The sequence below is a fragment of the Clupea harengus genome, chromosome 7 (genome assembly GCF_900700415.2).
Source record: "Clupea harengus chromosome 7, Ch_v2.0.2, whole genome shotgun sequence".
In the NCBI taxonomy this organism is placed as follows: Eukaryota; Metazoa; Chordata; class Actinopteri; order Clupeiformes; family Clupeidae; genus Clupea; species Clupea harengus.
The window spans coordinates 5,464,223-5,536,041 of NC_045158.1; the positions used below are offsets into that span (position 1 = coordinate 5,464,223).

At 43.2% G+C, this 71,819-nt stretch overlaps 4 protein-coding genes across 4 annotated transcripts in view; 3 read left to right on the forward strand and 1 right to left on the reverse strand.

Moving 5' to 3' along the window:
- c7h9orf85 (chromosome 7 C9orf85 homolog) overlaps nt 1-226 on the reverse strand; it is a 5,298-nt gene extending 5,072 nt beyond the window's left edge. Inside the window, exon 1 of the mRNA XM_012830381.3 lies at nt 1-226. This exon is cut by the window's left edge and continues 13 nt beyond it. Coding sequence (XP_012685835.1) covers nt 1-89 — 89 coding nt within the window. The 5' untranslated portion in view covers nt 90-226.
- Nucleotides 227-3,150: 2,924 nt separating this feature from the next.
- Nucleotides 3,151-15,525, forward strand: abhd17b (abhydrolase domain containing 17B, depalmitoylase). The gene is made up of 4 exons (XM_012830440.3): nt 3,151-3,585; nt 5,613-6,082; nt 12,839-13,018; nt 13,746-15,525. Exons 2-4 carry the CDS (start codon nt 5,616-5,618, stop codon nt 13,963-13,965), a joined length of 867 nt encoding a protein of 288 aa, XP_012685894.1. The 5' UTR covers nt 3,151-3,585; nt 5,613-5,615; the 3' UTR covers nt 13,966-15,525.
- Nucleotides 15,526-16,626: 1,101 nt separating this feature from the next.
- Nucleotides 16,627-45,092, forward strand: cemip2 (cell migration inducing hyaluronidase 2). The gene is made up of 24 exons (XM_031570260.2): nt 16,627-16,845; nt 19,522-19,877; nt 20,367-20,507; nt 20,806-21,373; nt 25,469-25,638; nt 27,191-27,379; nt 28,007-28,176; nt 28,865-29,077; nt 29,471-29,676; nt 30,815-30,884; nt 32,573-32,701; nt 33,313-33,401; nt 34,629-34,760; nt 35,005-35,040; nt 35,438-35,593; nt 36,419-36,596; nt 38,718-38,933; nt 39,404-39,615; nt 40,354-40,536; nt 40,989-41,208; nt 41,427-41,528; nt 41,998-42,143; nt 43,084-43,190; nt 43,283-45,092. The coding sequence occupies exons 2-24, from the start codon at nt 19,544-19,546 to the stop codon at nt 43,480-43,482; spliced, it is 4,167 nt and encodes a 1,388-aa protein (XP_031426120.1). The 5' UTR covers nt 16,627-16,845; nt 19,522-19,543; the 3' UTR covers nt 43,483-45,092.
- A 6,020-nt stretch (nt 45,093-51,112) lies between these two features.
- On the forward strand, nt 51,113-62,405 carry LOC105902724 (alpha-(1,3)-fucosyltransferase 7-like). Its single transcript, XM_012830373.3, has 2 exons — nt 51,113-51,299; nt 60,590-62,405. Exon 2 carries the CDS (start codon nt 60,633-60,635, stop codon nt 61,713-61,715), a length of 1,083 nt encoding a protein of 360 aa, XP_012685827.1. The 5' UTR covers nt 51,113-51,299; nt 60,590-60,632; the 3' UTR covers nt 61,716-62,405.
- Nucleotides 62,406-71,819: the final 9,414 nt, after the last annotated feature.

Here is a 71,819-nt window from a genome sequence, read left to right on the forward strand (position 1 = left end):
TTGGCACCGTATTTATCATTTTTGAAGACAATACTGTTCTGGTGCTTCTGAGCACGTGTTCGAGATAAATTGCCTTTCTGTGAACTCATTATTATTCCCGAAATGAAAAGAATGTCAAATAAGTTATTTACTCCCAACACTGGAAATAACACTTGCGAAAATTTGTGAACACATGGCTCCTACACAAACTGAATTCGCGTGCACCAACCGGAAGAAGGAAGAAGAAAGAAAATAACTTTACAGGAGCACGTTCAACTGCATCAGAACTACGCAAAGATTTAAGGCAAAATCACGATTGAGAAAATGTGTACAGCCCGCTGGAGGTAGATGATTACTGTATAATCACTACTTGTATGGCTGCTCTGCTGCTCTTGTAACTGTTAGTGTTCATTTGATTAAATGCTGAGGTCTTCTCGGATAACGTTAAGATTACATAACAATTCCTTTTTTTTTTAGAATGCCAATACTGCACAATTATCCAGGTGGTTCACAGGAAAAAAAATTACTAGATTCTTTGTAGTTGTACATTTATTTAGGAACTTCATTAGGTTATAGGCCAGGGGGAACCCCAAACATACTGTGGCAGCGAGCATGTTGTGTGCGTGTGTTCCGGGGGGAGTGCGTGACATAATTGTGTGCCAGAATGTGAAAGGGAGTGATTTATTAATTCAGTTGAATTTGTTATGTCCTGTAGTTTCCCTCTTTGGTTAATGTTAGCTTGTATTTTTCTGTTAGCAACTCAGTGTGTTATGATTTATGCCCCAGTGTGGTTCTCCCTGATGTGTTGGTGTCTTGTTTACCTCTGCCCTTTACCTTGTGCCTGCAAATAATCCTGTGCGTATCTGATGTGTTCTATCAGTGTTTGGATACCTAGCCTGAGTTCTCTTAATGACAAAGAATGCATTAATGAAGATACATCTGACTCTATGTGATCACTAAAAACCTTTTCCTAGCTTTAATATTTCAGTCAGTATATGTTAAAGAGGTTGTGAACACACACATGTGTTTATAGAGCTGTAAAGTAGGCCTAAATGAAATGTATGCACTGTGATGAAAAACATCAATGCTGTTGTTAGTATTGACAAAATTACCTTGATTTTAATCAGCATGTCATGGGTTTAAAGTGGCTCAAGACGCTTTAAAATCATCCTGAACCTTGCCAGACAGATACCGATGCAGAGTAAACCGTAAAAAACATAAACCGTAAAATCGCAAAATGACTAAAAGTTAACCATGACCAAGTAATTGTGAGCTCCGAACGACCATAGGCCGCAACTTTATAACCATTCTAGTTAATCTGGAGCCAACCTATCTATTTTTCAAAATTATGAAGTGGTTGGAGTAAGGCTCTGTGCAGCACAGAACCAAGCCTTTCAGACCACACATTCTGTGCAGTTAAGAAAGACATTAAATAAAGAGTCATGTCAGACAGGGCTTGTTGTGGAATGATTCTTGCTTCGGGTTCGATAGGTCCCGGGTTCAAATCCCGGACGAGCCCGTTATTCTGTGAAACCAGCTGATGTTTGCTGCAAGAGGGTACTTGTCTTACTTTCAGGATCTCAGTGCAGCACAGTTGAACCAAGCAATCCTTGCAGTCTACACTCTGTCTGTAGCAGTTCCTGTCTTACTTTCAGGATCTTTCTGCAGCACAGTGGAACCATTGATTGCTTGGAAGACCACACTCTGTCTGTGGTGTGAAGAAAGACATTGAATAAAGAGTTCTGTCAGTCAGGGCGTTGGTCTATTCTCGCTTTGGGTGCGAGAGAGCTTAGGTTCAAATCCTGCACAAGCCCTTTATTCTGTGAAACTAATTTCCTGCGAGAGGAGCTCCTGTCTTACGTTCAGGAACTCTGTGCAGCACAGTGGAACCATGGATCTCCTTGCAGACCACACATTCTGTGGTGTTAAGAAAGACATTGAATAAAGAGCCAGGTCCGTCAGGGCTTGTTGGTCTGGGTATGATTCTCGCTTTGGGTGTGAGAGGTACCGGGTTCAGATCCCGCTGGTCTGTGAAACTAACTGATGTTTGCTGCAAGAGGGTGCCAGTCTTACTTTCAGGAGCTCTGTGCACATTGGAACCGTTCCTATCCTTGCAGACCACACATTTTGTGGTGTGAACAAAGACATTGAATGAAGATGAAGAGACACTTCAAACAGGGCTTGTTGGTCTAGGGGTTGTGGAAGAAGAAAGCAGGATAAGGAGAAACTGCACTTGATGAGTTAAATCATGGACAGTGCTATAAGGGGCTTTCCTGAACCTGTCGCAAGAGCTGGAGATACATGAAACCTCCGATTTAAAAAAATGATTTCCTGTTCCAATCGTCCACAGCTGAACAGCCAGAGTGATCTCTCTCACAATATGTTGTGTTGGCCAAAAAGCTGCCGACAAAGGTCCGACCAGTGCCAACAGTGCAGGACACACCACAAAAACTAGGACCACAGACACTCACCGATTATTACTACAGTTCACCACTATAGTTGACCAGCAGCATCAACGTGAAAAGGTCCTCTTTATATTACACATTTTATCTCAGGCATAACTACAACAGCTACACCCTTGAACTCCGCGAGCAGAGGTTTACAACTCTTAACAAATGAGGAGTCGATATGCAAAACGCGACACGAGATATGATGTCTCTATGACGTACCTAGCAAGTTTGATAGCCTAGTAGACTTTTTACCCACACTGGCATTGGGACGGCTCTCCCTGAATTACACAGCATGCTGGAGTCACTTACAGTCTCTTACCTAGATCTTGTGGAAGCTTCACTAGCCCCCTGCACATTACAGTGTAATGCAGCCTTTAAATAATTCTAAGGGCATGTGTGATGTATCATATCACAATCAAATACCTCCTGAGAAAGTGTAGATTATATAATTTATGATTGCACCATAAGAAGGCAATACGTCTGATATTAAAACTAACTCTTGATTAAGCAACATTGTAATTTAATTCAACCTCTGAAGTAGTTGTGTATTGCGGTGAAGCCTACACTCGTTGTAAAAACCTTACGTTCAGGAACACGCCCAATTTCTTTACACTCAAGAACAATCCCGCCTTTTAAAGTTGGAGGACCTTTTTCCATTGGTGTTTGGTCACATAGCCTTCGAATGTAATTGGTTACAGTACCTGTCATTTGTCTAACCCTTATATCCGGTTTTGCAGAAGAAAACAGAAGGCAGCTAACCAAGCTAATCAGAAACAGCAATTAGAAGCTTATCAACACAGGGCAATCTAACGGTGCATTGTAAACCATTCAGAAACACTGTTATTTTAAAGTACAGTTCGCCCTTTGATTAAGTACAAACTGTCATTTAGACCACATGTTGAAAGGACCAATTGACATCGGTCAGCAGTTCAAGCAAGGTTTGGGCAGAAACTGGAAGCGACGGGCTTCACTGCTCATACGAAGGAGAGAGCAATTAGTAACGTTAGCTGTAACACTGAACAAATAATTAGCTATTGGGTTATATCAGGAGTCTACGATAGACGTATTGTAAATAACCGGAATCCCTTGTGAGTGTTAGAAACGCCTTTCGAGAAATACTCCCCACTTGAGTCGGAACAGATCAACGTTCGTATAGGTAAGTGTGTAACCTAGGATAGCGGGCTGCTAGCTAACTTAGCTGTTTTTTTCAGTAGGTGTGAAATTGCTAACCTTTTGTCAGTTTAATGTAACGCTGTTTAGCGAACTACTCAGTAAGTAAGATAGCTACTGAAGGTCTGTGAGACCGTCTATGTTAGAAGCTAAATAGCAACCGAATGACACGTTAGTTAACGCTTCTGGTTCTGATTGATGACTGTTTGATTAAACATGCAGGTTATTTAACACTAACCTTAGCGACACTACACCACTCTTAATTACCATCAGCTGTAGCTAGACAGCTAGCCTATTGGCTTGTTTGTGTGATATGGTTGCCAGTCCTTTCTCAAACTGAATCCTTTTGGTGTAGTACCAATACTTGTGCGACTTACTACAGCTTTTGAGTGGGTTAGCTGTAAACTGACAGTCTAGTTTGTTCCAGGTATCTAGCTAATATTTCAGTCTTATGACATGCAGTTAGTGCAGCCAACATGATAGTGGCTGTTTAATAGATGAAGTGTGGTAGTGGTGGGGTTCGTTGTTCGTGTTACGTTGGCTAGAGAGCCACAGGGAAATAAAGGGTTAACGATTGAAATATGTCTTTGGGTGAATGTTTTGGAAGAATTGCATTTCCGGCAGGTTACAAGTCCCAATAGATTGTACTTGTTTTTCAAGTTTATGAGTTACATATCCACTAAGACGAATAGAAGTCTCATGTAAACTGAAATGTGTTTCCAGTAGAATGAGCAGTTCTTTCAGTCAATACCTTAGCCTATAGTTTAATTAACTCTTCTTTTTTGGTTAAAATAATTAACTCATGAAAACTATTGGCTCTTTTAGATTGCTAGAAGTTGGCCTATATTTATATCTGTCACCTTGTTTATATGAATTAGAAATGTGTCATAATCAGTGTTTTCCCTCTCTGCTTCCTTTTGTAAAGCATAGGGCTTCTTTTGGGGTTTTAGTGTGGCCTATTTTTTATGAAATACAAGTGTAATTTAAACATGCCAACTGTGGCCTTCGTTTTATACCGTCTGTAGGATGTTAGTATTGGAATCCTTTGGAATCCTACAAAGGTCTTTCAAGCAGACATTGGTAGGTTGTTGAATTGGGAATGTCACCATCTCCCCAGTGTTTGAGCTGCAACAGTGTTGCACATTCAGATTGTTTATCCCTTGCTCAGAAAACCACCCAGGACAGAGCTGTATCCCAGTGTCATGTTTGGTGATGAAAGAATCTCTTAAGATTATGCCTTTGGTGGTAGATATAAAGATAATTTGTTGATCGTAAAGGAAATGTAGAAATATTCTTGATGATTGTATCAGCCATGCCAGGAGTACTACAGAGGTACAGAAGAAGACATGAGGAGGAGTAGCATCTCCCCCTTCCAAAACAACAGAAACTGGAATTGAACAACAATTGACAAGATACACATGTAAATATGTAAGATTCTTGTTAAGATTCAGGGTTTTGTTTCTTTGGTCTGTTATTCACTGGTTACAATGTTTCAAGTCATCTGTTTCTTTCATCTGCTGAAACCTAGCTATTTCAATATCCTAATCCTGATATCACAGATGTCAGTCTCAGTGCTTTTTTTTATCCCTATGGTGTGTGTGTCTGGCTGGCTGGCTGAGGATGAACTATGTGAGGTGGCTATCGCTACCCCATCAACCCCTTCTCCACCCAGATTATTTTTCTGGTTCTGATCCTCCCGTTTTTTTCTTTTTTGTATGCTTTGTCCCTGTGTCCACTCACCCCCTGCTATGTGAGTGTTGTCTGTAGATGATAGTCCAGCTGTCTCATGTGGATCTCTGCGCTGTGTTTTTGTAGTTTTGGCTGGTTGTGTTTCTTCCCCTTCCCTAGAATGTGCTATGATGTGTAAGCCTATGTAATGACTTCCGGAGAAAGTCCTGTGCTATGTACCTCTTCGTCTATGAACAGGTTTCCCCAATATATATGTTTATCTTTGTACTTTTAATCGTACCATTAATACCTCGCTCCCTTCCTCCTGGTCTGTCCTGTCCACAGAGGATGAACCACTTGTCCCTCAGCGAGCTCTGCTGCCTGTTCTGCTGCCCGCCATGCCCAGGCAAGATCGCCTCCAAGCTGGCCTTCCTGCCGCCAGAGCCCACCTACTCGCTGATGTGCGACGAGAGCGGCAGCCGCTGGACGCTGCACCTGAGCGAACGCGCAGACTGGCAGTACTCGGCGCGCGAGAAGGACGCCATCGAGTGCTTCATGACGCGCACGACGCGCGGCAACCGCATCGCCTGCATGTTCGTGCGCTGCTCGCCGAGTGCCCGCTACACGCTGCTGTTCTCCCACGGCAACGCCGTTGACCTGGGTCAGATGAGCAGCTTCTACATCGGCCTGGGCTCGCGCATCAACTGCAACGTCTTCTCCTACGACTACTCGGGCTACGGCGCCAGCTCGGGCAAGCCGTCCGAGAAGAACCTGTATGCCGACGTTGATGCCGCCTGGCATGCGCTTCGAACAAGGTGAGCGAGATGGAGATGCCCACACGCTTGCCCACACGTGTATGGACAAACATAAACGAACAAAGCAAAAGTAAATGCACGAGCACTCACAGGAATACTCGTAGAACACAGAAATATGTATACTCATTGAATACTGGAATATGTACAATATATGTTGTGTATATGTACGTGCTGCTAATAATTACAAAGCACTGAAAAGCACCTGAATGCTGAAGTTCAGTGGCAGGCATTGAGGAGAAGGTTAGAGGCATAAAAACAAACACACACACACACACACACACACACACACACACACACATAGGTAAAAATGAGATTGTGTATTTATGGGGAGATGCTGTGTGGCAGTGGTTAAGGATGAGTTCATACACCCGGACAAGGATGCAGCCTGGCGGGTACTTCAGCTTAGGCTAGGGCAAATAGGCACACACAGACACAGAACCTGCAAGTCAGCATAGATTTGTTTATTGAACACGGATGTACATAGCAACTGGTTTTACTCCATTTCTTGCCGGCACAGTCACTCTTCACAGAATGGTCCGGAATGTCTATCTCAACTGTGTATTATGTGCAGTCTCCCTTCTCCTTCCCGGTTCACCCTCCATCTTGTGACCGTAGGCCCTTTGTGTGTATTGCACAGAATCACATTTATCCATTCATGGCTACACCAGCATTCCGGTTCATTGTCTCATTCTTGGGTTTATTTAATTTATCTGCGCACCTCTCCTCCCTTAGCCATAAGTGCTATTGATTGATTGAGTTGAGTGGATGACCGTGGGCTGTGCATTCACTGAAATAACCAAATTGTGGCTCTTCTAGAGGCTTGCAAGGCTCTTTCCGCATCTGTCCTTGTGCTCTGGTTGTGGTTAAACTTTGAGTCAAAAAAAAAAAATGTATAAAAAAAGGGGGGTGGACTGTGGAGAGAGAGGGAGCTTTCATGTGTCATTTCTTGCAAGTACAGCAGAATGGCTCAGACGTCAACATACCAGCTCCTCTGGGTCACACTGTTTCTGGTCCATTGTGTGTGTGTGTGTGTGTGTGTCGGAGAGGGAGACGAAGAGGGAGACTCTGAAACACAAATGGTCTTTCAAGTCCAATCACATGCATATCGGCACTGAGGGGGGTGTGTGTGTGTGTGAGTGAGTGAGTTTAAAGAACTTGTGATGGCTTTGTGTATCATCAGGTGAGGTGAGAATCAAGCCTTAGATGTGAAGTGCTGTCTCCTATGTGGCGTTGGTTGTGTTGTGGTGTTCCTCACTGACCTCTAAGAGAAAGAGATGCTTTGTCTGAGAACGTGTGACTGCAAGGATGTGCAAATGCAGTGCAACATACCATTAAGGGGCTTAGAAGCTCACACACACACAAACACACACACACAGCATAGTAGATGGTGGAAATCTTAACCAAAGGAAAAATACCTTGTGCTGGTGCGTCACCTCTCTCTCTCTCTCTTTCTGTTTTTTTCTCTCTCTCTCTCTGTTTTCTGTTTTTCTCTCTCTTTCTCTCTCTCTCTCTCTCTTTCTCTCTCTCTCTGTCACTGCTAAATGTGTTTGGAAGGGGCGATGCTCCACTTAGGGGCGCGCGGGATGTGTGGTGACACTGCTGTGCAGCCGCTGCGCTGCCTTGGAAGTGAGGACTGGAGCCAGCATTTCTCTGCTCTTGCTCTTACAAGAAGACCTACATTTCCCCCAGTCCCAGAACTGAAGTTAAAACTGGCAAGACTGCTACTGTTGCTGCTGCTGCTGGCGCGGATACAAAGACCACTGTTCTCATAGCAGCTAATCTGTGTGTGTGTGTGTGTGTGTGTGTGTGTGTCAGCAGGAGCAGTTAAGCAGCGTTCTCTCTGTGAGGCCTCCCACCTTAGTTTTAAGGGTAGAATAAATAAGGCATTTCTGGATCCCGGTGTGCGTCTTGTCTGATTCAAGTTCAGCACATTTTGTGTTTTGCGCGCAAGCGTGTTAAGCAGGTTTTTTTAAGCGCGTTGGCGGACTTGTCACAAATTTGGCAGGCAGGCAGGCCGGCATCAGTGAGTAGCAGGCAAGCGATATTCAGCCGCTGCAATTCCATGTCAGCAGCAAGAAATTGGCCATTTAATCTCATTCTGTCAAAGTAGAACGAAGTCAGGGTTTATCTAATTATGCCCCTCAAAACTAGATGGCAGGCCTGTACGATCTGTTTGCGTGTGTGAGAGAGCGAGAGAGAGAGAGAGAGAGAGCAAAATCGATGGAATGAGATTAAAAGAAAGTGAGGGAGGAATACATGGAAAGAATGGTGGTGGGGGGGTTTGGGGATTGAGAAACGGGAGGAAAAACTGGAATTTGCATTGAATGTGAAATCCCTTGAATCCTGTTATATTCGGCTGCTGCGGTTGTGGTGGGGGAAGGGGGGGGGGGAGAGAGAGAGAGAGTGTGTGTGTGTGAGAGTGTTTGCTGACAAACTGTCGAGGCCAGCTTAAACCTGCCACCACTGCACGCCCGACAGACTCCCCTGATCCTCATACTGGCCCTATACAGCTCTCTCTCTCTCTCTCTCTCTCTCTCTCTCTTGTGCCCCACTTGTGTGCTGCTTACTTTATTGTGGGTCAGTAGTTGGATCACACACAAGCAAACTGCAGTATTTGAAACAAGTCGGATTTTGAGTTAAAGAAGACCAGTAGCGCGTATGAAGTCGTTGAAAGTAGCGATTACATTACCGCACTACTGCCTGTTCTTGTCGGGCTTACAGCTTTATGCTCAGCTTGCAACAGCCTGTCTCCTCTCTTGCTTGAGATGTTGAGAGGCTGAATTAATAGTTTGGTTTCTTCAGCAGCAGCACCCACACACACACCCAAAAAAAGAGTGGATCATGGGGGTAGGGTAAAGTGCTGTCCTCCAGTCAGCATTAGATTTCTGCATAAGTATGGGAAGGGTAATTGGGCATTAAGATAAGTGGGCCTGTTCAGTCCATGCACCCAATACTCCACACCGGTCGGAAGGCAAACTGAATTACAGTTGTTGACGTCCAGAGCGCTTCCACACTATGATGGCTGTGATAGAATTCCACTGCCACCAAGGTTTCCACACATACCCCAAGATTTCCACACATACCCTAGTCAGTGCAACTAGTTCTTTATCCTCCTGCACTGTGTGTTTAATCAGTCATCTGGTCTGTCTTCAGTCCCTGTGGTGTCTTAACTGGAGGGTACAGGATATCTGGACCAGCTAACACAATAAAATAATTCTTTGAGATTATTTGATAATTGTTTATTATTTGGTCTGCATTTAGCCTACATTATTTGGTAACATTGAAGCTATAAAATAGCACTTTAATTTGTGTGACATACCATATACTTTGACATTTAACAGCACTCAATACATACACAGGAACTAGAACAGGAAATGTAGTCTACATTTCAGGACATCATTTTTGAAGGACTAAAAACAAGTCCTTAGCTCTCTGTCTCTTTTGCATATCTTTCCAAGGTAAGTGTGTGGTTAAGATAGTATGAAGTTGTATGCTATCTATAAGCTATATTTTTAGTTTGTTTTGAGCAGCTAAGAAACTCAATTAACATTTCAGAGTACTATGCCGAAATCTTCATAAGATACAGCATAACTGATCACAATTTCCTAAAGGCGTATTTAAAAAAATAAAAAATAAATGTTAGACAGATTCCTGTAGCCTTGACAAAGTTTCATCCCCCAAGCCCTTCCGAGTACTTTGAAGCACTCTTATCTGTTCTAGCTGGAGGGTGGTATTTTCACATGTTGCTCAAGGTGCCAAAGTCTGAACATGTGGGGCGTGTTTTCTTTGCCAAACCCTCAGCTGTCACACCAGGGTTACCTGTACCGTGAGTGAGCTGTCCCTGACTCATCAAGTGAGCACCAAACACACCTGCGCTGGGGGCGGTTACGCCATAGTGGCGGCACAGAGAGTGCCAAGAGGAGTGCCGTTATGGCGCTGGAGAATGGTGTCTCCACCCTGTGTGTTTCGTGAGTTCAGACATGGCTGTCGGCTGCTCAGAGAAGCCAGTGAGTGAGAGAGAGGGAAGGGGAGAGGAGATGATCAATAGTTTCACATTTCTGAAGACCACCCTTAAATGTTAAACTGCTCTTAAACCACTTCTAATGTAACTTTATTTGTATAGCACATTCGAAAACAACAGGAGTTCTAAGTGCTTTCCAGTTGAGGTAAATAGACAGATAATACATTTAGACAGGAATTAAAAGAAAGAAAAGGAAATCAACAACTAGTAGAAAAAAAGAAAAAAAAAACTAAAAAGTGATGTATATGGGTGAACGGAGTGTGTGTGTGTGTGTGTGTGTGTGTGTTTTGATGTACACCAGGAAAAGCCCCAAGTTTACATCAGAGTTTTAAAGGTTTAAATAGATGTATGTTGTGACTTGGGGTGGTGTTCCATCAGCAAATCTCACCAAGTCAAATATTGACTGGTTGCTTAGCAACTGATATCCTTGGAGGACAGGACCAGCTGCAGCCATGGCAACCTTCTCTAGCCAGGAAGTGGGGGGAAAAAACGTCCTTGTTGAATTAGATGCTTGCTCGTGGAATATACAGGGTTTGCTCTTCTGACCTCTTCCTCATACAGATATAACCCTATACCCCATCACACACACACACACACACACACACACACACACACACACACACACACACACACACAGAGAATGAGCAAGAGCAAGAGAGACAGTTAAGCACTGAGGTCAAGGACAGGTCTCATTAAGGGTGTAATTGACTCACGTGAGCTTATGCCCTCATTGAATCTGTGGTTATGGAGACACAAAGATCTATTTCTTTTGTGATTTACTGTTGCAGTCAAGTAATCTTCCTATGTTTGGAAGTAGCGCTTGATTGAGTTGACTCATCTTATGATTCACATTAAGTTTGTTGTTTTCGAGGGAATGCACACGTTGCTGTTATGATACTTTGACCAGTAGTCACGCGCATATCTGATGTGATTGAGAAAATGATGTGGGTATATTTTGACTGATACTGTGACCTGTTTTGGGTGTTTTCTTTTTAAATAATCTATTTGTTTGTTTATTTATTTATTTGTTTATATTTGCATCTGGATTTCATCTGTAACGCATCAGTGCCTTATATTGGCTGATGGAAAGCCATTATCCATCAGCCAGAGGTATGGGGTGAGGTGATAACCGGTCTCGATGATGTACCATGGCCTCTCACGCAAGGGAAAGTCGGACCATTTCAATTGTTAATCATTCCAGTAATTGCACTCTATTACTCTGTTATGTTGGAAGTAGTAAATCACCTGTTCCCACATTGTCATGCTGGCCACACGGGGGTACTGCAAATTGTTGTGTGGAACTATATATATTATATATTATTTAGTACACTGAAACGTCTTAAAATCCCAACTCATATAAGGTCAAATACACTATAGACTAAAGCCCAGGGCTGTTTCCGGATTGAAGCATGACTGAATCAGGAGCTAATATTTGGCCCGTTTTCATCAGCCTCCATGGAATGCTTGATCCCGTAGCTTTGCACCTTAACTTCAAAACACACACACACATACACATACACACACACATCTTCCATCTGGGTGTAAATACAGGCAGTATGACATGCCTCAACATGGCCACAGCGGAGGCAGACTGAAAGAGACATGGAGGGGGAAAATGTAGCGATGCATTATTGAACAGCTGTGTGTGTGTGTGTGTGTGTGTGTGTGTGTGTGTGTGTGTATGGGTCCCTCATGACTAAATAGATGATGGCGTTTTTGGAGGGCTTGCGTAATGGGGATGAACACAGGAGGGGTTGGGTGAGTTCATCCAACCAGGGAAACCACAAGGAAATAAAGCCAAGCTAGCGCGCCCCCCCCCCCCCCCCCTTCTCCGGTTAGATGGCTTGCGAAGCGAAGCGGTTCAATATGTTTTTTTTACTTGATGTGGAGCAACCAGTATAACCTAACCCTCATAACCCTCATTGCAATTTGTGTGTGAAACAAGGTCAGTGTGTTCCTCCCACCCCCGTCATAAAATGTATTTGAAACGGTCGTGGAGAGGTGCTGTTGTGTCCTTTGCGCCTGCTTAGTGTCTCTTGGCCAGGGGGGAGAGGGGGGCATCTCAGACTGAATGAATGACTGTGTCTGTGCTCCCCCTACATATAAGACTGATCTCCATCTCCACCCAGACAGCCTGCAGCTTTGAACTTTCTTTCTTCCCCAGTCCTTTTTGGGGCTGTCAGCTGACTGAGTCGGTCACGTTCTCCTTAATCAGGGCTGGAATGTGCTCTGTAGCGCCCCCCCAGGTCATGAGACCAGGCCACCACCCCATCCTATGAGAAGGACGGGGAGAGGGAGAAAGAAAAATCTTGGTTGTGGTCATAGTGCAACACATCCCTAGTTTTGAGCCTTTACTTCTTTTTAAATAAGCACCTTCAATTATTGGTTGACCTCATGAGTGCCTGCTATTGCTTGCTCCACTTGAGTAGACGTGTGAGCATTGCTAGTGAGTCCTGTGTAGTTAGTAACAGTGGTGTATAAGCTGATTTAATTGGAATACAAAGTTCAGCTTTATACGGATAAGGACCCCGACGGTACTTGAACTTGATCACAGTTTAAGCATTGAGTGAAATATTTTGTTACATCTGTAATCTCCATGATGTATATATGTATTGTATATGTGTGTTTTAGCGGTTGTAACAGTTGTGATTGGTGGGTGTTTTTCAGGCTGTTGTTGGTGATGTTGGTGTCTGGTTGGTAACTCCCCTGATGTTTTGCGTGTTTGTGTCGCATAGGTACGGTATCCGACCGGAGAATGTCATCGTGTACGGCCAGAGCATCGGCACGGTGCCATCAGTGGACCTGGCGTCGCGGTACGAGAGCGCGGCCGTCGTGCTCCACTCCCCTCTCACCTCTGGCATGCGTGTGGCCTTCCCCGACACCAAGAAGACCTACTGCTTCGACGCCTTCCCCAAGTGAGCTGCTCATTCCTACTCTTCTGATTCTGCACATGCATTCTTCTCTTTGTACACCTGTACTTCCACCTAGTGACCACAAAATAGCATTGGTATGTTTAAATCATGTGACTTTATGAGCCTATCTACACTCATTGATACGGCATAATCCTCTAGCTACTGTATGATTAATATCTCCTGGCTGGAAATATTTCCCCCCTGCCTCTTTGATTGCAGGTTTCCAGGGGAGAGAACGCCTGTTGTGGTGTTTGATGTCATTAGGATGTTATTAGGATAGGATTTTGCGCCCTCTGGTGGTTATCTGATTGAATAATCAAGTTGTAAAGCAGCCTTGCATCGCTTTGTCACTAATTAAGATTAGGGTAGTCTTCCTATATGTTGGATTCCTTCTTATTTCACCTACAGTTTAAATGTGCATTTATGAGTGTGTGGTCAGTTTCAAGTTCAATCAACGTTACAACCCTTAAACTTAGTACAAAGCTCATTTACACAGTCTGTGAAACTGTTTCAGTGTTTTTAGTAGTTTATTTATAGTAGTTTCCTGCCTTTCCTCCAGGTCATTAAAGGCAATGGGGGTTCAATTTTCATTAGTCTAAAACTTCCCCATAGCTATGTATTCACCAGAATGTATCACTTCACTTGTAGATTTCTTTGTAAATTTTCTTTGTAATGTAAATATCTTGTACTTCTTATGAACTCTGACCCCCCCCCCCCCCCACCCTCGCAGCATTGACAAGATCTCCAAAGTGACCTCACCAGTCCTGGTGATCCACGGTACGGAGGACGAGGTGATCGACTTCTCCCACGGCCTGGCCCTGTATGAGCGCTGCCAGCGGCCGGTGGAGCCCCTTTGGGTAGAAGGTGCCGGCCACAACGACGTGGAGCTTTACGGACAGTACCTGGAGCGCTTGAAACAGTTTGTGGCCCACGAGCTGGTTAACTTGTAGAAGGACTCCCTGACGCAGCACCCTGTGGGCTCAACTCAAGCAACTGTGAACTTCAGAATGCATTTATCTTTAGTTTTTTCCTTTTGAAGTTGTATTTTTTTTTTTATTATGATTTTTATCTTTATCTTTTCTATCATTGTATGTTGCAATGCACAGTGGTTTTTTGGAGACAACGTGTCATCCAAGATGTCTGTCGTGTTTTTTTATTTTTTTTGTTTATTTGTTTTTTGCAAGTGGCCTTCTTGCTGCCTTTTCAGAGGGCTCGGTGATCCACGGTAAGGACCCCTTGACCTCATCTCGGGATGGCATGTGCAGGTCGACTACGCTGGAACTAGCACCAGTCAGTATCCTGTGGTCCCACTGATGGTAGAACCGGAAACCATTCAATCCCAGTCGCGGGTTCTTCTTGCAGTTCTGTTTTGTTCTTCTTAGATGCTTTTTTTGTGTTCTAAATGACTAAGTACTGTACGGAAGTTAAAACAAAACAAAAAAAACATATTCAATTGCTGTGCCAGTGTTGCCAAATCCTCTGCATATCAAAGCCCTGATATGTGAATAGAATTGTCTCACTTTGTACGGACATGTTTATAGGCCATCTAGAAATCTTTTTTTCTTTCTCCTAAAATGTTCCACCACTAGATGACTGTCATGTCTTAGACTGTTTGAGAAATGCTGGATATTAAAACCAACAGCTATTCCATGTTATGCAATCGTACATCCTGCCCATTCGGTGAACGCCTACGGACACCAAGAGTAGAAGTGTACAGAACGCGGTCCAAGTGTGGCTACTCCAGAAGCCTTGTCGGGCTTCTCACACACGACGACAGATATCACATCATGTGCCGACACTAAAATACCTTTGTAGAAAAGCAAATGTGAGCGTGGAGGTTCAAAGTGTAGCGTGTAACCCCTTCCCCTCCCCCCACCCCGTTTTGCACATTTGTCTGTAACGTCATTACAGCTTGTCTGTTTTAGACAGCGATGATGCTGTACACCTGTACCTTTTTGTTAAAAAAATCACTTGACATCAAAGCATTGTTGCGTTGTCTTTTGCCAATGTCACTGTCTATAAAGTATATGTCGACATCGTATCGTTAATAGATGGGTAGCAAGTATTCCAGTGATGAGGTGGTGTGTGGGGGATTTCAGAGTGAAATGTTGATGTTTAAAAGCCTCATAAAAATATTACTTTCTTGACATAAACTTGACATGAAATTACTTGTCATCCAATTCCATTTTGCAAGTAATGTGATTTTTTTTTTTAAACGATTATTTGATTATTTCTTCCTTAACTGTATTATCAAATAGTAATAATGATAATAGCAGTTGTTATTACTGTTTATCATCCTCATTATTATTGTTACTAATATAGCTATTAATTGATTATTCAGTGACATATATATTTGGACTAATCAGGTTGAACTACACACTTCAAACTTTCATTCTGTGTATTTTCATTTTTTGTAAGATGCATTTCTTTATTGAAGGAACTTGTAATAATAATGGCTATAGTCTCTACAGAAGGTTACCGGAAAATAAAAAAATTTACTTGAAAGAAAACAGAGTGAAAACAAAATTGTTTTTTGTACGAATTATGTGAGTGTTAGATTCCCAGTGTTGTCTGCTGTATAATAATGCAACATGCTGAATTTGCTTCAGAAGGATGAAGAAACATACTATATGGTGTGTAATTTGATTTAAGTAGTAGTACACATGCACAGCTGTCAGAGATGAACAGCACTATCTTTGTGCAGCGACTGTTTGGTACAGACTACTTGTTTACACGTGACTTGGAATGAATTTGGGTATGTTCTAAGGAACAACCAGAGAACAATGTGGAATTAAGTTCAACTTCAGTGTTCACAAACATGTAGTCTCCTCCACAGGAAGCTTAAATATGCCTCCATGTATCACTGTTTCTATAAAGAGTCCTTATGATCTCACAAGGACACAGCTACAGCCTCAAGTCACTTGGCTTTGCCCTTGAACCCTAGCTTTGGGCAGAGTGAACACATGCCAACAATGAAGTGAGAGTGCATGAAAGAGACAGTAGGATGTGTCAGTTAAGTCCATCAGCAAGAGAGCAGTCGATGTATGGATGTGGGCAGATGAAAAAGAAGGAATAGTTTAGCCGCTCAGATTGTTATTCTTAATCGGATGTTAATACTTAATGTATATGGTACATACATTGCTTGTGGTGTTATCAAATAGGCAAATGACGTAGGATAATAGTAGGCCTACTGCCAATCTGACGTTTTGTAACTTTTCTACCGGTAGTCTATAGGTGATGGTCGGTTGAGTAATATTAATTGCTAACTAATGTGTAACGTGTTTCAAATCCTAAAGCAAAAGAAAGTAAACCAGCACTTTGTGCCTTCGTCAGAGCGCGTTTGACTGGACCAAATAAGGCGTGCCCTATGAATAACAAAACAATTTTTTATGGTTCATGATTATATAGACAGGGCTCGTTGCGAAAAGCAAGCCGAATTTGACTTTGGTTTAACAACACAAGTAGCCCATGTTCAAGCGTAAGCTTGCTTTTCAGCCCTACTGTTTGTCAGTCCCCGCTAGCGACAGAAAGTGGCAACAGCGGTACGTACGACGTGTGAACAGCGGTCGAGGCGAGGCCCCTCCTCGTCAGCTCTCATGTCCAATGCTTGCCTCCCATCTCACTTCCTCTCGGAGCCTTGCCTGTAACGGGGGCTGGCTGACTACAGCCCCGAAAGAAGACACCATGTGAACAAAGTATAAAAATGAACTAAAATCGATCCGTTAGTTGTTATTTTTCGCGACTACTCACCTGTGTTTACGCTCCAAACAACGCCGTCTGGATGTGAGAGAACGAATGGCAAGGGCAGGGACAGCATAATCTTGCGAAAGGTAAGCTCGATCACTCAGCACTACGAGTTTGTTAACCGTTTAGCAAGTGAATGAGATTCTACGAAGCGATTTAACACTGGTTTGCTGAATCCCGCCAATTGTTTCATGACTTTAATTGTCGTTCAAAGGTAAAAGATAACGAGCTTGTCAAACCCTCAAGACAATCTGAATTGGGCATTCCAACAAACGGTGCGATACTGTTGGTACCGTGGAAGATTTCGATGCGCTCTGTCAATGGGACAGTCATTGATGGCTACATTGTAACACGCACCTTGTTGCTGTTAAATCGTTGGAGCTGAGACAAGATAAATACAACGTTTTGGTTGACTAATTGGACGTATCTGCATGTATCTGAAACCACAGGCTGTTAATAATAACAGTGAGCATTGGTGTACTCTATAGTCACATCTTAAGCAATTTACAAAACCCCAAATGATTGGCTTTCACTTCTTCTCAATATAATGGACACCATCATCATCCTCATATTTATATACTGTCAGTTTTGAAGGGGTTTGTATTTGGAAATAGAGTATATGCACAGTAGCTTGACTGAGAGAGGCACTTGAAAAGGTTGGCGGGGTGCTGTTGTTGTGCACAGGGTGTTTACAGGCCCTAAATAAGTCACTTTTCTAACTGGATATGTCCTTGGGTGGGGGGCAGTCCCAGTGGTCCTGCTGTTTCTTACAGCTCTTTGAAGTAAGGAAGACCCTCAGGCCACAGTCCCCTCTCCAGTCTCTTTTTAACTAAACCTTAAATCCCACTCCTCTGTTTTGCTTTTTGAGATCCACTTTCCCCCAATTATCCTTCATGGTGTCCTAGAAAAGCTTTTCATCAGGTCTTTCCTGCATCGTTGAGGTTTGATGTGTTTTTATGTGGTCTTCTGACATCTGGCTTTGAACAGGACATGAGTTAGCTCATTTGGGGGTTTCTCTTATAGCTGAAGGGGTCTATCCCTGGAAGCTGTAAGAGAGGAAAGTTTCCCTTAATGCGGTCTGGTATGAGCGCTTTCTAGTAAGGAAAAGACTGAGTCACCCCCTCTTCCTACTTCACCTTTCTCCAAAGAAAGTCATGGACTCATTGTGCAGCCAAGAAGTTGCGCAATCAAGAACACCTTCAAACGTGCTGGGAGAAAAACAGAGACAGTTCTGAGAAACAGAAATTATGAAATGACTTCTTGACCCTTTTAACCCAGTATGGCCTAGTAGAGGAATATCAGTGATATTTAACAATAGGCACATATTTAAAACAAAAAAAAGTGTTCAAATGAAGAAGAAATTGCATTAAGTTACATGAAAACCTGTCATATATTGTTGTTTTTTATTCTCCTAAGATTGGCTAGATGCCCAAGCTTTTCAACATAGGATAGGAAGCAGTTACCACACCGTAAAAGAAAGTCCAAAAGCCCAAGAGTTTGTATTTTAGCCACAGTAAAGGTGTGGAACCCACAAAGAGACGCCTACCTTCATTTACCCCCAATTGAACAAAGCGCATTTCACTCAAAGTTAAAGAGGACGTAGCTTCTTACATGGTGTCTAAGAAAGGCAGTTGTAATCTCAAATAGACCTATTTTAGACATTTTATTAAGTTTGTCTCATGTAACAATGTGGGATTAGATATGAGTGACCTCTCTTGTAGCGCAAACCTATAGTTTCATTAGGAATGAGTACTGTTGTATTGTAGGAATGGATTTCATTGAAGATCACCTTTGATATAAAGGGGTTCACCATACAATGATGATGAATGTTTGGTCTGATCTTATAAAGCGCATTTGGTCATGTGAAGTAAGTTGGTGCTTAATTTTTTTTTTACTACTTTCAAAGTTTGTTTCACTACAGACTAATGTGAAAACCCTCCCTGGGTTTGTTTGTCTTTTCTGTTCTTCCTTTCTTTTCTGAATTCTCCATGTAACTCTCCGGAAAAAAATATCCAAGTACTCATCCCATGTTGTCTACATCGCAGTGGCATCATGATTTAATTAAAACTGGAAACAACTATGGATCAGTTAATTATCACAGGCTGGTTTCAGACTTCAGCAAACAGAATGCACAAACAGCTGAAGAGATTGGTTTTAGGGCACATTCTACAGGGAACTACAACTACCCCTGGTACTGTGTGTGTGTGTGTGGGAGGGGGGGCGTTGTAGTTTTGTGACTCGTAATTGGTTCCACGTCCCTTTTTTGAAGCAGGACATGGCAAGCACCCACAAACAAATTCTTAGCTGAAACTCTCAGAGATCCGCAGACAGTGAGCAGGGTCCATCAAAGCAAGCAGAACGCCACTGAGGCTGAGCTTCCCCACAAACCCTTCTCTCTCTAGGCAAAAAGGGGCTCGTTTTAACAAGGGGTTTACATAACACTTTTATTGTGGAATAAAATGTGTTCTTGTGAAAATAATGTGGGTGCATTTTGTGCGAGCACTCATTCTATTCAGTGTTTTTAAGATTTTCTTAATTGGTATGCATGTGGTCAGCAAAAAAATAACAAGGTATCATACTTAGTTAATGAAGGATGTTACATTCTGCACTGGTGTCTATATGCAATGTGCTCAAATAGTAGATGTATATATTAACAGTCGGGATGCATCTCTGATAATGTGTGCAATTCAAGAATTGATACATGAATAGCTTGAATGAAATGGTAAAGGTCCTGATACACCTCTGTTTCTCTGACTCTGCAGGAAGTCGCAAGACAGATATATCATGCAGGTGAGTGATGGCCCTCGTCATATCCCCATGTTTGTGCCTCCATCCAACGGAAACAGCCACCGGTCTCCTGGATACGTACCAGGCAGGATTGTGCCTGTGCGCTCCCCTCCCCCTCCCAAAGCCCCACCCCCACCGCCACTCAAGCCTGCCGCCCCACCACCTCTGCGACCTTTGACCTTTAACCTCTCGGAGGGGAGTCAGGTGAGGGAGCACACACAGACTCAGCAGAGCAATAAAAATGCCCTAATCTTCACGGCCATCTCCACCGGAGCTCTCCTCCTCTGCCTCACCCTGGTCCTCTCTCTTACCTCCAGAGATGTCCTCGATGGTGAGTGTGTGTGTCTGTGTGTGTCTGTGTGTGTCTGTGTGTGTCTGTGTGTGTCTGTCTGTGTCTGTCTGTGTCTGTCTGTGTGTGTGACAGAGAGAGTGAAGTGTGAAGGGGGGAGAGAGATAATGTAAGAGTGAGTGTGTGTAAAGGGGAGAGAAAGAGAGAGAGTTGACAGGGGGGCTGACTTATCCATTTCATTAGCCCATTAAGCCCTCTGTGATCCCTGGGAGTCTTTGCCAAGCTCCATGAGAACCATGATGTGATGCACAGAGACTCCTGGAGTCTTCGAATGTCAGTGAAGTGAAGTGAAAACTTCTATTTGTCTCACATCGGAAGCTCAACAGACTATGATTATGTACTTGATACATTTTTACATTTCTGTGTTGTTCATAATGTGTGTTTCAGTGTAATATACTGTATACATCACCTTACCAGTGAGTTGATGCTCTTAGTGTCTTTGTTTGTCATCTTTCCATTGGAATTGTACAGAGAACTGTCCAGATCATAACCCTTCTCTGACCAGCTGGAGTCCAGGTCATGACCCCCAGAAGGAGGTGGTGGTGCAGAAGGGGCAGAAGTTTCGGCTGGACGCCTCTGCTACCCTTTTTTCACTGACCATCAAATCCGGAGGTGCGTGGATCACATGAGCTGGGGTCCTCAACCGTAGTCATAGGTCATCAGAAGAATGTTTAGTGTGTCACAGTGAGTGATGATGTACTAAAAGAAAATATAGAAAGCATTTTCGATCATTGTTACAGGGGCGTTGTTGTTGGGACAGGAAATAAATTAATTGGGTCTTGGGGAAAAACAAATGGGATTGGGTGGCAGTTCAACTCAACTCAAATAATGTACAGTATGTTGTTGTCTCAGAACAACAACAACAACAACAACAGTAACAGAACAAAACAGAAAAACATTCTTTTTAAAGGGCTGGTCGTCTTTGTGGACAATGCTGCCGGATCCAAGAACATCACCCTTCGCCTGCGGCACATCCTGATCCAGGACGGTGGAGCCCTGCACATCGGAGCTCCCAAATGCCGTTACAACTCTCGAGCCACCATCACCCTGATAGGCCGTTCCGACGAGAGGGCCGTGCTGGAGGTGCCCAGCTTCGGCCGCAAGTTTCTGGGCGTGGCCAGCGGGGGCACCCTGGAGCTCCACGGGGAAGAGAGGCCCTCCTGGACCCTGCTGACCCGGACGGTGCCGGCATCTGGGCTGGAGCGGGGCGGCTACTCCTTCCAGCGTAACTTCAGCCGCGGCATCAACCTGCGTGTGGTGGACCAGGACACTGCTGCAGTCATCTATTCAGAGCGCTTCGACACGCACGACTCGCGCAACGACAGCCGCCGGCTCACTGAGTTGCTTCGCAGCCTTCCACGGGGCCGCATTGTCACCCTGGCTGTGGGCGACTCCGCCGTCAAGAGCCTGCTGGAGGAGACCAAGATAATCATCCAGAACCTCCTGGGCAGCAGCTTCGTCAATGATCTCAAATACAGGTGATCACAGGCAGTAACACTTTCATGCCAGTTTACACCGAAAGCACTGGTTGTTTGTTGGAATGCAGTTGGAACACCAAGGGTCCTAACTGCTAGCCAGCCCATTTACTCTGCAATTCTGGTCAAAGATTGCTGATAGTTGAGCTCAACAGTAAATCTAATTACACCCCTCCCTTCTGTGCTTCTGAAGCGATGTGTTGATTGGCTGGAATTGTTTATGGCTTGGTCCGAGCCACTACGTTTTTGTCCCATTTGACAGGACTGTGTACCAACACAGTTTTTGAGGTTTTTTGAGCACTCACGTAAAACTGACAGCTAGAGGATTCGCAAAGTTAGTGAATTTAACAAAACAATTATATAGAATTGCATATTTCACCTTTTAAAACCTTGATCGTTTGAATTAGTTTTCAATACTAGCGTTACCAGTCAACAAAGCTCAGGGCAATAGTCAATGTGACACCAGAGTCAAGGTCACTAACACCCTGACTCTATCAGAATATCACCGATTCAATGTTTCTGATGTGAAAACAACACCGTAAAAACATTTACTAAACAGATATGGTTTCAACGTCAGTTACTCTGAAATCACAGCCAGTGTTGCCAGTATAATATTTAAGACAGAAAGCAGAAAGTATCTTTCAATTTCAGAATCTTTTGTTAAGGCACTAAAATATACTTTATGGTTATTTAGTCATCTGTTTGGGTTTTTCAGGCAGCCTGTTTTTTACTTACACTTGAACACGCTGTTTGCTCATGAATTCAGTGGAGGAATGGTACTTTGAATTATCTCAGGGCGTGGCGAGGAGGAAAACCCTGCTGACTCCGGTCCAGATCTGAGTTCACACTTCTCCTTGATGCCAAACAGACCACTCAAGTCAAATATAAAATGTAGCATCTGACCACAAAGTACTCAAAGTCAGTGCTAAAATACTAGCACGTGTGCTGTCGCTAAGTAGCTAATTGCACACAGTTAAATTATCATGTAATCAAGTAAGTAAAAACACGGATGTATGCTCCACCTTATGTATCTTAAAACCAGACTTAATCTCTGTCTCTCTCTCTCTCTCTCTCACACACACATAGTCAAGTATGCACACACAGTTTTTGTAGGGTCAGTAGAGTAAATGCGCACAGGGAAGAAATATGTTTACCACTCACTACATTACACAATGGAAGCCGCTTAGCCATAGCCATCAACATGGCGACCATCAGCATAACTGTGTTATCTGTCCTGTCCTGTCCTCCTCATTCCAATGAAGAGGGGAGGGAGCGCGTTCGGCAGGAAAACCTCCCCATGTTTCCGATGGTCCTGCCCCAGCAGGAAAGCCTTCGCTGGAAGGTTACACAGGCCTGCTTCCAGGATTTGTGTCAAAAAGCTGACTTTGTGTTTATAAGCTTCCCCATACTGTCTTCCAACTGGGCAAAACATATGCTCCCCATTGGAACGGTGACATAAGCAAGTTAGACTGGGCTCCCATTCTCCCTCTGCAGCACTGGGTTCTGCAGGAGTGGCTAGTGTTTGTGCAATGTTGTTTGAAATCACAGTCTAACATGTCACAAATGCTTAGATGCTTAGTGGCAAAGAGCCTTTGCAAATTCATGTAAAAAAAAAAAAAAAAAAAAGTTATGAAATTCAATGCATGGCTTCCTGGGTACTGTTGAGTAGCCAGTGGAAGTCACTTATTTGGTTTGAACATAAAGGCTATATTTAACTTAGTCAAGCCCCTTGTGAAAAGGTGAACATAAAGACTCTCTTCTCTCCTTCGGCCGAATGGAAAGTCAGAGTATTTATTTAAAAAGAACTGCTTCTCACAGCATCTGTCTTTTGTTGACACACTTGGACACTGGAGAGGGGGGTGCATTTATTTCAGATCAGAAAAAGGTTCCAAAGCAGTGAACTGCAGCTCCAACTCGTCATGCTTTCACATATGAAGGTAGAGTTAAGTTGACTTGTCTTTTGCAGTACCACCACTCAGAAGTGATAAAATCAAGCTAAAGATTTTAGGTAATGAAAGTTATCCATGTATTTTGAGTGCTGGACGTGTTCGAGAAGGTTTTCACGAGTAGAGCTAAAAGAAATATCCATCCTGGCGTACTCATACCTCAAGCTTCATTTTTCATTTGTAGCTTTCTCTTAAAAAAAAAACAATCCTTCAAGCAACTTTTAACAACTTCAATACAAATGCTCTCAAACTTCAGATGGTTTCTTCCTGAATGTTTTACAAGTAAACTGAGCAGAATGAAGTTAACCAAACACAGAGACAAAGACAGAGCAAACTTTAGGGCAGAAACCAGCCCCCTCCACACATGATCACACACACACACACACACACACACACACAGACACAGACATACACAGACACACACACAGACAATAATATTTTCTGTATATAATGTTTCTTTTTATATGTGTTTATTAGGCATGGCATAAGGTGTGAGTTTCAGTTAACAAGCTATGTTTCCAGTGTTGTCTCAAGGTGCCTTTGTGTCTTTGACAGACCTATCAAACCAACTCACATTTCTGTTTGGTATGTTATTATATATCGTTATCATGACATCACACTACACATGTGCATTAAAACACAGCATACCGCATCTGCTGATACTAAACTACCACATTCATCTGAGCAGTCATGTACAGGATGGTGTAATTGAGACAGTTAAAGGTGGTCTTGATAAAAGAGATGACCCCTGACCCTGCCATCACATATGGTCCTTTAATGTGTGGCCAGGGTGGGTCCACAGATGGTTCCCTTTTCAATAATTGTATCAGGAAGTGCCTCAGTGTTTCTTTTGATGTGGAAATGTGTCGCTGTGAAAATGTGTCCTGTAAGAACATTGTGTGTTCCGACATTCACAAGGTCCTCAAGTGTAAACTGACCTTGTGACGTCACTGCATGGTCGACCTTTTCCAGTTTTGAATGAAGTTCACTAAATGTCTACTGTTATGTTGTTCAAATCTTTTGTGTCTGAAAAGAATGGCTGTAAAAGGTTGTAAAATTATTATTTGACCTTTTTGAGTGGTTATTCCACTGTTTGGGGAAGGATGTGTGTAAGTCAAATATTATCAGAGGGCTAGGCTTTTGTTTTCCAGACACCATCATCATTCTGACGGTGATCATTAACACTTCAAACAATGAAGGCTTTTAGTCATGATTATAAAAGGGAAAGATTTAGAGGATAAAGGGGTTTTGTTTTTTTGTTTTGTTTTTCCAATTACACAGTGCTCAGAGGATAGGCTACAGTTACATGCATGTGCAGGTATTTATTTAGCAGACACATTTATCAAGGGCGACCTGCCCAACATGCACAGTGAATCTGTGAAATAGCTGATATTTTTGTCTTAGTGTTATTTTGAGCATTTTGGGGAGATTTCCCTTCTGCATGACTAATGAGGAAATTGCATTATGTAGCATCATGCATCTTCTACTTCTGTCACGCTCTGAGCAATAGATATAACACTAGTGTTTTAAAGATTAAAGATTAAAGCAATGGTAAGAACATTTGGTGTGAAAATTAGCTACCTAAAAGGCATGCAAAAGCCTTTGAATCCCAACAACAGCTGGTGATAAAAGCTTGCTAGCCAGCTAGTCCTTTGCCAATATAGTTAGTGGTGCTGTGAAAACCTTTCTACCCACGGAATTATAGTGCATAGCCTGGGCAGCTATTGAGTAGGCCTGTGACAGGTGTATCTGTCCTTCACATGACCATATACCATTAAAATGAATGTAAAGATCATACCAGAACTAACTGCCAGTGAAAATTTTTTAATAAAAATTGGTACATTTCTGCATACTGTTACTCTAAGGCAACTAGAAGAGGAACTTTGTGTCTCTTTCCTAGAGATTGCATAATATGTTATATATGGAAGAGTCTTTGTAAGCACAGAACAACATCTATACCCAATCTACCGAATGCAAGGAAAAATGTTTTCAGTCATAAGGCTGAAGTGGCGGTCATACGTGCTTGATAGCCATGATAACCATAGGTGCTTGATAGCCATGATAACCATGTGCTTGATAACCATGATAACCATAAGTACTTGATAACCATGCCATTCTCTCTATGTCTGTCTGTCTCCATGTGCTTCCGCAGGCAGGCGTGGGCCCTGGTTTCAGTGGTGGGCGGCGGTAACACCTCGTGCACAGAGGATGTGAGGGAGCACGAGAACCACGACACTGGCGGGAAGGCGCTGGCTCGCCGAGACTTCGTCACCGTGGATGGCGTACGCTTCTCCGCCACCGCCTACAGCGAGTGGCGAAATGGTATAGTGCTCTCACCAAACATGGACAAGCTTAGCTGAGCTTTGTAGTTAAAGGCTTAAGGTTATATGCCCAAGTGGAGGCCTTGTCCAGTATTTCTAATAAGGCAGGTTCAAGCTATGTAATGCCTTGACATACTTTCATATGTTAAACTCATGACTGATTTAGGGAGGTGGCTATACATTTAGTCTTAGCTATGCTGTTGTGACTTTGCCCTGCATACCCGCAAACAGTCTGTTAGTATAAGATAAGGAGTCAGCACCTGTTGGAGGGTTAGTCTACTTATCTTGTGCTTGCTCTCCGTGGACTGGAAACAATATGCAGAGCATGCATACCTTTTGACCACACATATTGTGGGGAGACTAAAGCAGACCTCTCATTAGTAAAAGTGTGTAAGTGAGACTTGAGCTTGAGGGTGTAGCACCCCTATATCTCATTCATTTTTCCTCTACCTCCTTCCTTCTCCTGAAGCTCACTCTTTATTCTGCTCATTAAGGGTTCTCAAAAGCCTTTTCAGTTCAAATATTTATGCTCACGCTGGGAGTGCCAGGGGCCTTGGAAAAAACCACAAGCCACCATCAGTAATCTAGAACTTCCTGCTGAATGTATTCATATGCTTTACCCGTCAAAAGTGACACTCACAAAATATCACTCTCTCTTCATGGGCTCACGGCTGTCAAATACAGTTGACCTAAAAAAAAAAAGATAAAGAACGACTCAGTTAAAAATTTCCATGAAGGCTGAGAGTAGCAACAACTTTTTATGTTCTCCACTTCAATAGCGCCACATTGGTCCAGAGGGGCAAGTTATACTTCATGTTTTAAACAGCAGAGCTCTTAATAGCCCTAATGATGGTTAAGGAAACCTACACCATTATGGGCTCAGAATCCCAAGCTGCCCAACAGGATACAGATACCATCAGTGGCTCCATCTTTTATGGGGCTTCTCATAACTTCAAAGACATTCCCAGGTCTGTGCTGCCCTGTGTTTTTGGAGAGCCGGACAGTAAAATAAAGGCCTGTATGGGCCAGAGAAAATGGCTGAGGACATTCCAACGCTGATGTCTGGTGTCCCTCCCTGGTCGTGTCACCCCCTGTTACACCGATGGGTGTTTACCTCAGTGCAAACTCCTGAACTTCCCACACTCTTTGCGGCTCAGGTTCCAGCTGTGTGCATCGTTGGCATTGGTTCATCTCATTATCTTAGTGCAGGATTTATGAGGTGAAAAGGACACCTTTGTTAAATGACTTAAATACCATCTCTGAAAATCAATACAAATATCTACCATTATGTCTACAAACCTTACCTACAAACCTTGTATGGTACAATATGATGTATGCCATTTTGACTTGTCTTGTATGTAAAATGTATCAATAGTGTCTCCCAAGTGAATGAACCCTCATGTTCCTTTCTTTCTCTGCCTCTCTCTTTCTCCCTCTCTCTCTCTCTCTCTCTCTCTCTCTTTTTCTCCCCCCTCTCTTTCTCCCTCTCTCTCTCTCTGCCTCTCTTTCTCTCTCTCTCTCTCTCTCTCTCTCTTTCTCTCCCTGCTCTCCAGGGTTTCCCATATCTGGCTTCCAGGTGGATGCGGTGGACCAGGTGGTGCTGAACCTGCAGGACGACGTGAGCAGCTGGCGGCCGGGGGAGCGTGTGGTGGTGGCCAGCACAGACTACTCCATGCACCAGGCCGAGGAGTTCACCCTGCTCCCCTGCCCACACTGCACCAGGAAGCAGGTCAGGGTACAAGGTGAGCACGTCGCTGGGACTGCATGACTAATGGCCCAAGCTTCCTGTCCATCTGTTTGACCTTGGTCACTAGCTACCGGTCACTCTGGAACAGTCAGGACCGGCGGACGCTTAGCATCTTAGTCCTTTTAAGCAGAAGTGAGTCTGTTTTGCAGTGTCACCACAGAAAGGGATATTCTCGGTTAGTTGTGAGGTTCTTAATTGACCGGCTCTGGATGAATAAATCATCTATACATGTGTGTCACAATTAATTATGACCTGTATTCAGTGGCGATCTATCCTATATATGAGCTTATTTGTGTAGCTAGCAAGACAGAATAAAGGTTAGGCAATGTGAAAAATGGACCTCCACCAATGAAATGAAAAGAAGTGACTTTGTCCAGTTGTCTGGAAGGGTAGCTCACCTCCTGCTTGGCCTCTCTTTATTCTCCTCTCTTTCACGTCTTACTTCTTCTTCTTGTACTGCATCCAAGCCATGGCAGATCAAAGCGAACCCAACCCAATACAGATTTTGTGTGTTTGTGCAATCCTCGGTGGAGGACAGCAGAAATGTCTGTTATCATGAGCCCAGCAGGCTGGGGGAGAGAGACGGGCCTAATCTGGCTGTTTGTCCTTGATACCCACCCAGGGAAGCCCCAGTTCACCCACGTTGGGGAGGTCCTGGACGGGGTGGACATGCGGGCGGAGGTGGCCCTCCTCTCCCGGAATATCCTCATCCACGGAGAGATGGAAAATTCCTGCTATGGAAAGAACTGGTGCCAGTTCTTCAACCACGACACATTCGGGGGACACATCAAGGTGTGTGTGTGTGTGTGTGTGTGTGTGTGTGTGTGTGTGTGTGTGTGTGTGTGTGTGTGTGTGTGTGTGTGTGTGTGTGTGTGTGTGTGTGTGTGTGTGTGTGTGTGTGTGTGTGTGTGTGTGTGTGTGTGTGTGTGTGTGTGTGTGTGTGTGAATGGGTAAGTGGTATGCTCCAGAATCACTCCCAATGTCCATTGAACTGGATGCATGTCTTTATCCTGTTCTCCTGTGTTAGTAAGCCCTCATAATATTTTTACCACATGCAGTGGATGGATGTATTAATGAATTCCATTAACAGGGCTTTCGGGCATTCAGTCTAAAGCTGAACTCTCTCGCCACATGTTTTCCAGGGTTTATCAAGCAATATTAGTAAATACTGCTTGTAAATAATAGGAAGCAGACACTGATTAAAGGCAGTGGCACTCTGGTCAGTCTAGTTATTGGTCGTGTTTGTGCATGTTGTTGTTTGTGCATGACTTCAGTTCATATTAAATACGATTTTATTACATTTGGTGTTTCTTTCTCCTTTCATCTCACTCTTTCTGTGTTTTCTCGTTGCTTTCATTCTATTGTTCTATTTCTCTTTCTGTTTCACTCTATATACGTTTCTCTCTCTCTCTTCTCTCTCTCTCTCTTCTCTCTTCTCTCTCTTCTCTCTCTTCTCTCTTCTCTCTCTATCTTGTCACAGATCCTGGGCAACTTCTCCTCTGTGCATGTGTCCCAAGTGGAGCTGAAGCACATGGGCCAGCAGCAGCAGCAGGGCAGCTACCCGCTGCACTTCCACCGCTGCGGAGACGTGGACCAGCGAGGAGGCTACTCGTCCCCCACCTACGTGGACGCCCTGTCCATCCATCACTCCTTCTCCCGCTGCGTGACCGTCCACGCCACCAATGGCCTCCTGGTACGGAGTAGAGTAGGGTGGTCCGGGTTCCACATTATATTAAGTTTCCTCATTACAATATACTTAGGTTTGTAGTCAATAATACTCATGTGATTCATGTGAAGTGTATATTATTGCATGTTACTTATCCTATTATCCTAACCTAAAACTTAATCCTTACCCTAACCCCAAGTATATCTTGTCATTAAATACTCTAATTCAAAAGTACATTCAACTTATTTATTAGTTAACCATTTAGTGCATTATACCAAAGCATAATGAAGGGGGTCTGGGGGCTGCTGTGGGAAATAAGCTGATTGATTGAGCGATATTCCACATTCCTCCGATTAGCCCTGTTCCGTTTCCCCTCGCATGGCCCAAGCAAACCGGAATGATTTGTGTTTCCTTCCCCAGATAAAACACACGGTCGGCTATGACACACTTGGACACTGTTTTTTCCTGGAGGACGGGATCGAGCAGCGGAACACATTCTTCCACAACCTGGGCTTGCTAACCCGGCCGGGCACCATCCTGCCCACGGACAGGAACGACACCATGTGCCAGTCCATCCTAGACAAAGTCTACAAGAACTACGTCCCCACACCAGCCACAGAGTGCAAGTAAGGATCCTGACACATGTTGCCCAAGCAAGCAGATATGCCAGCGAGGCTAGAGGGTTTGTTGCAAAAGAGTCTCACAGCAGTTACCTAAGTGCATTAGAGCTGTTACGCTATTACAGAGCTATTAGAGCTATTACATTAGCGAATGAATGTGAGAATGAGGAACATACCAAGGGGTACTGTAAAATGGTCAACTTTTTTTATTTTCAATATGGAGCCTGATATCAGCGTGTGTAAATAATGCATACATCTGTGCTTCCATTTCCACACAGTGTGCATGCACTGTTTGGTTATCTTCATTTCACTCTGTGTGCTCATGTCCCGTCACTGCTGTGTGTGCACCTAGAGACACAGACAGGTCTGTCTGTCCTCTCCTGTCCATTCCCAGAGACACAGACAGGCCTGTCTTCTGTCCTCTCCTGTCCATTCCCTACTCTCTCCCTCCCTCATGTGAGTGGAGAGATAACATGACACAAGACTGAGGCCTCATTTCCTCCCATACAACCAGAGGGGTCCCCCACTCAGCCTTGGAATAACACACACTTCCCTACACACACACCTCCCTACACACACACACACACACACACACACACACACACACACACACACACACAGAGAGACATACACACACAGAGAGACATATACACACACACACACAGACACAGAGACACACACACACACACACACACACCAAACCCGCTACCCCGTCTCTCTGAACTGAATGTGCTGTGTGTGCGGGGAGAGTTTTTTTTTTTTTTTTTTTTAGGGGTGGGGAGTGGGGGTGGCAGGGTGGATTAGGAGTGTTTTTGGAGGGGCCCCTGTGCTTATGTATTGATCAGTGCTCTTCTGTAACGGGGATCAGTGGGGGTTAAACGGGATCAGGGGAGAGCATCTGATTTGTCACACTAACCTTGTCTTAATTAGATACACACAAGAGCCATAGCGGAGTGGGGACATCTAAGACCATTCTGTCTTTCTTGTTCTAATGATGAAGTTATTTGGTGGCACAGGCAGGGCTGGGGTTGTGAGTGCAGGGCTCACTATGTGTACATGCATCATGGTATAATGTGTGTCTTTCATTGTGTGTGTGTGTGTGTGTGTGTGTGTGTGTGTGCGTGTGTGTGTGTGTCTTTTAAAGGGCTGTGTCTACATTCTGGATTGCCAACCCCAATAATAACCTAATAAGCAATGCTGCTGCCGGCTCGCAGGTAGTACTCAACTTGAGTGTCTCTCTCCCTTTGCAAATTTGGTGAACTTGCCCTACTTCAATATCATTTATTTAGTTTAGTGATGCCTCAACCGAAAGGACATAACGGTATAAGTGTATTACATTGACAGACTATCCTAAACACTGTAATCATGTGTGTGTGTGAGTGGGACAAGAAATGAGTAGTTTCCCAGCATGCTATCTTCTGATATAATAAGTTACCCCGTGGTATATACTGATTTGATACTATTTGTCTGCTTTGTGAATATTGAGATATATTTTGTAAATGAGATGTACAGTACTTTGTAGGAAGGCATGTAGGCTATAATGTACATACTATATATGTACATATATATATTAGTGCTGTCAGTTAAACGCGTTATTAACGGCGTTAACGCAAACCCATTTTAACGGCGTAAATTTTTTTATCGCGAGATTAACGCGAGATTTATTATTATAATTTTTTTTTTTAGATTAACGTTCCTTTTGGCCTCGCAAACTGTGTAGGCTAACGTTACGGTTTGAGTGAATGGTGAGCGCGATACGGCGAAATGGATGATAAAAAGCTTCTGAATGGAAAGTTTACTTTTAAAAGTTTTGTTGTGCAAAAGAAGCGAGCTTCACTGTTGTCTGAAAATGTCAACAGGCAGCTGGCTGAAAGCAAAGAAGTAGTAGGCTTACCTGTTATTGGTAACCTAACTGTTACAGTTCATTGTTTCTGAAATAAGAGGCCTGACTGCTATGTTCCCAGCAAACTTGAAAAAAAGAAAATATTAAGCCATGGTTTAACTGCACTATAGGCTGAGTCCTTGTTTACCTGAAATATGCACTTTATAATTTTATTTTGTACCGCCCTGTTTGGCAATTTTGGTTTTCAATAAAATAAAACATTTGCATAAAGCAAGCCAATCCCCTTTTCCATGTTGATAAGGGCATTAAAATAAAAATAAAATGATGGAAAAAATAAATAAATGAAGGGACATTTATAATAGATAAAAATGTGCGATTAATCGCGATTCATTTTGAGTTAACTATGACATAATGCGATTAATCGCGATTAAATATTTTAATCGTTTGACAGGACTAATATATATATATATATATACACACAATGTTTATATGTATATGACTCTGTGCCCTTAGAAGGGGAATTGTTCATGTGAGTTTGAAATTACTTAATAATCTCTGGATAACAAGGGAGATTATTGCCTCTTCGTTCCAATTTTATTTAATTTCATCGGGCATTGTAATATATACAAATATTCTTGGTATTGCAAAGTTTATTAAGAGGTTACTTTATTAAATGAGCTGAGTCTATCTGGTGGCTGATCCCATGTGTTTTGTAAACAGAAGAGGTTGCCAGTATCTCATCCATACTTTATTAAACAGAAGCGGTTGCCAGTATCTCATCCATACTTTATTAAATTCTGACGAGAGGACCCCGCTGCAGTGGCACAAGCTTGAACCCTGTCTTGCGCAGCTTATCCATAACTCACCTGGCATGAAGTTGTACGTTTTAATGTATGCTTGTAGCTCAGATGGTATCAGTTACCCAAAGGTCATGGGTTTAGTTCCTGAGTAAGATGAGGAGTTGTATGAACATACTAAGAGTTTCTGCGTTTATGCTAAAAACCCTCTTCCTCACCCTCTGTGTGTGTGTCTGTGTGTCTGTGTGTATATGTGTCTCAGGATGCAGGGATCTGGTACATATTTCACAGCATGTCCACAGGCGACTCTCACGGACTGGTACCAGAGACAAGGGCTGAGCTCACTCCCCTCGGAATCTTCTACAACAACCGCGTTCACTCCAACTTTAAGGTCTGCCAGTGTGTACCAGCCTGCTGCGTACAGCAGTCAATGTTTTCCACATTCATTCACACTGTAGTAAACAGTTGTTGTCATTATTTTATAGCTACATAGTCTACTCTGCTATGCTATGCTATGTCATGTCCTATTAGGAATATGGCAAAGGCTATAGGGTGTTGCTTATATTCTAATATGGTCTCGTGATGATTCGTTTACAAGCTAGGAGCTCCTCATATTACTTCTCATGTCCATTGTTTCTCAGAATGGCTTAGGGGTGCATATGGTTGTATCTCTCTCTCTCTCTCGCTCTCTCACACACACACACACACACACACACACACACTCACTTACTTTCACAATGGCAAGTATCCTTGACAATAGCTTTTGTTTGTCACTGGAACTAAATAGCAGGAGCAGATTTATGAAGAGACGCCTCTAGGACCATTGTCTTATCTGAATAGCAGTGAGAAGAGGGTTAGAGAGAGTACACAATGTATCAGTGTTGTCTCCCTCTCCCTCTCCCTCTCCTTCTCCTTCTCCCTCTCCCTCTCCTTGCTCTTGATCCCTCTCTTTCTCATTCTCTTATTCTCTCTTTCTCTCTCTCTCTGTCTCCTCTGCTTCAGGCTGGACTCTTCATTGATAAGGGGGTGAAGACCACCAATGCGAGTAAGGCTGACCCCCGGGAGTACCTGTGCCTGGACAATAACGCCAGGTGAGGTGGAGGATCCTCATGTCCAGCGCTGTTGCCGGATTGGCCCATGTTATTTCAGACGGCTTTGGACCACTCCCTTAGCTCACCTACATAAACATGGCTGTCCTTGACAGATTTCCTTTATAATGCAATTTCTTATTGGGAATTTTCTTTTGGCTGGAAAACCAGAATGAAAATCTGCTGGGATTGTTTAGGCACTGGTGAATATTTCACATGACGTGGAATGTGGCACTCGAGAGCAAAAACAAGACCCTCTAGGAATGACTGACACAGATTTCAGTACCGGATCATGTAGGGACTGTGTATTTTTAAACAGATCTCCCTCACACGCGGCAGCTACAGCAGACAGCGAGAGGGCTCGTGTCCACAACTGGCTTTTATTACCGTCTCGTCACCTGCCAAATGGAGCTGGGACTGGCGGTGGTGGCCGTTGGTGGCGGCGGTGGCGACGGTGGTGGTGGCAAGCCGCCCCTCGACCCCCCGCCCCACAGGCACACACGCTCACAAACACACTGTGTGTGTTGTTGGACTATTAGCTCCCTGTGTGTAACCCTATCCAGCCCCTGTTTCCAGAGGGGGAACTGCTCAGTGGGCCGCATACACACACACATACACACACACACACTTAAGACACTGGAGGGTCTCCACATGCCGCATGTCTGCTGTGAAAGCGGGCCAAGAGCAGATTGAGTTTCAGATGTAGGGCTTCTCAGTGGAGGGACATGAAACATTGCCACAGCTGGAAAGGAGCTCAGGCCTCCCGCTGTGTGTGTGTGTGTGTGTGTGTGTGTGTTCGACTGTGTGTGTGTGTGTGTGTGTGTGTGTGTGTGTTCGACTGTGTGTGTGTGTTCGACTGTGTGTGTGTTTGACTGTGTGTTCAAGTGTCTGTGTGTGTGTGTGTGTGTGTGTGTATCATGGACAGAAAGAGAAATAGAAAGAAAGGAGAGAAATAGACTGACAGAGAACAAAGGAGACGGGGAGAGATTTGGAGTTGGGATGCCATGAATACTGACTTGTAGTAGATCAGTGTTGTTTTTATGTGTGTGAATGTGAGACCAAAATGTCCAGTGTTAAATATCTGTTCCCAAGAATAAGTGTTCATGCATGTGTAGGCATAATGTATGTGTCAGAGTCTGTGCCAGAGGTCCCTCCCTCATCCCAAGTCCCATCAGGGAGTCTATATATTTCACACCCATCATTATTTCCATCTTTAATGTCCCATCCCAGGTTCCGCCCGCACAAGGACGCGGACCCGACGCGGCCTCGTGTGGCAGCACTGATCGACACCCTCATCTCCTACAAGAACAACGACCTCGGGGCGTGGATCCGGGGCGGTGACATCATCATACAGAACTCCTGGTAAGTCACTGATGAATCAGCTTCTCTGAATAATGATCAGCCTGACGGGTCATGACTGCCATATGCACTTTACTGTACTGCCCTGTCCTGTGGGAAACCAGGTTACAGAACCAAATGCTGCAGGGTTTCATTTTACTTTTACATTTACTTTCAGATATTAAAGCTCCGAAACACCAGTAAATAAGACACTGTTGTCATTGTTGGCAGGAAACTGGTAGATTGATTTCTTTTTTCTTTTTTTCAGTTTCGCTGACAATGGAGTTGGGTTGTCGTTTGCCAGGTAAGAGTTGGTCTGTGTTACGAGACAATCGTTTCTGCTTCTCTCTAATAGCTGTGCTCCTCTGGTCAACATGTGCAGCAGCCGCTATCTTCCATTCACATTGTGACTAGGATTTACCAGCAGAAAGAGTGTGAGCCCTTTAGAGCGGGAATTTGAGTGTGTTTGGCAACAGGTCGGCGGAGAGATGACTCAGATCTGACCTGCTGTCTGCACGCTGCCTCTCACACTCACACTACAGGAATGTTGGAAAGCTGGAAAGGAAAAAAATGGGGCATTATTTAGTTTTGTTCACTTGAAATGTAATGATTTTTACACTGACGTACGTAAATTTACCTGGATGTATTGATATATTAATGTTTTTAAATACTCGCTAACTTGCTTCCCATCTGTTTTACAGTGATGGCAGCTACCCCAAGGACGAGGGCTCTAGTCAGGAGGTGTCCCAGTCGCTGTTCGTGGGTGAGAGCAGGAACCACGGTTCCAACGGCGGCCAGAACAAATACTGGGGAGTCAGTGGGGTGGACGGCAAGAATAGGACGCTACCCAGAAACAAGTAAGAAAAGAATAGGATGCTAACCAGAAACAAGTAAGAAAAGAATAGGATGCTAACCAGAAACAAGTAAGAAAAAAATAAATTACACTAGAACACTAAACCATTAATAAACAAATACAGGGACACTTGATTGACAGGAAGCTTCAGCAAAGCTGGCCAGACTTGGAAGTTTCTTTCCTGGCAGAGTTAGCAAATAGACAGGAAACAGACTAATGTCTCAGTGCCTCTGGAGATTCTGTTGATGAGAAGTGATCACCGCGATCCTCTGGAACGACACAGACACACCCTCTTGTGTCCTGTTTATATATATAAGTCCCCTTGGACCAGATCATGCGTCCTGAGAGCTGTTCAGTCCTTTTCAAGTCCAAAAGACCTCCGCGGCAGGGACAGTAAATCTTGGGATCTTGCTTGTAGCGAAGTACATCTCACTCCCCATGCTCATTTTGAATAGGGTGGGTTTCCCCATGAATCATTCCACCACGAGTATTGCCAGAACTCTTCGTCTCGACGATGTCTGACCACAACCCCACTGGGATGCTTGGCGTGGCTAGTCGACACATTTCACTCTGACTTGTGATGATGTGATGCACAACACTGAGACATTCGACTGTATATCATTTCTGAAAGTCACAGACCAATGAGATTCTGGGTGTAGAGAGAGATAAAGGTAGAGGCGTCTCAGTTAATTCCCCACAGGAGAGTAAAATGCAGAGAGAGACACTAATATGCTGTAATATATTCTCAATGCTATACAGGGAGGGCAAAGAGCAGCAGCTTGCTATCGCTGTGATTATAGTATCTAACATGTGCTCTGTCTTCTTCCAGGACATTCCCCATCCGAGGCTTTCAGATCTACGACGGGCCGATGCGGCTGACGGAGAGCACGTTCCGGAGCTACACCCCGACGGCGGATCGCTTCACCAGCGCCGTGGGCTTCAACCTGAAGAACACCTGGCAGCTCACACCTCGCAACAACCTCTCCTCCCTCAGCTTCTCCTCCTCTGTAAGCTACAGCAACAACCTCTCCTCCCTCAGCTTCTCCTCCTCTGTAAGCTCTCCTCCCTCAGCTTCTCCTCCTCTGTAAGCTCTCCTCCCTCAGCTTCTCCTCCTCTGTAAGCTACAGCAACAACCTCTCCTCCCTCAGCTTCTCCTCCTCTGTAAGCTACAGCAACAACCTCTCCTCCCTCAGCTTCTCCTCCTCTGTAAGCTACAGCAACAACCTCTCCTCCCTCAGCTTCTCCTCCTCTGTAAGCTCTCCTCCCTCAGCTTCTATTATTTGTACCTCAGGGTCGAGTTGGTATTTTCCATCGCTCATCCATAACAACATTGTATCCAGAGCCACAGTGGATATAGTGTTCACGCCTCTGGCACAGCTCAGCAAAGGTGGACATAGAGGAGGCACCAACACTAGGCACCATTACCGCCTTATTTGACGCGGTGCTGCTTAAGGTTTCTTCCTGATTAACAGGGAGTTTTTCCTTGCCCCTGTTGCTGTTGTGCTTGCTCTAAGGGGGTTCAGGCCCTGGGCTCTGTAAAGTGCCTTGAGACAATTGTATTGTTTGGCACTAAATAAATAAGATTGAGTTGAATTGAATTTCAGAAGTTCACAGGCTGAGAACTGAAGGGCCTTCATGATGAGCCACACACAAACTCTGTGACACAAACTGATGTCGACAGAAACTGATCCTGACAGAAACAGCACCAGTCACAGTCAGTCCGATGTGTCAGTGAAGGGAGATGCACAAGCACAGCCTCAGCCTGGCAGTCAACCTCACAGCCTCAGCAATCCATGGCTAGGATGAGGGAGTCCAGTATTGTCAGACAGAGCAATCCAGGTCATTTATGTTTCGTTGTTGACAGGTTGTTAGCTCGATAGGCATGCTGGCCAGGGGTTAGCTCTTCTGCCCAATGGTCTCAGGTATGATAACGTAGCCAAATTAACCATAGGAATATTCTATTATTAAGACAGAGGAAAAGTACTGAAAACAATGGGTATGTATGGTGATTAAACGTATCTACACTATTAAATACAAGAGTAGAACTAAAATTGACATTAAATTGTGAATATGGTAAAAAAAAACATGCCAGTATCATGCAAATGAACTCACCATTACTAGGCGAGTGAAGACCGGCTTAATGATTTAATGGTAAATAAGTGTGATTTTACCTCCACCCCTAGTGCCAAGTGGTGTCCATTTCTCTGGAGCTGATTTACATTAGCAAAGTAGCTGTCAGTGGTTTACTCCCCAAGGAAAGCATTTGGATGAACAGTTGTTAATCTCCTGCATTTCCTTTGCACTGTAACATGACTTCACTGAATCTGGGGTGATTCTTTCCACTGTAGTGGAGGTCTAACAAGGGAAAGAATTGTGTTAGGAATTAAACAAACTAAAAAAAGTAGCTGAAAATGAAATAGTCTGGGATTGTTTTGTGCTTAACGTGGCTGTCTGCCAACGGATGCCCCAAAAAAACGTCCTAGACGTCCGAGATGCACTAGTCCAAGTTGGGTTCAGCTCTCTTGCACTGGGTGCCTTATGGGACCTCAACACAGGATGGCTCTTTGACCTAGCCCTCTGAGAAGGGGGGTCTTTGTCAGCTGAGTCACTCTGGGTTTCATTAACTATTATACCACATAAAGGAGCCTTTGTGAGCCAGGGAGATACTGTAGTCACGAATCACGGGGAGCTCACGAGAGACGTGCCTGAATCAGCTCTACCCACTGCAAAAGTACACTTTTCTCCTCATTTATTGCTCATTTAACTCCAGTCATGATTCTTGGCGCTGGCCCACTCCCTTGGCTCCTTGTGGCATCTTGACAGCTCCCCGTGGGGGCTTGTTGACGCAAGACTTTGTTTACAATGGTGGCAGGAAGCTGCAGCTTCAGTTTATTGCAGATATTTCCTCTACTTTTAACATTGGCCGTTGGGGGCTTATTTGAATATATAAAGACGGTGAGATCAGCCACTAGCTGTTGCAAAAGAGAATGGGCTCTTGTGCTGCCTGGGGAAGAGTCAGTGCAGTGATTTACACAATAATGACAGGGCACCTGGTGAAATGACCTCTGTGAATCGTAAAACTGGGTTTAGCAGCATCATTTTGACAGAACAGGGGCCTGTCTCCACAGGTGAAGCTGCCGGTGTTCTTTGGAAAGCCAGGCCAGTGGTTTGAGGAGAACGACCTGGACGGGGACAAGAACTCCATCTTCCATGACCTAGACGGCACTGTGAGCGGCTATCCGGACACGTACGTAGGGAGGGTGGACAACTTCCTCATCCAGCACCCCGGCTGTGTGAACACCAGCCAGTGGAATGGGGTGGTGTGCAGTGGCCGCTACTCCCAGGTAAACTGTCCATGTTCATCCTCATCCATAGTTTTTGGATTTTTAGCACTTTGTTTGAACATGTTACAGAGGTCTCTGAATCACTGAACTAAAAGAAAAACAGCCAATTAAAGGTACAGTCCATTCTGTATGTGCTCTCAAAAACCTCTGGTGTTCGTACACAGTCCTGGCTCTGTAAATGGGAAGTGACTCGGACCAAGCCATACACTATTCCAGCCAATGTTGCTTCAATAGCACAGAAGGGAGGGGTGTAATTTGATTGGCTGTTGAGCTCAACTATCAACAACCTCTGGCCAATATGGCGGACTGCACCTGATGGGGTCTGCCAGACTGTTTGTGTTCTTGTAACACTTACGTTATCATGTCAAGAGCAAGGATTCTTGCACTAACAAAATGTCTGTCTTTATGTGCTGCTTTTGAGGAAGAGTAGGAGATAAATGAGTAAATGTAAATATAAACACATCACACAGGTGTATGTGAAGACTCAGGGGGCTTCCAACCTCATGCTTTCCATCAGCCGTGATGAGTACCCAGACCGACCCATGGTGCTGCGTGGCATCAACAGCCAGGGGGCGTCGTCTCAGCAGTACCAGCCCATCCTCATGATGTCCAAGAGCTACACACTCCACTGGAACGGAGCTGCGCCCAGAGAGATTGTCCTGTCACTCATTAACTTTGACAAGTAAGTCAGGCCCATGGCTGGTGGGTTAACTAAACCGTAGTAATATAGAAATATGATTTTTTTATGTATTATTAATTTGTATTATTATTAATGAATTCATGAATTAAATTATATTAATACTAGTGGTTGTAGTAGCAATAGTTGTATTTTATAGTTGTTATTTTGGTAGTAGGAGAAACTAATAGGAGAAGCTGGTGAAAGGATCAGGTATTTAGCAGACCCTTTTATCCAAAGCGACTTACACAACCAGGAGACAAACCCGGGTCAACCGCTCACAAAGCGATGACCACTGCACCACCACACCATGAATAAAGTGAATCATTAATTATTAAGAGTATTAAGGGAGCATTGCTTTTGGTACTGCTATGATAAGTGAAGCAATAGCAGGATTAGTGTGAGAGTTGAAGTTATCAAAGGTAATGGTAAAGATAATCTTCCCTCCTACAAGTTAAAAAAAAAAAAAAAAAACTTTAAGATGCTGGATCCAAAAGGAACCACCACCAGATATAGATAGAATCAGACAGCCTTTGCACAAACATTTATTTACCTGTCTCTTAGCAACACAGGGCGTCTTTCAGCACTTGGGAGTGTTGTGGCACCCAACACACTGAGAGAAGCTGGGGTCTCTTGTGAGACAAATTAATGAGTACAGCAGTAGGTCAAGCTTTGGGCTCAGGTCTAGCTTTACAAATAAGAAGCAACAAATACAAACCGACACCCTTCTCTTCGTTTTCTCAGGGACGACTGGGCACTACTGGGCCTTTGCTTCCCGACTGACACCACCTTCCAGGTCATGTCCGACATCAATGACCGCCAGAGCAACACCTTCATTGAAATGGAGGACTACGGGCCTGTGAGCTCGCTAGCTGAGCTGAAGAAACGGATGCTGGAGAGGAAGTACTTTTTTGACCGCTCTGTCGGGTAAGAAATAGAAAAAAACACAGTTGTATATCTCCTGTCTCTGCAGTTAGTATACATTAGTCTGTGCAGTTAATATACATCAGTCTGTGCAGTTAGTATACATTAGTCTGTGCAGTTAATATAAATCAGTCTGTGCAGTTAGTATACATTAGTCTGTGCAGTTAATATAAATCAGTCTGTGCAGTTAATATAAATCAGTCTGTGCAGTTAGTATACATTAGTCTGTGCAGTTAATATAAATCAGTCTGTGCAGTTAGTAAACATCAGTCTGTGCAGTTAATATAAATCAGTCTGTGCAGTTAATATAAATCAGTCTGTGCAGTTAATATAAATCAGTCTGTGCAGTTAATATAAATCAGTCTGTGCAGTTAGTAAACATCAGTCTGTGGACAGACGCGTCTGGCTGATTGAGCTTGACTGACACCATGTCTGCTCTCTGCCTCCCTCCTCAGGCTGTTGTGGCTGTATCTGCGCGCACGGCACAGCCGCGAGGGCCACAGCTACTGCTCCGCCAGGGGCTGCGAGCGGGTGAAGATCACAGCCAACACCTCCTCCAAGCAGACGGGCGACTGCACGGCCAAAGCCTACCCCAAGTACCGCCAGACGCCCGCAGCTGTGGTGCCTATGCCAGTGCCCAGCGCAAAGCCCTGCGAGCAGTGCGGAGCCTCAAAAGTAAACAAACAAACAAACAAACAGCATCATGTCCTTTGGCTTATGTCTCTGACAAGATGTACTCCGAGAGACATATTGCTTGTCATCATGTAAAGTGACAAACATCTGCAAGCTGTTCAATGTTTGAGAAAGCTCAGTTTTGTTTGTCATGTGGTATTTAGAAGTTATTAATTAGATTAATACGATTTAGTAATCAACTTTGGTTTAAATCTTCTCAGCGGGTCTTCTCCAGCGATCCTTGGAACTCCTACCTCCAGACTGAGATCAAGTCCTTGAGCAGCAAAGAGGAGCAGAATGGAGACATGCAGTCCCACATCACTGTGAGTTCACCTTATTATACAGTACATTATTTAGCTGATGCCTTTACATGCCTTCATGGGTGTTGGAGGTGCAGTTGTTAGCGTTGCTGCCTTGTAAACGGTTGATCTTATCAAAAGCAGAGGGGGAGCAGTTATGATGCAGTTGCTGGTAGTATATGAACCACAGTACACTGGGCAGATAACCCATGTTTGTCAGACAGTCTTTTTCAAGTGTTTAGAAATCTGCTCAAACCACATGTTTTCCCTTACAAATTGTTGTCTTATTGCTTTATTCATTTTTTAACCAAACAATTACTATATGGTTGTCAGTTTGGGCCCAACAACGCAGTCGTCAATGTCTTACACACGTCTATACAAATGTGTGTTTGAAATTCACAGAGTCTCATTTGAGATCCACAGCGTGTGCGTGTGCGTGTCAAAAAAAATTAAATGTTTGTTTTCCTTCTCCACATCTTGGTTCTGCCTGTAGGTGAACGGGAAAAGGTTTCCTCTCACTCAGCCTGGCTTCCGTCTGGTCGCTGTGGATGCCTGCTCTGGCCAAGTCACAAAGAGTCCATTGTTTCCAAAGCTGGATTCCAAAATGGAACAGTATTTGAAAACTGGAATTCCAGCTAGGTGAGGAGGTTTGGGGTTTGGAGCGCAAGGCTTGGGGTGGTGAACTGAGGGGTGGGGTGGGGCGGGATGGTGTTGGTTGGCCAGGGTGGGTGAGGGGGAAGCTGATGTTGGGGTGGAATGAAGAAAAGTCAGGACTGAAAGAGGCAGGGCAGGGTTTCTGGGGTTACCCAGGGGTTTAAACCAATCTCTGCCCTGCCAAATGGGTTGACCGCGTGGAAGGTCCCTTACTATCCCCTCCTACAGCTGCCTAACTCCACAACTATATTCTGCTCTTGATTGTAGATTTACTCTTTATTGAGGTCCTTGGGTTCGGAGGTGAATTAGACTGGGATAATGACTAATGAAATGGTTTTTTTTGTGCTCTAAAAACACACCCCACCAGTTCTCTGTGAATTTGTTCCAAGAACCATACTGGACCATTTTTTCATACTTCATCCTGTGTTTGAAGCGCACCTCAGGCTTAGTCACGCATTCATTTTTTAATGTGTTTAAGCAATTTCAGTGAAATATGAATTTAAGATATACTCAAGATTACTGTTATCGGGGGACATAACATGCAACAAAGAAACATCATAATAGCAGGTGTAACAGCAGCTATGAACTGAAACATTTTAAACATTAAATGTCCTTTTTTTGCATAATATATACATCTAGTTAGACCAGCCACCGGACCTTATTATCCAAATGCAATTTCATCGGGGGGACATTTAATCCAGTTCTCATTTCCTTTCATAAACTTCTTGTTGATTGATTGATTTTTGTGTTGTAGTTGCGTGGATGGGTGGATTTATTATTATTATCGAAACCTTTTAACGGTGTGTGTGTGTGTGTGCGTGTGTGTGTGAGGTTGTGTGTGTGTCTGTGTGTCTGTGTGTGCGTGTGTGAGGTTGTGTTGGTGTTTGAGGTGATTGTGTAATTTATTTCCACTGGTTTGCATTAGGTCAATAGTCCTCATTGGAACAAGAGGCCAACCTGGGGGAATTGCTGACCTCGCACAATACCTGGTTCCACTTGGAGCGGCCAAGGTAGCAGACCTTCAAAATAAAGGTCAGTCTTTGTCCTCTGTGTAATCAAAGGCAGCTTCTCTTCCTTTGTATCAGAAACAGGAGATGGTAATGACGACTCTCCTCTCTCCACAGTCAGCCTGGCTTTCTTCGGGCTCCGGGGAGGCAGCTCCCACCCTCCCGGGGTCACCCTCCTGTCCGCCCAGGGTGAGGAGAGCCTGGGGGTCCAGGAGCGCTACCTCCCCCTGGGTCTGGAGGAGTATGGGTGTACACAGGAAGGTCCACCCAAACGCAAAGACCTGGACCTCCTGAAGAAAGCTCTGAACCAAAAGTGAACCATCTCTAAATGTGAACGAACCTGCGCGCAAAAAAAAACCCAGACTGGATGAATGAATGAATGAATGAATGGATGAATGTGAATTCCTGAGCTTAATTTATTTGTCAGAAAGAACTATGTTTACCACATTTTAAGGGTATTTTTAATTGTGTGTTTTTGATTATGGGAGTGGGTTGCGTATGTGTGTTTTGTGTGTGTGTGTTAGTGTGTGTGGCCGTGAGCTTCACGGTATAGAGCAATGCACTTTTTTCTCTTCTTAAAAAACAAAAACAAAAAAACAGCCGATACCTTCAAACAGTAGTACCAAGAGCCAAAAGTACAGTCAGATTGAAATGTTAAACAAGAAATACAAAACAAAAGCCAAACACAAACACTGAAATCTCTTTCATCTGTATGCAACAGCCAAAGCTAACAGGAAAGCGTGTCTCTCTCTCTCTCCTCTTTAAAGCCATCACTGGTGATGGTATCTTTGTGTCTCATCCATGTTTAATTACATCTAAACATATATTTTTATGTCACTGGGAGGAGGAGAGAGTGAAGAATGATCCATATGCTCCCTGTATGTTTGTGTGCGTATTTATTACACCTCTCCCTCCCATCTCTCTCCCTCCCTCCATCTCTCTCCCTCCCTTCCTCCATCTCTCCTCCTACCCTCCAACTCTCTCTCTCTCTTCCTACCCTCTCTCTCTCTTTCTCTCCCCCCCTCGCTCAGCTCAGTGTTTGCTCTAGGGGAATGTTTTTGTGTCCATAATTTCAGTGCTGCTGATCGGCACCGGGGGAGAGAGCCGTATAGCCATGTCCCAGCTCTCCTTCAGTGTGCTGAATGTGTTCCTATCCGACTCCCCTTGTTTTTGTATGAGACGTTTATAATATGTTTGTCAGATACAGATTCTATTTGTTCACAGTGGAAGATTGTTTTTTTTTCTCGTGGCAGCCTGGCTGTGTGTGCAATGCAGGTGTGTTTATTTGGTGACTGGATGAGTAGCCACTGAAACAACCCTCCCCCCCTCCTCCCAACCCTAGCCCATCCCCACCCCCCAACCCTAGCCCATCCCCACCTTAACTACCCTCAGGTGGGTGTGAGTTGTCAGGACATAAGACACCAAAGTTGCGTCTTTGTTTGGAAGTTGAACGTACGTTGCCAGGTTGGACTGGTTTCCATCGGTTGTGCCCCCAGTTGAGCTGTCACACACTGATAAAAACCCAAAGCTCTTTGCTATGAAAACCAAGCTCGATAAAAATCAACCAACATGGAGGATCTGCCTCATGCTGTATCAGAAGGGTGTGCTTGTATGCCTATAAGCAAAGAGAATTAGAGGTGACAGACCTGCTTCTTAACCACTGCACTGTAGTTTCAAAGGACATGCATATTATGTTGGAATTTGTTAAGTAATGGTTTGGAGAGGTCATTGTGTCTGTGGTGGTAAATCTAGCTAGTTGTTGTAACTGGTATGGTTCTTTAAGTGCCTTTGCTTCATACGTTTTTTATGCTGGCAAAGTGTTGAATCACTTGCAGTGTGTCTGTTTCATAACCAGTTTTTTTCAACCACAGTGTTTCTCTTCAATGGCAAACATTTATACTTTATTGTAATAAAATAATTGTGTTTATTTTTGTGTCTGCAACAATCTGAGCCAAGAACAGCAGTGTCGTATGCAGTTTGTATGATGGCACACTGGACAGATGAAGGGTATTGACGGATGTAAGACTTCAGATGCATAGTGCTGTGTATAACAGTGTGTAACAACCACCACTAGAGGGCAGAGAGGGCCTGCACTGCCGCCAAACCTCTCTCCAAGTAGAGAGTGGATCAAAACCGCACAGCTCCATGATCCACTATACACAGAGCCATAAACATCAGGAGCCACAGCAAGGAACTACTAAAGAGCACTACAAGACTACCAAGGGGACAAAATATGCATTAGACAAATGGCTACATTCATGGGTCACTCATCTTGGGTAAATGCAAGGATACATTCCTAGATACATACCAAATTATGGAGGTAGCTTCTGAGTGAGTAGAAAGTCAGAAATTCTGCTATATGCTTTTCTGTAAGGAAGCCTAACGAATAATTGAAATAAGGTTGGAAATTTTTTTTGGGATGTGAACTCATGACACTGATTTGATTTTAAATCAATTCACTTTTGTTTATTTGTATAGCGACATTCCCTCAAAGTGCTTTATAGAGCCCATGACCTGAACCCCACAAGGCTACGGTGGCAAGGAAAAACTCCTTTTGAACAGGAAGGGGCCTTAAGCAGAACTGAAGACTTCAAACATGCCTTACCTGTGAGCCATGTAAGCCAGACACCCACAATTTCCCGTCAAGCAAAAACTACATTCCTACCACAATATACCAAGCACCAGCAAACATGTCACTTCTCACATGGCAAAATGTTCCTATGATAAGCATTCTTACTAAAAACGCTATATATCACATGCAGCTAAGATTACAAGGCCCTCTGGACTATATCCTATATCCTTTCTTTTTCCACTTGTCGTGGCTAATTCTAAGTATTTTACTATTTTCACAATCAGAAACTCAAACCCAGGACGTGTGGTTCCAACAGATTTACTGTAGTAATTTACGCCACAATAAAGAGATGTATACCGGAAAAAAATCTGCCAGATACACTCGCGCCAACATATTGAAACCTATAATTAGCACCTCCCATCTGTGTTTTGCTTGGTTGACCTCCTTGACCAATGAAACATCGGAATTTTTCCAATCAGAAGGCTTATCCTGTACCTAATGACCCCCCATTATTTCCCTTAGGTCAACTGAGGCTACGCCCTCTTATTTGAAATCTCAACCTTCGTCTAAATGTAACCCAAATCTAAACTTTACACTAATTCAACGGGTATCTGGTAAATCCATTCCTTACTCATATAAAAAATATCCCACATATTCTAAAGGCAAGGCTTGGTAATTAGCCCACATGGTTTATACCTCAAATGTACCTAATTTAGACACTTATGTGAAAAACAATATGTATAGGCTGTATTGTATGCAACTGGCATTTAATCAGTCAATATTTGGCAGAGGTTGGACCGAGATGTTACATTTTAAGAAAAAAGCCTGTTTGCTATCTTTTGGCATCTGAAGACTGGTGTGAAATCATCTCATGTCTGGCAGCTGATAAATTATTCATCTCAGGTGTTGACGACAATCTAGTGTAATGGGATTTCCTTCATATTTCTTAAACAGGAGTAGAAGCCAGTGGATTTTGATCACAGGGAATGCAATCATATCGAGATCACAGGCACAATGAACAAACAAGCGATTGCTTGCCATCTCCAGCATCGCTGAGAAAAAAAAGAATTACCCAAACTTCACAGTTTTCTGTAATAACGTAACTATTATTCCTGCTGTAAACACAAAAAATGTGTATTTTAGAAGACGTTTTGTAAATATGAAAACATTTTACCTCACAGTCTTGACTCATTGCCAGTTGTTCAGTCATGAACATGAGAGAAAAAGACATATCACGTAACACGACTTGCCTGCATTCAGTGCAATTTCAGATATCAGGCAAGGCACGTGCCTTAGGGCCACAAAAATGTTCGCAAATATCAAGGTGTGCTACTGTAAAGGAACGTAGGAATGCAGAATTTTTACTTCTCCCATGAATCGACATTCTCGGTTGTTGTCTCAGGTGCAGTGTGATCTCTTCCTGCTTTACGTACAAGGATCCATGATGCTGGCATGACCAAGCTACCGGTGACAGTTCTGTTAGGATGAGGTTAGAGGCTTGTGAATAATTAAGTGAGTAGGAAAACAACAGGGGTGCGTTGCCATGGTGCCAACCTCCCCACAGAGGGGCGCTTGGTGGGGTAATGTAAATGTCGCCCCAGTCGAATGTCAGATAGGCTTTTCTCCCTCATTTCCACGAAGTGAAGCACCCTGTTATGAACATACGTCTTTTACATAAACACAAGGCATGTTTAAAGGCAATGTTCACAATAATCCAATACACGTTCTGTTCCTTTAAAGGTCCACTTCAATGATTCTGGCAAAAGCTCTGTGCTCCTATAACATGTTGAGTGGCTGGAATAGTGTATGGCTCGGTCTGAGACACTTTGTTTCCCATTCAAAGAGCCAGCACTGTGTAGGCCTACAAACACCAGAGGTTTTTGAGCACACACACACACAGAGCATGGACAGTAAGAGGACCGCGAGGGACAAAAAAAGTCTTCTGGATTAGTCACAGACTGCACCGACGGCTTTTAGGTGGTGTTGTGGTTCACTGTTAGCACGCACACACAGAAGAGCCCCCTACTGTTTTTTAGTCCTTCTTCATCCAGATATACCCTACTGAATGCTCTGAGATCCCAGGGAGTCTCCCTGCCAATGCCTGAGATAACACTTGAAAATAAATTTGTAACTGGTCTCGGGGATTTAACCCGAGATGCTGGATCTGGGGAACCAGCGCTTAGGCCAGTGTGCTAATGAGAGGACCCAGTTGCAGGATGTTGAAAAGGATTGTTTATTACAAAACAGCGGTAATCCAAAACACAGGAGAGCAGTGGAAAATCCAAAAACAGAGAAGATATGAATCCAGGGCAAAAGGCCATAAACTAAAGAAGCTACTAAAAGTGTCGCTATCAGCAGAACTACGCCCTAGCAGCGAGAGGCGATGCTTGAGAGCAACGCGACAAAAAGCAGTACGAGAACTGCACAGTGAACAAACCTTGAACTCGCGCTAGGCATAGTGAGGAAAACACTAACGACCCGATGAGGACCACAGAGATTAGCCAGGTATTTATACCCTGGCTAATAGAGGGAAGTGACAATCACAAAAACGCAAGACAGGTGAGAGCACACAATGGGGAACAGGTGAGAACACAAATCACAATGGGGAACAGGTGAGGGCACACAAAGACAACAAAGGCACATGTGGACACAAATGAGTTCATGATGTCCTTTGGCCACCAGAGGCCGCCAATGTGCCAAATGGTTGCCCGAAGTCGTGACAGTACTACTGGAAGGAAATTATTTTTATCCTTTTAGTCAGCAATCAAAAATGAAAGTGGCAATGATTTGAAACGCTTATTAAAAGAAAACAACCACCTAACATTCATGATAAGAATATATGCAGGCATGACTAAATGATTACATGTACATTTACTAACTTTTATCCAAAGTGGCTTACAAGTGAGAAACACACGTTTCAGAACAGTAGGAGAACTTGTAGTAAGCACATACTCTATTTATCTATTCAATAAGAGAATGATTCAGGAAAACAAGTAAAGAAGTGTACAGTAAGTGTGAGTTAGGCATGTCATGCATGTTACAAGCGTTAGGAGAGGAGGTCCTGTCAGATGACATGAGTCTTCTACAAATTCTTGAAGATACAGGGACGCCCCTATTCTGAGAGAATTTGGTAGGTTGTTCCACCATCGGGGAACCACAAACGAGAACAGTCTGGACTGCTATTGCCTTGTGTGTAGGGATGGCAATGCCCGATGCCACAAGCTTGTATGATTAGGTGATTGCATATCTTAGACAAGTCAGTACCTTTGAAGTGATGCCTTATATCTTAGACTAGTCAGTACCTTTGAAGTGTCTTAATTGCATACAGGACTAGATCATACAAAACCTGTGACAGCCACCATGCAGCATATTGTGTTTTATGTGAATTAGGTCTACAAACATCTGCTATCTTAATGCCTCTCCTTTACACATGCATGCACACACACACACACACACACACAAACACACACATGCACATGCACACGCACACACACACACACACACACACACACACACACACACACACACACACACACACACACACACACACACACACACTTACAGAAAGAACAAGAGGGACAGAGACAAACAAATGCACACTCAATTACCCTTTAACATCAAATACCTCTCCACTATCCTCTCCCCATTAGCTGCAACATTAACCTTATCTACCGGTGTCTCTATGTGTGTGTGTGTGTGTGTGTGTTTTGGGGGAGGTGCATATGTTGCAGCGTGTGCGCATACATATAACCAGACAAACGGCATACCAGTGTGCCATTTGACACCGCTTAAAATGAGAGAATGAGGAGGAGTAAGTGAAAAAAGAAAGTTTCCATTCTGTTACCTGGCAACAATAGTCTAAAAAGTTTATTGTAAAAGTATTGATCTGGCGGAAGGGTTTCCATCCCATAGAGAAAAACCATCATGTGTCATGATACTTTTTCAAACAAACTCAAACCATAAAAGCTAACTAGGTAACACTGATTTACTGAAGCCTACTACCACTGCACACGCGATATACTGTCCCTTAAGGAGATTTTATCACGTTGATAAAATCTAGACAGTATGCCAGCTAGCCATTGCCTTTTGTCATATATTGAGATGGCTACATACTTGATAGGCTGGCACTGGGGACTAATGGGCCATCTCCATTTTTTAGCTGTGTCTAAAGTCTCCCTCCACCTGTCCACACAATGTTGCACTGTAGATAAAATTGCTTTTCTCGCTATCTCTGAAACATGCATAGAGGGAAATGACAATTAAAAGATCAAAATTACTTGACAAAACCAGAGAAACCCCAGACTCAAAGTGAGGCACAAACTGGCTGTTTAGTGGCAAGAAACTCACCTCAACTCATGTATAATTATGTCGGCAAGATAATTCAACTTTGTAGGAGGAGACTTGTGAGCATAGGCGGAGATCCCGGCGACACGTCCCCCCCTACCATAAAGTTGTCCCCCCCAACAATCATTGAAAACTAAAAAAAATTGGATTTTTTTTTTTAAATAAAAATACGACGACACAAGCGGTGCTAATTATAGACGTAAAAATAATGTGTTTTTTAAGTGTTGAAAAATCATGTTCCCCCTATTCCTCAAAGTGGTTTGGTTCACATGCTGTTTCCAACGGGCAGGGCTACCTGCAGCTCCGTGTTTCAGTTAATCAGCCCAGTAGCCTACACGGTCAGATTGTCAGACTGTTTCCTCCTCTGTCCCCTGTCGCTGCCGCTATGATACACGATATGTAAAGAAATTTACCTCATTCTCGAACGCAGTAAGAACATGTAAAGAAGAAGTTTTTTTCTAAACTCCATTTACGAAGTTCCAATCGATATGCACAAGTATACATAAGCTTATTAATGGATTGGCATGACAACGTGAACGTTTGCCGATAACACACGCATGCCGGTAATTAACACAGTTAAGATAGCTAGCTAGACAGTCTAGGACACTGTCCTGTCAGGGCAGGTTCATGCTAGTTAATAAACGTAGGTCTACATCTCAGTGCCTCTCCAGATTTGTTAAATTATCTGAAGTTAAATTAATGTCATCTTTTTCTGCGGTCCATGAACTATGCTGGTATTGTAATATGGAGTGACAGTGTCGTAGGAGGTAGAGAAGTAGTATTGTAATCAAAAGGTTGCTAGTTCGATTCCCTGTTGAGCTGTTTTATAACTTATTTTGAGCATCAAGTTCTCTTGAACTTTGGACATTATTTGTCTGTGAATAGATATTTCGTGTTAGTACATTTAATTTTGTTTAGATAATTCTAAAATGACTTCGAATTTCTGTTTGTAAATGTGATAAGAGAATTCGGTATTTAGCAGTTTATGCTAGCTCTCGTGAAAGCAATTTTTTCATGTCCCCCCCCCCGGAATTACACTCTGAAATTTGACCATGTATTGTCCCCCCCTACAATGAAATGGGATCTCCGCCCCTGCTTGTGAGCCGTCATTCAGTGGCATGGCCCACAATAGTCTTCGTGCCATGTTCATCTTCACAGACAAAGGAGAGGGCAGAGCTGCTGGCAAGCAGATTGAAAGAGACACACACCCTTTCATATGTAAGTACTGCTCATCACTAACAACACTTCTCTCTTTGACAGACTGTTAAACAACAGCAAACTCAGGCAAGATACATCTAACAGGCAAGATACATTTAAATTTAACTGTGAAGTTTGCATTAAAATGCATTTAGATACAGTAGGCTTTAGCAATAATGTAACTCTAATGGCATGTTAAACCAAGGCTGTGGTATTTCTGAACAATTTTTGGCTCTAGAAGTGTTACAAGTTCATAAAAACACTTAATAGACGGATAGAGTTGAAAGAATAAAAGTTCTGTCGGTGATAGAACAAATATTATCTGATGTATCCGCTCTTGTCGTCCGGCATATTAGGTATCCCTGGGGTTGAGCTTGTCCCTTTGAACTGGTTCAACAGGAAAGACAGGGATTCTGTGAGATTTTCATAAAAAAACTATAGCCATTTGTTTGGCGTACCCTTGAATTTTGCCACATATTTTACAGATAGGCTACTGGTGAGATCTGCAGGTCCTCAAAAGAAAAAGAAAGGAAAATGTTGTAGTGTTTCTCCACTCTTAATCTGACCACCTTTGTCACATATGTTCTGAGCCTGGCGAATATCAGAACAAGAAAAACGGGAATTCAAACAAAGGTAGCGTCAACTTCCTTAAATGTCAAATGTATAAATGTCAAGGCAGGCATGAAAGTACAAACAAACAAAACAAGCAAGGCTGACTGCTGTCAGTTTTTTATTACACAAACGACTCACTTGTTATATATATATATATGTAGGCGACACAGGACACACACACACACACACACGCCTGAGGTCGCCGTGAATTCAACTTCTGCCTTTAACCCATCCCGGATCGTCCCTCCTCCTTGTGAACACGGGGAGAACATGCAAACTCCACACAGAAAGGCCCGGGAGATAGCCCACCTGAGCACTGAAGGTCTGGGGAGCCAACAGCGCCCCATGTGGGAATCGAACCCATGACCTTCTTGCTGTGAGGCGGCAGTGCAAGCACTTGAGCCACGTCATGTGTTATGTGTTGTGTATGTGATTTCATGCACTATCTTATGTGTTCTACTCATAGTTGAACTCATAGTTGAATGTGTGTGTGTGTAATAGGACATACATGGATTCCAGTGACGTGCGGTGAGGTTCGTGGCTGGTGAGGCACTGACTTTTTCAGAGTCAAATTTACAAATACATAAACCGAATTTAGTAACAGCGCCTATTAACGCCCGAAACCTATTAACAGCCTCACGCAGGTACATGTTACTTACAGTTTTTCACAATTGCTAACACACGCTTTTCAAAACAATAATGGCTTTCTCAAAACTGCACACAGAAAACTGAAAACCTCTCACACAAAGAGCTAAACCTGACACTCCCTTTGCAAGATGACTCTTTGCCATCAAATCTCTTAACTGTTCACAAAATGGAACTCGTGTTTTCATTTGGTACACACAGCCATTTTTTCAAAAGACACACACATACATTCATTGAGTACACACAACTAAGCATTTGCTGCACACTACCAAGCATTTAGAGCACACTGCAGTGCAAAATTGAAAACACAATCATCGAAAGGGAACACATGAATGACAATGACTCTGGAGAATGAGCCATTTCTCCTTTTGTAAAATGTCTCAGTGTAGGCCTACTTTTTTCATAGTCAAACATAAAACAGTACACAATATGCAGCAAAAAAAGATTTATTTCGGTACACACAGAGAACAGTACAGTACTGTAAACCGTGTGATACCGTTGTTCTCACAAACCATATTTACAATTTCAGTCTCCTGTCCGGCAGTGAAAGTGTGTGTTCTTCCTCCACGGTGTGGTTCTCTTCCAGTCCTGCAAAATACAAATACTGCACACTGTATTCTATTGATATGCAGTATTACTTACTCATATTTACAATACAGTAATTACAGACAATATGTACAGGCAATGCGATACAATACAAACAGACAATACAATACAGTACACAAGGCAAATAGATATCATACCTGTTCTCCATCCTGAAGCTTCTAATGATGGCAGCAAAGTCAAAGTCAAAAGTCAAAGTGTTTATTGTCGCATACACCAAATTTCTTCAGCGCAGCGAAATTCTTATGACTTGGCAGCCAACATCTACGCAGTAGACGGCATACAACAGGTAACACAAATAACATATACCAAAATAACATACCAGAAATAACATATAACATATAACATATAGCATATAACAAGTAACAACAGTTTAAAATACAGAAGGGCAGTTTCCAGGGTGGGGAATATTAAATTAAATAAGATAAAAAAATGTGGGTTTATATATATATGTAGCAAGTGTATTTGTATGGGTGTGAAGTACAAGGTGATGGCGACTGTTCAGTGTTGCTGATTCAGCAGCCTAACAGCCTGGGGGTAAAAACTGTTTGTGAGTCTGGTAGTCCGTGCTCGGATGCTCCGGTAGCGTCTACCAGACGGCAGCAGTGTGAATAGACCATAGCCTGGGTGGCTGTGGTCCTTGACAATGTTCCGTGCTTTTCTCAGGCATCTACTGTTGTAGATGCCCTGCACGGAAGGGAGATGGCCGCCGATAATACGCTCCGCTGTCTTCACCACCCTCTGCAGGGCCTTTCGATCGGCAGCGGAGCAGCTACCATACCAGGCAGTGATGCAGCCTGAGAGGATGCTCTCAATGGTGCATCTATAAAAGTTTTTTAGTGTTTTAGAAGACATGCCAAACTTCTTGAGTCTCCTCAAGAAGTAAAGCCGCTTCTGTGCAGTTTTGACCGCCGAGTCCGCTTGCATGGACCAGGTGAGGTCATCCTTGATGTACACACCGAGGAATTTGAAGTTGGAGACTCTCTCCACTGCAGCTCCCTCGATGTGTATGGTGTTGTGACCCCCCCTCTGTAGCTTCCTGAAATCCACAATCATCTCCTTGGTTTTGCAGATGTTTAGAGACAGGTTGTTGTCTTGGCACCATGCTGCCAAGCCCCTTACCTCATCTCTATAGGCGGTCTCATCGTTGTTAGAGATGAGACCCAGGATGGTAGTGTCGTCTGCAAACTTCAGGATGATGTTGGAACTGTGTGTTGCCACACAGTCCTGTGTGTACAGGGAGTACAGGAGGGGACTGAGTACGCAGCCCTGGGGGCCCCCGGTACTCAGGGTCAGTGAGGAGGAGGTGTGCTTGCCCATTCTCACCACCTGGGGTCTGCTCGTCAGGAAGTCCAGGATCCAGTTGCACAGGGGTGTTTTAAGACCCAGGCTCCTGAGCTTCGGGACGAGCTTGGCAGGCACAATAGTGTTGAATGCTGAGCTGTAATCCACAAACAGCATTCTCACATATGTGTTGCCCTTTTCCAGGTGGGAGAGAGTGGTGTGTGTTGCAAGGGCGATGGCATCATCTGTTGATCTGTTTGTGCGGTACGCAAACTGAAAGGGGTCCAGGGTGTTTGGAAGGGTGGAGCAGATGTGGGTTCTGACCAGCCGCTCGAAGCACTTCATAATGGTGGAGGTCAGTGCTACGGGGCGGTAGTCATTTAGGCAGGTGATGGATGATTTCTTTGGTATGGGGATGATGGTTGCCTGCTTGAAGCAGGTGGGGACTTCAGACAGATGTAGTGAGAGGTTGAATATGGAGGTGAATACCTCCGCTAGCTGGTCGGCGCACCCCCTAAGGACGCGGCCAGGAACTCCATCGGGCCCGGATGACTTCCGAGGGTTCACCCTTTGGAGCTCTCGCCTCACGTCAGCCACATTCAGGGACAGAGTGTAGTCGTCTCGGTCCTCGGCCAGTTTTGCGGAAGGAAGGGGGTTGGTTGCCTCAAACCTTGCGTAAAAGGTGTTGAGGTCGTCAGGTAGAGAGACGGCAGGCTGATCATCACTGCTATTTCTCCCTTTATAGCCAGTGATGTTCCGCAGGCCACCCCACATGCGTCGGGGGTCGGAGCTGAGGTAGGTGGACTCCAGCTTGTCTCTGTATTCTCTCTTTCCATCTCTGATGGCCGTCCGTAGGTCACATCTGGACTTCCCCAAAGCCTCCGGATCACCAGAGTTGTGGGCAGAGGACCGTGCTCTGAGTTTGGCACGGACATTACCATTTACCCAGGGCTTTTGGTTTGGGAAAGTCCTAACACTGACCCAGGGGACGACATCATCGATACATTTGGAGATGTATGAAGAGACAGAGTCTGTGTATTCACTGATGTCCCCATCAGCTGCATCACAAAACATCTGCCAGTCTGTTGTATCAAAGCAGTCCTGTAGAGTGCTAATGGATTCAGCACTCCAGCGTTGAACTGCCCGAAAAACCGGTTTTTCCTGTTTTAGGCGTTGCCTGTAGGTAGGGATTAGCATGATGGAGGTGTGATCCGACTTTCCAAAAGCCGGGCGGGGGAGGGGTTTGTAACTGTTCCGTATTTGCGTGTAGCAGTGGTCAAGAATCTGCTCACCCCGGGTGGGAAAGTTTATATGTTGATGGTACTTCGGTAGTACTTTCCTCATGTTAGCCCTATTGAAGTCTCCAACAACAATAGAAACTGCCTCAGGGTGAGCAACTGTGAAGCGGCTGAGATTTATTTGGACCCTCTGGCCAGGCTCCCTCATGCTCAAACCATGGTTGAGCACATGGTCTACCACAGCGGCCCAAATCTCATTAGAGATGACCATTCTCCTCCTTCTTCTCCTTGTCCTCCTCCTCCTTGTCCTCCTACTCCTCCTCGCCCTGGTCCCCGTCCTTCTTGTCCTCCTCTCACTCTTACCCCTCTCCTTCTCTGGTTGTTGATCTCTTCAAAGTTCTCCATTGTTTACCAAACATAACAGAGGCTCAAGGCACTTTTATGCTGCAGTCCTCATTGCAAATTGCTCAACAGACCTGAATGTTTAGAGATTTGACTATTTGTGTGTTGTAGGTTGATGCTTTGAGATTTTACTTGAGAAGTGTGTGCAACAACTGAACATTGTGTGTTGTGTTTTGACAACAAGGTGATGTGTAATTGACATCAGAGTGTTAACAAAGAAAATCAGAGTCTAATGCAGATAAGGCAGTGTGAAGTAGTGCCATATTGGGTCGAGCGATTGGTACATGAAGTGAAGGTTGTGCAAATTGTGCCGAAGTTTCGCTTTTTGGGTGTTAACAACTGTGAAAAACTGTAATATTGATTTCTATATCAACCAGGATAACGGATTTTAAACACCATACGCTCCTACCCAAAGGGGGTATTTAACTGTGTGCAAAAAATTGCAGTACAGCGTTATTTAGTGTACTAGACAGCGATTTATTTCTGTGTGTACAAACCCCCATGGAACGAACTGAACGAATTCGATTTCGCAACGAGAATGTGTGAGGGTCATAGAGCTTTCCATAGACATATATACAGAAAGGCTGTTAATGGGTTCCACCTCCTGTATCAGCTAATTTTGCGTGTCGGTCTACACTACGAAAAAAAAAACTGAAAACACGTTTCAGTTGAAATCCAAACAAGTTACCAGTCCTAATCTAGACACCCACCGCTACTGAAATATGTAAGATTGATTGATTAAAGATTTTTCGATCTATATGTTTTTAATAGCTGGGGCGTTAATAGGCGCCTTTACGATAGAGTATCTAAGATCACCATTCAATTGGCAGCTTTCACATTGACTACTGGTTGTTTTTCATATCAGCATTCTTTACACACACATAGGTAAGGTGCATACAGTAGGCAGCTGCTAGCTTGTGATGAACTCATGTGTAAATATTATGCACTCATGAATATGAACTCCTGAATATGAACTCTTTCTTACGAAGTTGCACAAGCAACCTGAGGGTTTCTACCTTTTCCCATTATAATTTTAAGAGTTAAATCGAGGAGACTATAACATCAGCTAGATAACCAGCTATCATTTCATGCAAATTGAACTCTTCCGATTAACTCGTAAGGTTATTAGGTGTCCTTAGCTAGCTAATTAGCTAACATAGCAACAGGATAACCATTGCAACCAGGAAACACAACTTACCTACAATTTAAGTTTAATTTCTCAAAATCAGCTCACCAATAAAAAGCAGTCTTGGGTTCCAAGTGATCACAACCACTTGAGTGATGTTAAATGGCTTCACATAGACATAAAACAATCCCAAGAGAAATAATGGGAAATCAACGGAGCTGCCGCTGTAAGTTCAAAACCAAATGTATTCTTGAGGTTCCAAACATGTTCAAAGCAATTTGGCTTTGAATGTGAGAAGTCGATCGAGTTATCTTCTGTCCCGTCGCTTGAAGCATACCTTTTAACTCCGGCATTGGTCTCCCATTATTAATCATTTCACGTTTGGACTGAAAGTCCAGTTTTGAGAACTGCTTCAGCTTAGCAATAAAATCTTCCATTTTCGCCGTCAAGTAGAAGTGTAGAAGAAGAGCAACGTTTCCCAGCATAACCCCGACAGGTGGGCTCTCGCACGCCCCCTTCATTGAGGCAGAGGTACTGTGTGCCTCACCTACATGATTTTTCAATGCGTTTTGAGCTCAGCTCAAAGGTTCTACGCATGCTCACGCATGCGCAAAACCCAGTTTGGAGCGATTGCGCAATCCTAGGTGAGGCACTGCCTCACTAGCTCCCATAGACAATACATGGTGCCTAACCTGACCGCACGTCCCTTGTTTTCTCCCGTCTATTTGAATAGGACATGCGCAAATTCAGCGAATTCAGCGATTTTGATTATAAAAATGCTCGAAATGATTGGAAGCATGCAGAAATTACAAAGGCTCTGCCTCACCTGCCTCATAGGACCGCACGTCCCTGATGGATTCTCTTGTTCCCATGTATGACCACAAAAAATGCTCAATGAAGATGAACATGAAGTGATGAAAAGATTGATTTATAGTTTTTCTCGATTGCTTAAGCCCGATTTTGAAAATAAGGCTCCGTTTTTTCAAAACATACATACAATTAGCACAACCACACACCCAATAAGCACAACACCTCAGATCCTTTGCAAAATGAAACACTCTTGTAAAAACTATACACTAATTTATCAAAACCATATTTTGTTACCATATGAAACACACACGTTGCATATGACATAATTCTGTTTGTACCAGTTACACACTGCTGTTGCAAACCTAAAACACTATTAGCAATTCTACTTCTCAGTGATTAGAGTACTGTAAGTGAAGTACCCAGAGAAAGTGCCAATATACACTAATTTTTCGAAACACTACACAAGACCAATGCTGCAGACTGATGAAAATATAATTTATTTATCTCCATATACCCAAATCAGTCAACATGTCAACATGGAGAATCACAACAAAACATGTTCCACTTTTCATGCTACTACATTAGTGTGCATAAAAGCTCAGCAAATATCAGACAAACGTAAAATTCTGTAACCAGATAAATTATTGCATAGTTTTTACAAGAGTGTTTCATTTTGCAAAGGATCTGAGGTGTTTTGCTAATTGGGTGTGTGGTTGTGCTAATTGTGTGTATGTTTTGAAAAACAAAATAAAACCATCAAAATCGTGCTTAAACAATCGGGAAAAACTGTATGATCTCTCTCTCTTGTTCTTGCGTGAATATGGGCCCCCCTATTGGGTAATACTTTTGATTTTAGTGTTTATGCAATCGTAAAAAACTGCATTTTTAGATATGATGCAAGTGACAAAATGTAGTCATTAGAATGCCTGAAGGGGTATGGGACTGTAAAAAGTTTGGGAAACACTGGTCTAAATTGCCGTACTTTTATTACAGTACTTTCAAGATTTACAACCCAATAACCAATTGCACATAACAGTCTGCAGCAAACAAAAATAATCAGCAACATGAATTCATTTGCTGTGGAATTAGTTTGAAAAGTATTTCATTTTTCTCTGCAATGATATCTTTCATTACAGTTTTTCACAGTTGTTAACACTCAAAAAGCGAAAATTCGGCACAATTTGCACAACCTTCACTTCATGTACCAATCGTTCGACCCAATTTGGCACTACTTCACACTCCCTTATCTGCATTAGACTCTGATTTTCCTTGTTTACACTCTGATGTCAATTACACATCACCTTGTTGTCAAAACACTACACACAATGTTCAGTTGTTGCACACACTTCTCAAGTAAAATCTCAAAGCATCAACCTACAACACACAAATAGTCAAATCTCTAAACATTCAGGTCGGTTGAGCAATTTGCAATGAGGACTGCAGCATAAAAGTGCCTTGAGCCTCTGTTTTGTTTGGTAAACAATGGAGAACTTTGAAGATATCAACAACCAGAGAAGGAGAGGGGTAAGAGTGAGAGGAGGAGGAAGTGGAGGACAAGAAGGACGGGGACAAGGGGGAGGAGGAGTAGGAGGACAAGGAGGAGGAAGAGGATGAGAAGGACAAGGAGAAGAAGGAGGAGGAGGAGGAGAAAGAAGAAGGAGAATGGCCATCTCTAATGAGATTTGGGCCGCTGTGGTAGACCATGTGCTCAACCATGGTTTGAGCATGAGGGAGGCTGGCCAGAGTGTCCAACCAAATCTCAGCCGCTTCACAGTTGCTGCCATCATTAGAAACCTCAGAATGGAGAACAGGTACGAAATCTATTTGCCTTGTGTACTGTAATACTGCATATCAATAGAATACATTGTGCTCACAGTATTTGTATTTTGCAGGACTGAAAGTGAACCACACCGTGGAGGAAGAACACAAACTTTCACCGCTGAACAGGAGACTGTAATTGTAAATATGGTTTGTGAGAACAACGGTATCAAACGGTTTACAGTACTGTACTGTTCTCTGTGTGTACCGAAATAAAACTTTTTTTGCTGCATATTTGTGTGCTGTTTTATGTTTGACTATGAAAAAAGTAGGCCTACACTGAGACATTTTACTAAAGGAGAAATGGCTCATTCTCCAGAGTCATTGTCATTCATGGTGTTCCATTTCGATGATTGTGTTTTCAATTTTGCACTGCAGTGTGCTCTAAATGCTTGGTAGTGTGCAGCAAATGCTTAGTTGTGTGTACTCAATGAATGTATGTGTGTCTTTTGAAAATATGGCTGTGTGTACCAAATGAAAACACGAGTTCCATTTTGTGAACAGTTAAGAGATTTGATGGCAAAGAGTCATCTTGCAAAGGGAGTGTCAGGTTTAGCATTTTGTGTGTGAGGTTTTCAGTTTTCTGTGTTATTGTTTTGAAAAACGTGTGTTAACAATTGTGAAAAACTGTAATGTAACAGTTAACATTGTTGTCCAGTTGTGCCGTCTGTATTGTGTGGAGTAACAGAAACTGAAGGAGGGAGTGGGTGGTATTTATCATTTGATCGTTTTCTATTCATCGAAATTAACACACTATGTTGTTTTATTCGCAGCAAAGAGAACTACACACAAAGAGAACTGCACACAAAAAACATCATGCGACTTCCCCATCGACTGGTTCTGGTGACACTCCTGGTTTCATTTGTCATTCTCTTTAGGATCCTGGTGAACCAGTGGCTGTCATTTGAGGCCAGTGTTGAAACTGTTGAAAGTGCTCAAAGTCTTGAAAGGGCTGTCACCACTGATGCTAATGTAGGCACAAAAAATCACACAATTTTAGTGTGGCACTGGCCATTTGGGGACTCATTTAATCTAGATGGTGACTTCTGCAAGGACAAATTCGGGGTGCCCAATTGCATCATGGTGGATGATCAGTCCCGGTTGACTGAGGCAGACGTTGTGATTTTTCACAACCGTGAGCTGATCCAAGGCCAACAAAGGTTACCTGTGAGCCTCAAACGCCCAGTGAAGCAGAGGTGGGTCTGGCTGACCATGGAGAGCCCAGCGAACAATGGGGACGTGAAGCCCTTTGCTGGATACTTTAACTGGACCATGACCTACCACCAGGATGCAGATATGTATTCGCCCTATGGGTTTATGGTGTCAAAGGACTCCGAAACTGAAGAGCCACTTGAGAGTCTCATTCCAAAGGACAAGACTAATTTGGTATGTTGGGTGGTGAGCAACTTTTCACCGCACCATAAAAGAACTGCTATATACGAAAAGCTGAAAACTGTGATACCAATCGAAGTGTATGGTGGAGCAGTAAATAAGCGTCTAGATGATAATACTCTGTTACCTACAATCTCTCGCTGCTTCTTCTACCTGGCCTTTGAAAACTCTGTCTTCAGGGACTACATCACAGAGAAGTTATGGCGCAATGCCTACATGAGTGGAGCTGTGCCTGTAGTCTTTGGTCCTTCTCGAGAGGAGTACGAAGCAGTGGCACAAAAAGATTCCTTCATCCACGTAAATGACTTCAACTCCGTAGAGGAGCTTGGAGAATTCCTCAAGACGCTGGCTGCGGACAGGGAACGCTATGCCTCATACTTCAATTGGAGACGTAAATACACTGTTGAAATTAAACACTGGGTGGAGCTTGCATGTAAGTTCTGCCCCAAAATTAGCAGCATGCCACCACTTAAGGTGTATGAGGACATAGATGCTTGGCAGAAGTAATATACCTTTCTGAAAGTCAAAGCTCATTGTTACAGCAGGGGAGGCCTAGGGGTTGTCTAGGGTCTTTAAAAAGGGATTTTTTACGTGGAGGCTCTCTGTTGGTAACTTTGAACAAATGGAACTAATCAAAACAACTAAAAATCATAGCAGCTAAGACATTATGCCAAATTGATATAGGTTTGTGGGAGTGGGGCCTAGTGAAGGTGTCAGGAAGTCCTCTTTTTCCCATACATCTTCTTTTTGCAGTTTAGACTATTTTCTTCTATTCTTTCTATTTTCCTCTGTGGTGGAATGACCAACCAAGTGCTGTCCGTTCTTAACACAGCCTTGGAACCTTCAAGAAGCATTTCAAAACTCACCTTTTTTACACAGCATTTGTGTAATATAATATAATTTTTAATATAATCATAGTTTGGGTGTTTGGTATTTTGTTATTATTGTAACGTGCAAGGAGTTGCAAATGCTTCCGGCATGCAGGACCAAGGGACCTTAAAGTAGCTCTCAGAGTGGGGACTGTTTATTTGGTTATCTTGACTGTTCTGTTCGAGAAAAATGTGGTTTATGTCTCCCTTTTGTGCCTTCAGTGTGTGTAAGTGTTATCCATTTGGTGGTGTTTCATTGTTGGTTGATACTTGACCGTCAGTGTCTTTAATATTTTACCTCCCTTTCATTCATTCATTCACTCGTTGTCATGTGTGTATTCAATAAGACAATAAAGACACTCCTGGAGTTGTGTGTTACAAGTCTTTTATTGTCAGATGCACAGAATGACACAGGGTCAGACTGGGCACTGAAATTCTTAGGACAAGGCACCGCACAACAACCTACCATAACATAAGATAACATAGTATAACATAACATAACATGTCATACACTCTGTACAAGTACTCTGAACATAATTTACACGTATTAAACATAATAACCTTACTAAATATACAAGATAAATATACAATACAGTATGCTTAACCTATAATACCCTATACATATAATACTAACATACATACATATAACATATAATACACATATAATAAACTATGCTAACCTATTAAACCTATACTAACCTACAGACAAATTCAGTGTGAGAGTTACAGGTAGTGCAATATTTCTGATACAATATTACTGCTAGTGCAAACAGTAAGTTGAAATTGACAGTGTATGTAAGTGTAGTGCAAACAGTAATTTGAAAGTGACAGTGTATGTAAGTGTAGTGCAAACAGTCATTTGAAAGTGACAGTGTTGTGTATGGGAGCTGCATTAAAATTGAGATGTCTGTCTTGCTGCACGTTCTTCTGGACTAGCTACAATAATTACTATTATTACTAAACATACCACATATATTTTATATACAGTGTATATACGTATATGCATATTTTTTTATTTTATTATTATTATTTAATTTTTTTCAATATATTAACTCTTCATTGTACCCTCGGCACCATTGTAAATGAGGGTCTTATTCCTCAATGTGTTTTCTGAGGCTTAAATAAATAAATAAATCAATCAATCAAACATAGAGGTGTGTAATGTGACTGCCACATAAACTGGAAATACAACATATTTTCCATAGAAGAGTTTTCCAAAGAAGAGTTCAGTGTCAGTCTAGGTTAAAGTTTGTTATATACAGTATATTCACCAACCTCTGCGCATGTGCAAGCAAGTTTGGAACTAGCGCAAATTACTATCCCTCCTTTATCTCTGAATAAGAAGATTTCAGAGCTGTAGAGCCAGATTGCCAACCTTCTCTCCATCAGGGAGGATGAAAGATTTTAGACTCGCTCCATGTAGCAACCCAAAACATTGAAACCCTCTGCATGGAATCATCCACCCTTTGGCCTCCCTATACCGCTGAAATGGGGAGAAAGGCCATCTGATGCAGGCGAAAGATCCCAACGACAAACTGAGAACCAGACGGGGGAGCAAACAAAAAAATGCATCGTCTTCGGGCCCATTCCCTCTGTCTGTTTTAGAGAAATCAACTTCAGTCGCATTCGCCAGTTTTATCTTTAATTCTTTAAATTCTTTTATTTTTTGACTGAGCCTGATCTCCCCTGTTTTAAACCTCATTGATTGAGTGATCATTGGTTTTATTTTTTCCTTCTGATGTGAAAGCACTTGGAGCTGCATCCTATGTATGAAGAAAAAGTAATAACTCTTGTGCATAGTATTTCCACTTGGCACGGTTTCTGTGTGCTGCGCACTTTAAAACAATACATTGTGGAGATTGTTTTCCCCCTCATCCCAAAGTTGAGTAGTTTGCATTTCAAGGTGGCACAAAATCATAGTTTTAACCTCGAACAATATGACAAACTTCTGTGACATATGAAACGGTCGTAGATGTTGTAGATGTACGTGCTCCATGTTCCTGATATCAGTCTCAAATTTGACAACCGTTCAAGTGGATTTTCGTCTGCCAGCATCACTTCAGAGAGGATCTCCAGTCCTCCAAGCACTCTCTGACTAATGGTATTTCAAAATAAATCTATTACACAGTCCGTCGATTAGACCCAACAGTTATTTCAGAAGACATTTAATGGCCTCATTTGAGCAGCCATCAAACCGTGTAGGTTCTCATCATTGACTGCACAGATTTAACTGATGGACTCAGGCAAGGGCTCGCTGTTGCCATGGTACTGCGAGGTGTCATGAGATTCAGTGGTGGTCACCTCTGCTCTGCTGGCTGTTTAGTGCACATAGGGCTTTCCCATCTCCATGGAGATCGTTGATGGGTTAAAGATTTTTCTTGATGGGACAACAAATACCTTCAATTTGTGTCGATTAGGCTCTCAGAACTTTGTGAGAGAGCTCAGAGTTGTTTGTCAGAGAGAATCGGTGAGATCTCCCACCATACTTCTTAGTGAGTGAAGGATGAGTCTCTGCCTTTATCCAACCCAAGTGAGGCCTTTAATCTGGTCAGGTCTGTTTTCTTGATATCTAAAAGCTTTATTTTAGATTATTGTCCCTTTCCATTTTGATACAACAGGTGTGGTGTTTTTCAAGGATTATGCAATATTTGTTTGGACATATTTTCAGTTTTTGACAGAACCGTAACACACAGCATGCCTAATTGTAGCGAGGTTGTCTACCTTTTGGCAGTTCCATAAATCATCTGATTTAGCACACCGCCTCTCTTGGAGGGACAGACAAACCATGAAAGCACAAAAGAATGAGGGAGGTGACATGAGACTGTGTGTAGAGGAGAAACATTCACAACCAAGTTACCCAGAAACGCAGAAACACGGTGGGAAAAATGAAGTATAAAAGAATATATTTTCCCCCTCTCTATAACTACCTGAAGACCAATTCATTTCTATCTACATGCTACAGGATTCCCGATCCGCATTATGGCCTAACACTCTGTGCTGTATCCACCTGAGACATACGTAGTCCCTTCCCTTCCCTTCCCGACCCCTGAGCACCCCTCTTCCCCACCGCACCCCTCCACGGGAGCCTGTCATTTATTCATAAGAGAGAGAGAGCACACTACATTAGCACTCGTTAGCTACCTACTGTTTGCTTTATTTTATTTGACATCATTAGTACCCCCCCCCCCCCCTGCCCTCCCCAGTAAGGGACGTCTTTTTATGGCCCCCTCACCTAGCAACCTGCATCACAGAGGTTGCTCGCTGCTTACCGATCCACCCTCTCTCTCTCCTTCCCTCTCTCTTTATCTCTCTATCTGTCTCTCTCTGCCAGGCCCCCCTTGGCCTCGCAGCCCCCTCCTGGCACCCCTTGTCTTGTTTAGAGAGTCAAACGGTTGCCGGTGACCCAGGTGTCTCCCGTGATAACGTTTAGCCACACTTCCAGTGATGGAGCAGAGAGTACAGACGAATGTGTCTTCTCTCTCGTCCTCTTCCCTCACTTAACTGGCTTTCCTCAGACAACTTTTCTGTTTTTGTTTTTCCTTGTTCAGATTTACAAAGGCATGATGATGGGAAAGGAGACTCCTCTCTAATGACATTAAGTTATTCAGCGTCTCCAGCTGTGGGGTGGTTTGAGTGAGATATAAAAAGCCTTTGTGGAAGTGGGAAGTGACGCTTTGGCATTTCACTGGCCACCTCTGGGAACTACTGGATATCTTGACAGTGGGGGACTCACTGGAAGGAAGACGCAGATGTCAAACTAGTCAGCTAGGTTCCCGCTTTTGGCTCGAAAGGGTTTTTACACCTAAGCTATCAACCGGTGCCTTCAAAAGCAAACCACTTTCAGTATATTAAGGATTTTTGTTTGCCTGTTTTTTATACTGGATTGGCATTTATATCTTCAGCAACAAAACTTAAGAAGGTGTCCCAGAGGACAAGAAAACAGAGGACCATCACTTTTAAGGACCATCAAACCAGTAAGTGATTTATCAATCTCATTTGCCCATCACACCACCCTTCTCTGTGTCTATCAACTGCTTCAAACAAGAGTGTGACCATTGTTTGGTTAATTGGGGTGGAATTTATGGAATATAGAATATATTCTCACCACCTCTTTTGCTTATTTTTAAGATTTGCTCCCAATGATTCTTAAGCCCCCTGTGGATTAATAGGGAACCTAATTGGTCACTGTGGTGTATTTGTAACCAGTGGCATGGTAAATAAATGATAGCTGTTGCTTACTCACCATCTGTTGGTGACTGAGCCGGCTGCACAGAATGAGACCATATGCTCAGAGGATAAAGCGTTCGCCATCGTCACCATCCTCTCTCTCTTTACCACTGTCTTGCAAGATTGTTTTACCATATTTGCTTCCTTCCTTCCCCTTCCTTATTCTTTCTTTCTCTCTTTCTTTCTTCTTTTCTTTCTCTCTTTCTCTAATGTAGGCATATCTTCATGGCAAAACATTGTGAATAATAATAATCATCATTAGTATTGTTCTAATCACAATTATGAGCATCATTACCGTTGCAGTTGTCACTGTAAAAACTCCTTCCCTTTCTTCTGTCTAATGTGATACAATTACGCTCATTTGCAACTCATGACTAGCGTTCTGCTAATTTCTTAACTAGCTTTGCTACCTCATTATTTTCGCCACACCACCCTGATGGATGAGCCCCATTGAGGAGGTGATGCTGTAGCAGGGCCCTTTGCTCTCCCTCTGCACTTCACCATCCCTTACTCCTCATTAGACAACATCTGCCTGACACACATCAGACAATTGTTTGTCATCAGCTAGTTAGCAGTTAGATGTGGTCACAAATTATTCTTGTTTTATGCATTTGAATAGGATTGTACAAGATTAGAACAAGGTGAGGGGGGGGGTCTGAAATTGGAGCTTAATTGAGGACTCTCAACTCTCATGTACACCTGAGATTACAGGTGGATTAGAGAGAGAGAGAGAGAGAAAAGATAGAAAGAAAGAGAGAGGGAGAGATTTGTCGATGTGCTGTGTGAATTATTGATGGCTTCAGACTGCTAAAAAGGCACCCACAACCTTTTTAGCATTCAGTGAAAGGATGTATCAATTAAGCCAGCAGCATGAACCAGGTCTCAAGCAAATGACCTGGCCTGAAAGGAAAGCCATTTTTCAATACACCACATACCAAAACCAAAATCATTTAAATGAATAAATTAATAAACAAAACAAAAACAATCTCTTCCTGCTGTGCTGGGGGGTGTGTGACACTTCTACGGGCATACCAGTCATCATTCCATTAGCACTGATGACACTGAATCAATGGCACATAATTTGGCTCTCTATGCGAAGGAGTGTGACAGGCATTAAGGCACAGAATGGAGAGGCAGAGAGCTGAGAATAGACGACTCGCTGTTTCTTTCAAAACATCTCAACCCCTTAGCACTGAACATCAGACAAACATGACCTTCAGTCCATGGAGGCAAAAGAGACAAGGGTGTATGTATCTATGTACAGTATGTATATGCAAGTTCTTCACCACAGATTTATCAGGCATGAAAAGTGTGATTCCTCTATGATTTTACAGATCTTTTCCATGTGGGAGGCAGCTTTTTCTCACGCAATTTATGTTGGGATCAATACGCTTGATTGTGCAACATGGGTTTCGTTTTCCATGAATAATTCACCCAATCACACACGTGCAAACACACACACATGCAAACACACACACACACACACACAAACACAATGAAGGAAAGAAACCCTTACACTTATTAACTAATTCATTATAATTCTCTCCTAATGACACCAAAGTACCCCCTTGGTAAAGGGGCGCCAAGGTATAATCTTCACTTTGTGGGCTCAAAGTTGTAATTCCTCCATATGCTTAAAGATGAATTAGCTATGAGTCATGTCTTCGTCAATTCAGTCGTTGGAGCATTAGTGTCAATATTACCTCAGTGCTTATGCCATTGCCAGCCAGAGCCTCTGTGTGATGCGTGCCTTGAGACTGCCGGTAATCTGATAATGAAGTCAAATGATCTGAAATGTAAACAAATGAAGAGGCTCTGGATGCTCTGGGATTTCTCCTCCACGGTGTTCATTCACATTTTCATTAGCTGTTTGCCTCTCTGCCTCCACACTGCACAGACTTCAAATCCAAATCTCCAATCCCATCTCCATGATTATGTTTGAATTTTTATTTTTTTTATTTCAGTTGGACTTCATAAAAACACAGACTTCCAGATCTTTTGGTGAAAAGGTTACAGGCTGATGGTGTCAAGGTCTCATTTCCACACACACAGTCAACAGTTATTTATAGGTTATGAGTGAAGCACTGCACATAAACAGGCTATGCTGTGGACGGATAAGCTCATCGCTCAACACTGAACGCTCTACTTAATGTTATTCTCACTAATCCCCTTCCCAGGTTCAGACCTCGCCTCAGTGACATTTTCATAGAGTTCTCGCTTACATTACATTTGATTAAAATAAGATGAAAGCAATTATTTTCATCTCCCTGCTTTGAGAAACACAGGAGGTCAACACCAGTCACTGAACCAAGATAATGAGAGCTGAAAGTCAATTCTGAGATACATTTCTACTCCTGAAAGAGGCACGAGGCAGATTTGAATCAGTCATGACCTTTCCTTTCATTTTGGTGTGCACTTTTCTGAGGGTAAACAAGTATTTCAAGTGTGTACAGTATCATTATGCTCTAAAAGGTTGTAATGACGATGCTTACTGGCCACGTCGACCATGCCCCCCGAGGATGAACTGATATTGTTGTAAGCAGCAGGTTTGTGCCTTATCAAAAATCAACAGCTTATTTTACTGTTGATGGGGTGAGGAAGACAGGATAAAAAGGGCGGAGATTAGGACATGAACAAGGCTCATTTAACTTACTATCAAATATACATGGGGGACAATATGGCCGTTAAGATGAATTCTCATAAAGTTCCTATGCACTTCGAAAGGTAGATAGGAGCTAGTTAAAACAGATACAGCGGTAGTGGATTCTTCATCCCTTTCAAAGTCTTTTTTATGGATTTTTGAGGTTGTGCGATCATGACCCATCCCCACAAGTGTTTTCTAGTGTTGGAACCTTTTTAAGACTTGACGAACCTTTTCGACAATGGGCCTCATCCTCGAAGATTTTCTGAAGTGTCTTCTGAGATGTTTTCTTACGGACTTCGGAAGACCAACGTAAGAAAAGATCTCCGCCTGATTCATGAACGCCTGAAAATGGGTTCTTACACAGCCGAAGTGTTCTCAGATGTGCTCTCCCGAATGAGGATTCTTAAATTGCACGCGCGTTCTTGAGCACCTTGATTTGCATACATACACGCCCCGCCAGCTCCTTATAAGGGCACGCAACCGTAGTGACGTGTGCAGTCAGAATCGACAGAATCCACGCGAAAGCCACTCGAAAGTGACAGTCATGTCAAAGCGGAAAGCGAGCACCGGTCGACTAAACGCAGACCTAACTTCACCAGTGCAGAAGTGGAGGTACTGTTGCAGAATGTAGATGTGTCCATTTTATTCCACTATGGCTATATCCACGCGATTGAGTTTAGTGCTTATTTATTTATTCACTTACATTTGCAGTTTTCGTGTAGTGCTTTTATTTATTTTAGGACATCACGATGCCTTGTAGAATCATGTCTTTAAATGTGAAATGTAATTGTTAATGATACAAATATTTTCGTATTTATTATTATTATAATTATTTAAATCTGAGGATGTCTGTAGAGTTGATGTGAACGCAATCACCAATGATTTCTCACAAACCTTCTTAAATTCTTCTTAACTGCGTTCGAGAATGAGGCCCAATGTTGTCCAGTTTTCTAAACGTTAGTCAGTCTGATTGGGATGTAGTGTTGCCAAAGGTAAGGATGGCGTATCGCAGCAGTATACAATTATGAAGCTTTGTATGGCTGCCAGATTGTGTTGCCGGTTGCCTGAAGCTGTGTACTGCGGCGTGGCCGATACAGACACCAACGGGCGGCATTGCAAAGAGAAGGGGTTTTATGATTTGGGTGCGAAGGAGAATTAGCCCTTATTTAGTCTTGAAGAGGCTTTCTGAGGTTGTTTATCGGGCCGGGGTTGCTGACGGAACGATTTAGTCTGACCAGAGTACCCTCTATAATGGAGGATCACCCGTTGGTGTCACAATCAACTGTTGGAGAGGGGGTGGACTTGCCTCTGGCCTGCCCTAGACCAACTCATGCAATACAGGTTTGCTTGGGTATTGGTGTTTTGCATGCACATTTACATGCATATTTTCATGCACATTTGGGTGGTTCTGCTACCCAGTGCGTGCTGAATCTGTATGTATTTTTAGGTGTATGTGAATTAACTTAATAAGTGTGAGAAAAAGTTCTACATTATCTTCATTCTACATATCGATATATCTAAAGTACTAAAACAGTACAGAATATGAATATTTTATGAAGTCTGTATTAGTAATGAATTACAGAAACATTCCTGACATGTGATAATCTTATCATCCATTTAATAGAGTGCTGTCATGCTTTCTGTATCCATCAAAATGGATGGATATTTTACAGTATGTGGTATTATTGGTAAACCCAATGTCATGAAATAAAAAGGCACAATGTGTCACATTAACGAAGGAACATTATTTGTAGAACTGGTGGTAAGTATTTGTATTCTAGATATAAGGCCCCGTCCACATGGAACCTGGATTGCCTGAATTCAGATTTTTTTTGGATCCGGTACTTTTTTTAATCGCGTCCACACGGAGCCGTGTCAAGAAAAATCTGCGTCCACACTGAAACGCTAGAGCGGAGTGGTTGAAAACGCTGTAAAGACGACATGGAACATGCGCATAAAGTGACAGAAGACAGAAGTCGAGATCCGACTAGCAATCTTCCGATTGCTGCACGACTTCTCTACCACCTGAAATTACTGTTACCACAGCACTCAAACAGGACTAGTTTGAATCGCGCACTATGACATAACCCTCTATTGTGTTAAGTTACCGTTTTGAAACTTCCGTCTATAATGCAAATCTTTTCACATCAGATTTGCTCATATAGGCTACTGCTGACACTTTTAAAAACCGGTTTTGAACAATGGTCTGATGTAAATAGATTAAACAAGTGTGGCTTGTTAATGTCATCCCTTTCCTAACCAGCTTCTTAACAACATCGATTTAGTTTATGTTGTTGCTTTAATGAGGTGACGCAGCAGGGTTAATAAGGGTTCAGGCCAGGGCCGGAGTGGGGCCACTTTTCAGCCCGGGAATTTCAGGCCCAAGACCGGCCCACTTTTTCCATGGTAGTGGGAATTGGATAAATGAAGCAACAGTTCAGCTTACTATCCTGTTATTTTTTTTTATTAATACCATGGTTCAACAAATAATGTAAAGGTTAATTAATAATCCACTTAAACTGAGAAGTTAACAAAAAAATGTCCACTATTCCACAAGGATAGGTTGATAAATTAACAGAAATAAATAAATAAAGCATTTGAAATGTATCCTCTTCAACAAAAGAGGCATATTGAACTAATGTTTACAGTTCAACTCACAGTACAGTATAGTTACATTGCGAATAGCACCAACAGCATCTACAGCATCAGTAACCGCCTAAGCAGTGCACTGGTTCAGCCACTTTATATATAACTGTGTCGTTGCTTATAGACATGAGGATTTCCTTCTCTATGCACATTAACATGAAAGCCTCCAAGTTAATGAGCTTCGTATCCTATTCTTCACAAATTTTAAGGTTGAGAAGCTTCTCT

Excerpts from the sequence above, each read along its gene's own strand:
- abhd17b (XM_012830440.3), top strand. The coding sequence starts at position 5,616 with ATGAACCACTTGTCCCTCAGCGAGCTCTGCTGCCTGTTCTGCTGCCCG. Across the intron at positions 6,083-12,838 it reads TGGCATGCGCTTCGAACAAG|GTACGGTATCCGACCGGAGA; the intron begins GTGAGCGAGATG and ends TGTGTCGCATAG. Across the intron at positions 13,019-13,745 it reads TGCTTCGACGCCTTCCCCAA|CATTGACAAGATCTCCAAAG; the intron begins GTGAGCTGCTCA and ends CCACCCTCGCAG.
- cemip2 (XM_031570260.2), top strand. The coding sequence starts at position 19,544 with ATGCAGGTGAGTGATGGCCCTCGTCATATCCCCATGTTTGTGCCTCCA. Across the intron at positions 32,702-33,312 it reads GCGTTCACTCCAACTTTAAG|GCTGGACTCTTCATTGATAA; the intron begins GTCTGCCAGTGT and ends CCTCTGCTTCAG. Across the intron at positions 41,529-41,997 it reads ACATGCAGTCCCACATCACT|GTGAACGGGAAAAGGTTTCC; the intron begins GTGAGTTCACCT and ends TTCTGCCTGTAG.
- LOC105902724 (XM_012830373.3), top strand. The coding sequence starts at position 60,633 with ATGCGACTTCCCCATCGACTGGTTCTGGTGACACTCCTGGTTTCATTT.